At 41.0% G+C, this 63,850-nt stretch overlaps 1 protein-coding gene across 7 annotated transcripts; it reads left to right on the top strand.

The window, feature by feature from the left end:
- The first annotated feature begins 3,707 nt into the window (after nt 1-3,707).
- On the top strand, nt 3,708-57,035 carry TRANK1 (tetratricopeptide repeat and ankyrin repeat containing 1). Of its 7 annotated transcripts, XM_086742935.1 has the most exons (24): nt 3,708-3,748; nt 15,281-15,415; nt 16,992-17,115; nt 18,743-18,893; nt 19,923-20,041; nt 22,390-22,473; nt 25,941-26,079; nt 26,662-26,793; nt 29,918-30,082; nt 33,343-33,501; nt 33,878-34,129; nt 35,050-35,226; nt 36,762-39,641; nt 40,235-40,434; nt 40,929-41,066; nt 41,703-41,843; nt 42,532-42,688; nt 43,265-43,353; nt 45,718-45,821; nt 47,471-47,603; nt 48,484-48,629; nt 50,363-53,439; nt 55,028-55,129; nt 56,333-57,035. In XM_086742935.1, the coding sequence occupies exons 2-24, from the start codon at nt 15,282-15,284 to the stop codon at nt 56,440-56,442; spliced, it is 8,913 nt and encodes a 2,970-aa protein (XP_086599061.1). In that variant the 5' UTR covers nt 3,708-3,748; nt 15,281; the 3' UTR covers nt 56,443-57,035. The 7 variants fall into 7 exon arrangements, with proteins under 7 accessions (XP_086599061.1, XP_086599062.1, XP_086599063.1 ...); XM_086742936.1 differs by lacking the exon at nt 35,050-35,226; XM_086742937.1 differs by lacking the exons at nt 18,743-18,893; nt 19,923-20,041.
- Nucleotides 57,036-63,850: the final 6,815 nt, after the last annotated feature.

Genomic DNA, 63,850 nt, shown 5'->3' with positions numbered 1-63,850 from the left:
AGAAGCCAAGGAATAAAATAGGCATGTATTTGCCATTAGTTGCGTTGCATTATCCTTATTATGTGCTTAAGATTCTGTTAAAAGTTATTTTAAAGCTATTATTCTGAAGTAGCTGATTTCTCTGGGACAAGTTTCTTGACCTCAGAAATAAACTTGTAAACAGATGTTCATCACCAGTATTACTACGTCAGTTTGGAGATATGCTTTTAAAGTCAAGGAAACGTCCTGAAATAGTCACCCTGATAGAAGCTGCAGCTTGGATACCTCCATGAAACCACACCTACACCACGAACTTTTGCCCTCATAGCTGTAATAGCTGCAGACATCATTTATAGCCAGTGTATTTTTGTTGACTAACTCTCTCGTGCAGGGAAGTTATACCAGGAAAAACATATTTTTCCGTGTATGCTATATCAGGGAGCGGTAAGGGCCAGCTGCTTCCCAATGGAGGGGGAGACATGGGGATCCCCAGGGGACTGGCCAGGTAGGGGCTTCCCCAGCCTTGGTCCATCCCACTGCCCCCAGTGAGGGAGCTGGGCAGGCTGGGGGGCAGCTAGGTGCAGCCTCCAGTTCAGGGCATCAGGCAGTTCCATGGGGACGGGGATGGGCTAAGGCGAGGCTGGGATGTCAGCCTGCAGGTGGGGGTCAGGATCAGGCCCGGTGAGGGGAATCAGAGTAAGCCACAGCCACGTGATCGCCAGACCCGTGGGCTGGGTGGTGGCCCAGCTGAGGTTGGTCAGGGCCCTTAAGGCTGCTGGGTGTCCCCAGGGCCCTGACATATACTACAGTTTTCTGAGGTCCTCAAGGGAGAGAGAACAATGTCGATTTACCAGTTCAAATTGTGTCAGTGTTGGGTGCATATTGCCACTATAATCGGTGCAAGGCCTTCAGCTGGGAGCCGAGTCTGTGTCCCACCAGATGCAGGTCATCTAGTAAGATGTAGTAGTGTCTGACCCGGGCTCAGTGCTGCTCAGGAGCCAGGAGATGCTGGCTGCTCAGGAAAGCAAGAGCTGTTCGTGGAGTAGCTCCCTCAAGCTCAGCACAGATGAGGGCTTGCGACATGCGCTGCAACTCTCTTTCCTGGATGTGCTAATGCTGTGGTTTAACTCCAGCCAGCAACTAAGTACCACGCAGCCGCTTGCTCACCCTCCGCCTCCTGTGTGGGATGGGGGAGAGAATCAGGAAGGAAGGAAAACACATGGGTTGAGATAAAGACAATTTACTATAGAGGAAAGCAGAGGAAGAGATAATAATGCATATATGTAGAAATGCTAATAATAATAAAAAAATATAATGATAATAGAATATCCAAAATGAATGATGCACAATTTCTCACCACTCAATAACTGATACAGCCCATCCCAAGCAGTGATCATGGAATAGAACTGAGCGTGATCTCTGAATTATTTGAGAGAGAGAGAGAGAGAGCGCTGCCCACCAGCCAACCCCCCCTTATATTTCGAGCATGACATCTTCGGCCAGTGTGGGTCAGCTGTACTGGCTGTACCCTTCCCAGCTTCTTGCACCTGCACAAGAGCAAGACCCAGGAAGCTGGAAAGTGTCCTTGGTCTCTTTAGCAACAACTCAGAACATCAGTGTGTTATCAGCATTCTGCACATACCAAATCCCCTACTAAAATCCAAAACACAGCAGCTACTAGGAAGAAAATTAGCTCCATGCCGGCCGAAACCAGGATAGTTATGACAGGTGTTCTTCCCTTCAAACTGAGGTTTTCCCATAATTGAAAAAGGAGCAGAGCCAAAAGCCACGATTTCTAGCATCAGCCTTGTGCCAAGGCCCATCCCTGCCGTGCAATGGATGCACCTCCATCATGAGATTTGATGCGCGTGGTCATGTATGGAATGACAAGGACGTGGAGGGATCTGTTACTCCCTTTCCTATCCAAAAGAGATGTTTCCCCTTGAAAATGTACCCACACCAACACCTCTACACTACAGTTGCAACTGCCAGGGTGTAGGAGCTAGGCAGAAAGGGCTTTATACACCATTTTATGGGGCCTTGCTGGACTTTACGAGCACCTCCTCCTAGTGCTCCTCCTTCCTTGCTGAAGCACCCCAGTAGCAGCCAGGATGCCTAAACCGCTTATCCGTCTGAGGGCCTGTGCACGCAGACACGCGGTATGGCCCCGCCCCAGCTGGGTCCGCCCTTTCCAGTTTCTGTTCCTTCTCCATGCGTTTAGACTTGGGAAACGTGATAATTGGCAGACTCGATAATTCACTGGCAAGGTGCGTGCGTGGCAGAGACGCAGCTTTGGGAAGGATTTAGCTCTGCGTGAGGGGGAAATGCCCTGGTGCACACAGGCAAAAGGCTTACAAGCTGCCAAGTTTCATTTTAACAGCTGGGTTTAAAACAAAACAAAACAAAACAAAACCACAAACCAAGTTTCGTTTTCTGTCTCATGATCAGTTTGACAAACACACTCACGGCCTGCAAACAGATGTAGCAAAGGCCGTTTGCTGTGCCAGTGTTTAGGTCAGAACCCCTTCCCAGCCAAAAAGCAGCAGTTTCCACCTTCTGCACCAGAATTGAGGTGCGGGGTCAGTCCTGGGTTTCTCTGCACCGATGTGAAACACTCCTAAATAACGGCGATAGGGAGTTCGGAGGTTATGTGAAATCCCCGAGACATTAGTCCCCATCAGCCACTCATTCCTCTCAATATTTATATTCTGTTGATTCACAGAAAAAAAAATAACTTTTGCTTAAGTAAGAACTACAAAATCCCACCCACGGACTTTGATTTCTTTAGGTCATTTATCAAACAAGATTACACTGGGGGGGACATGTAGTTTTCTCACCCTGGGTCGATGCAGCTCTAGACCAACACCCGCGGCTGTGCTGTTGGCTGCTTTTCTAAAAGTGGCTTTGCCCCATTATTTTGGTGCACTCCACTTGGGGCAAAGTGGTAAAAACACCCACACCAAGGTTAGCAGTACTTTATTTCTCTGGTCCCGAAATGGGTAGCAGGGTAATTTTGTGAAAACTTGGCGCAGAAGATGGACGGTTAAGCAGAAATTTGGTTTTCTGTGAGAAAGATGCACAGATGGTAATACTCGAGAGAAAAACCCGATTAAAAACGTGGTTCACAGGAAAGTGAATTATTGAATGGTCTTTTGTACAGTATTAATCTTTGGCTTATTGCTCCACTTTTCCCCGTGCGAAACGCCAGTGGGAAATGATGAATTGGGGAACAATTACGTTCCAGGAGGAGAAGCCTTCATTCCCTGAGTTTCCTCACACCGTGGAAGACTGGAGCAGCAGCCACTTCCTCTGAGGAAGCTGATTTTCCACGTCTGCTGAAGACACTGCTACATCATTTAAAGAAAAAAAAATAATTTAAAAAAAAATACGGCACTGACACTCCTGCTGAGGTGGCAACATAAAGCCGCCGTGTCTGTTTCTCAATGTGCTGTTAGGAGATGGGGGCCTGGTACCCCCCGACCGACACTTCCCGCCCCCCCACTCGCGAACCCCCTCCACGGGAGCTGGCGCAGAGGAGGGAGGGACCAGAGAGGAGGGAGGACGACACCCCACGGCGGGGGAGTGGAGGGGGGGTGTCTCGGTTTCGATTCCCCGCCTGCGCCCCCCGCTCCCGAGGTGACGCGGGTGGCGGGGGCGGAGCCGGGGGCGGGGTCGCGGGGGGTGTTGGCAAAGGGGCGCCGTGTTTAGGGGCGGCGGCCAGCGCGCGACCAGGGGTCTTGGGCCGCGGCGGCGGCGGGGGAGCGGGCAGGTAGGTGCGCGGGCGCGCAGCGACCACCCACCCACCTTCCCCTCTCCCCCTCCCCACTCTGCGTGTGTGCGTGGGGGGACGAGGGGCATCGGGCCCCGCTGGGGATCGGGGGTGTGGGGGGGGGGTTGTCTGCGGCCGCGCCGTGCGGGATTTGGGGGGTGCGTGTGATCGAGCCGCGGCGGCGGGAGCTGCCTTGCTCTGAGCGCACGCATTGCGCGGTTCTTCACGCACTGCGCGGTTCTTTCCGCGCCGCGCCGTTCTTCCCGGCGGCTGTCGCCCCTCGGGGATCGGGGTCGGGGGGTGGCGTCTCCCCGCCGTGGTCGAGCTGAAGTGCGAGCTTCCCCTGCGCGTAAAGCAGGAGGTTCGGGAGAGGAGGGGTCGTGCATCCCGGGTCGGGGGCGCGGGGTTCGGCGTGCGGAGTGGCCGTGCTGGTCGGGAAGGCAGCCAAGGAATGCGTGGGGTGCTTGAAGGAGGAAAAGGGAAGAGCGCGTTCCTGCTGCTGCCGGGCATCTGGGAGCGAGCCTTGGCCTGGTACAGCTGGGGCGAGGGGGCTGCGGGGGTGGGGGGGGGGAGATGTGATGAGGTACGGCGCTTGAAAAGAGGGAAAGAGCGCTGCTTTGGCACGGCCCTGGGCTCAGCATTGTCTTCCGTGGTTTTGGATCCTTTCCCCGAAAAGCAAAAAAAAAAACTCTTGTACGAGGTCGTGGAGTGGTCACTTAACCAAACAGGCTTTTTCATTTGGAAAGGAGTTTGGGCACGGTGTGCACTTAAGAAGAAAAAAAAAAGCAAAAAGACCTCTCATCTGTCTTTGTATTTTTTGCCCAGTTTACAGAAAATGAACTTTGATAGCCTGAGTTTATTGCAAATGGGAAGAGGCTTTGCTTTCCCATGAAAACGTGCAAAAGAGAGTGCTTCCTACCAGTGTTTTTACCAACACGCAGTTCAACTTGTCTGGCATTGGCTGTGAACTGCACTGGCTTGAAAACCTTGCTGTTAGGGGAGCCTTGTTATTTCAGGTTTGTTTTGGTTTGTTTTTTTTTTTTTAATTATTTTTTTTTTTCATTCCAGATGCAATACCATTTTGAGCTGATCTGTACAAAGGAAATACTGAGGCTGTTTGTTGCCGTTGCTTTCTTACCCGGTCAGCTCTGTTCGATGACAGGAACATTGCTGGGCTGAGCAAACAACTGCAGCAGTGTAAACACCTCCCTCTCGGCCTGAGTTAGGTCTGGTATGGCTGAGCTAGGCTAGGGATCTCAAGATTGTGGCTGTTTCAGAGGAGAGGAAGCAGGGTTAACTTTTCCCACTGTTTTGTGAGGTTTGGATTTTTTTTTTTGTTTTGTTTTGTAAAACAGTAATGTAGTGTAGATAGAATGTTGAACATGTTTTTGCATCAGTTTTTCTGCATATAAAGTGGGAGATGCAAGTGCTTTCTTAGCTGACTGGAAATCATATGTATAAGTATACATAAGTATGTGTACACACAAGTGTAAGTATGCGTAAGTATATGTATACACAGAGTTTTTCTTGACAGTGCAACTCCACGCTTGCCTTAACCATATGTTCTCTTAGGTGTAACTTGTCAGTTGGCTACAAAGTGGGGAGAATCATTTGAAACTGAAAGCAAAAAAAAGCCTGTTTTGTTTTACTTAGCAAAACAGGATGTGCTGGGGAACAAGGCCAGACCTGTCACTGGTGCAGGCTGTGAAGCAGTCTTCAATGAAAGCTGGTCCACATGTGCTCCGCCTGAGTTCAGCTGCCGAGGAAAGGAGGGAGGATGTTCCTAGATGCCACCTTAAATCCAGGATGATGTGTCATGGTCTCGTGCAAGGACCTTTGTCGCCAAATTAATCAGCAATGCATTGAGGTCTTGCCTATAAACTGAGAGTGCTGTGATTTTTTATCTCTCAGTAGTGTTATTTTTCCATGTAGTTTTTCTAGGAGGCTTCCCAAAATGGGGTATAATTTCAGTATATTGTGGTTTAGCCCTAGTCGCCACACAGTTGCTCGCTTTCCCTCCTCCTCACCAGTGAGATAGGGGTGAGAACTGGGAAGAAAGGAAAACTCATGGATTGAGATGAAGACAGTTTACTAGAATAGCAAAGGAAAACGACAATAACAACAGAATATAAGGATACTAAAATATACAAAATGAATGATGCATGATTTCTCACCGCCTGACGTCCCAATGATGGATACAGCCCGTCCTGAGCAGCAGTCATGGAAATGAAACCGAGTAGCAAGCAAAGGATTGAGAGAGAGATGTCCCCCCCCCGACAATCCTTACTTATATACCGAGCATGATATTTATAGCATGGAATACTCTTTTTGGCCAGTTTGGGTCAACTGTATGGGCTCTGTCCCTCCCAGCTTCCTGCATCTGCATGTTAGCAAGACCTGAAAAGCCAGACAGTGTCCTTGGTCTCTTTAGCAACAACTCATAATATCAGTGTTTTTATCAACATTCTTCACATACGAAATCCAAAACACATCAGCTACTGAAAGGAAAATTAACTCCATCCCTGCCGAGACCAGGACACAATGACGTGAAAATACCTTATGGACAGGCTCAGGACATCCCAAGTGGTCTACAGGAGCCAGTCTGTCAGGTTTCTGTTGCCCTGTTCGTGGATGTAAACCTCCAGTTTCACAGGAAGCGCTCACAATATAAAGCAGGTACAGAGCTGGTGTCCTGGGGTGTGTGCACCCCTTTTTTTTTTTCATGGAAAATGTTGTCTTGTTCCTGGTGACGTGCTTTTGATTTCTGTTTCCTTGCTCTGGTGCTCCCTGGCCTAGTACCTTTCCTGTGTGCAAGTCAATCACAAATCCCTACTCCAGAGGATTTATTTGTAACATTTTAGTAGAGTCTTTGTCTTGAGGTTTTGCTTGGATTACTGTGAGTCAAGCAGGGCTGGCCTAGTGCTTCTGGCTGGGTTTGGGTCCTGTTTCTGTGCTCTTGTTTGCTGGTCGTGCATCTGAAGAGGAAGCGAGCTGCTAAGCTGTGTCGGCTACGTGAGTTTGGTGTGTGCATAGCTGGAAACATCAGGCAGCTGGGCTTAGTTATTAGTAATTGCTTTATAGCCGTTTGTATAAATAGAAACCAACATACATTGGTGATCTGGAGAAGGAGGACCTTGGGAGGTCATTCAGGCCAGCCCTGCCCAGAGCAGGGTCCTAAGCCAGAGCTTGAGTTTTCTTGTGTTTGTATTCCACTTCCTCCCCTTGTTTCACTCAGACCTTGCACACGTCTCTTCCTTATCTAGTTTGTAAATAGTGCTTGAGGTATTAACAGGTCATTGAGACGTCTGTGCTAATCATATCCTGGGGCCTCTTTGCCAAATGTTGATAAGGATGTACGGTCTTGTTTCTGAAAACATCTGTGCCCTACGATTATCAGTTTACTACAGAGGATGTTTCCAAGGGAAAGCTTGGTATGAAATGAAGAGCAGCCTGGGATGTTCTGTCTTGCTTAGTGAGCCAGCAGCCATTTAGTATCTCTTGAAAGCACACCCACAATTGAGGAGTATCACAGCTGACTTTCAAAATACAGATGTAGCACTTGCACGCTAGACCCCATGCAGGTATGAATCATAGAATTACAGAATCATAGAATAGTTAGGGACCTTTAAAGGTCATGTAGTCCAACCCCCCTGCAAGGAGCAGGGACATCTCCAACCAGATCAGGTTGCTCAGAGCCTCATCCAACCTGGCCTTGAATGTTTCCAGGGGTGGGGCATCTACCACCTCTCTGGGCAACCCATTCCAGGGTTCCACCACCCTCATTTTAAAAAATTTTTTCCTTATGTCTAATTTGAATCTACCTCCTTCTATTTTAAAACCATTACCCCTCGTCCTTTCACAATAGGCCCTGCTGAAGAGCTTCTCCCCATCTTTCCTATAAGCCCCCTTTAGGTACTGAATCCCATCTCAAGAGTGAGATGTGCTTTGCGCTGGCAAGATGTGCTGACTCAGTGTGGTACTGCATTGGTGGAGCTGTGAAAAGGTAAGGCTGAGTTCCCTAATACTAGTTCTGGCTGAACGCTTTGGAGGGAAAGGTATCTAGAGAAGCAAAATTCTGTAAGTGGTGTTTAGGGTTGTTTGTTTCCAGTTACAGAGATTATGTTCAGGTCTCAAGTTCAGACTGAAACAACCTGATAAAGTTTTCTCCCTATTCATTCACCTAGGAAATTGTTTTCTTTGTGTCCTGGTTTCAGTTGGGATGGAGTTAATTTTCTTCCCAGTAGCTGCTGTGTTTTGGATTTAGTAGGGGATTTGGTATGTGAAGAATGCTGATAATACACTGATGTTATGAGTTGTTGCTAAGAGATCAAGGACTTTTCTCAGCTTCCCAGGTTTTGCTGATGTGCAGGTGCAGGAAGCTGGGAGGGCTATAGCCGGTACAGCTGACTCAAGCTCACTAAAGGAAGTATTCCGTACCATAGACATCATGCTTGGTATGTCATTGGGATTTGCCGATGGGCAGCAACACAGAAATTGCTGTTCCAAGGTAGCGGCTTGGGATCATTTGGAGATTGCTCTTGGTTTTGCTCCATGATCGCTGCTTAGGATGAGCTGTATTAGTTGTCAGATTGTCGGGTGGTGAGAAATTGTGCATACTTGGTTTTGTATATTCTGTTGTTGTTGTTGTTATTATTATTACTACTACTATTATTATTATCTCTTCCTTTGCTGTTGTAGTAAACTGTCTTTATCTCAACCCATGAGTTTTCGTTTCTTTCCAATTCTCTGCCCCATCCCACTGCAGAGGAGTGAGTGAGCGGCTGTGTGGTGGTGGTGGTTAATTGCCAACTGGGGTTAAACCATGACACTTTGTCCTTTTAGAGGCAAACACGGCAACAGAGATGCATGCTGTCTTCACCTCTGGTGTACTGCAATGCGTAGGACACTGGCCGGCCGTAGGGCCCAGAAGCTGTAAAGAAACTTGATTTGGTCCAGTGTGCGCTAAGTTCAGGATAATGTACACCCGTAAGAAGCTATCACTATGCTGCTCTCCTTGCCCTGATCTGTTTCAAATTTGCTCTAGAATCTCATTCTTTGTTTTCAAAGTGATGCTGGCTTTTGCTAGGAGCAAAAGGTCTTTTGGAGCTTCCAAGCTCTGGTATGAATACGGCAAGGTGACTTGTTACAGAAATGTTTTTTTTTTGTTTCGTAGGGCAGAGTGAGAATCTATCTAATGATGGGATATCCCTGTCTGTCTGAATCTGTCCCTAATGACAGGGATGTGTAATGAGAAGCTGTCTAAATGATAGGCTTTTCATTTGAATTGACTAGCTTCTCCAGGATGAGCTGATATATTTTACAAGGGCTGAACACATTCTTCGTGAGATAGTGGGTGAACATTTGATTTAAAATGGTCAAATGGTCACAAATACCACTACAACTTTTTCCAGAGTAAACAGAGGATGGTCATGTCTAAATCTCACCTTCTTTCCCCTCTTCTGTGTGAGATTTCCTAATGTGTCTACTTATGGCCTGATCAGTTATAACCTGTTCATCCTGATGGCAGAACTCGTATTTTTGTCTCGGCCGTTTCTCCAAGGCCTCTTCTGAGAGTACGGGTGACTTCAAGATTTTTCATTCACCATTTCGGCATTTGATGGAAAAGCAAAGCTCCTGAAAGAAGCCAACGGTGGGCACATGAGTGGAGGGGTCCCTCTGATGTAGGAGGTCGGGGTGATATGGCAGTTCCCTCTTTCTGGCACTGTGCTCTTGAGCCCAGTGTGTTTTTGCTGGGCAAGAGCTAATGAGAGCCTGGAGGTTTCCTAATGAGAAAACAAGAATTATCTGAATGCTGATGAAATGTATTTAGTTGTCACTCAACCACAATTTCGATGCGTTGTTGGGCTTTTTTTTCTCTCTACCTGTTGTCAGTTGATAATATCTGCCTGCTAGGTTAAGGGGGAAGAAGGAAATATTATTTATTCCTCTGCTTAGTAGGAATGAGGAATGCACAATCTTTAGAAGTCAGATTTCCTGGAAATAGGAGTATGCTCATTTTTCACCACTATTTTAATTCAGATACAGAGCTCCCCAGATTGCTATACTTCATTTGTTGCTTGCATTATGGAAAGCCACTGTCCCTCAAGAATAAAAACGTTATTCTACCACCAAGTAATGCCATAGGAATGGAACCTCAAAGCTTAACTTTCAGTATCAACAATAATTAAAAGCATGGCTGTATAGACCTTCCACTTTTTCTCTGTGACTAAGCAGCATCACACTGTTTCTCTTTTAAAATTTGTAAACCACGTGCAGACAGAACAAACCCAATGCTTGGGCTCGCTCTCAGATTTATAAAGTTTTTAGTATTACCAGCTTCAGATGTTCAGAAAGCACGAGCTGGCCTCTTGCAACTCACGGCTAGCGTAGGGAATACAACATTTTTCAAGAATGACAAATGAGTTTTCTGGGCAGTCTCTTGTTCGTGTTTTCCAGCGTATCTGCTGAAGTGAGAGGAATCAAAACTTGTCCTTGTAAACCCCCCAGACTGCCCTGCTTCTGAGGACGGTGTGTCTGGGACAGTTCAGTAGGACACTGACCATCACAGTAACGTAAGAGTTGGCAACATGTGAAGTAAATGGGAATTTTGCCCACTGGCAGCAATAGAGGTTGGAGCCTATTATTTCTGACTTAACTGTATAATCTTTTGGTTTAATCCTTTGAGAATAAATTAATAGGCTTCATTTTGGTGTGATGGTCATGCTGGTGGCCTCAGGAGTAATAAAAAAGTGAACACAGTAGACCATCTTATCTGGTTTTATTTGTTTTTTTTTTTTTTTTCTCTTTGAAGGACAAGGTTTCTCAACAATGCAGTGGGAAGGGTCTCCCAGGCCTTAGGGTGTGCCCCCGCACATGTTTTATGGACTTGATAGCTTAGAAGAAATCCCTACTTTATAAGGGGAACCTGTCTTACTCTGCGGTGTCTGGCTGGGATGGAGTTGATTTTCTTCATAGTAGCTTATTATGGTGCTGTGTTTTAGATTTGTGACCAAAACAATGCTTATAAGGCACTCATGTTTCAGCTGTTACTGAGCAGCGTTTGCCCAGTGCTGGGGCCGTCTCGATTTCTCACTCTGCCCCCTCCAGTGAATAGACTGGGGATGTACAAGAGGCTGATGTGAGAGACTGTGTTGGATGTTTGTCTCAACATTGTCGGAACATCAAACCACCACCTGCCATCACCACCATAACAACGGAGCAGCAGTCAAACCACAGGACTAGAGGCTTCCTGTTTTCTTGCAAACCTGAATGCAGAGCTGATTCTGAAAAATTTAGCCTTATCCCCACGCATGCGCCCAGACCCAAGGCCAGGAAAACAGAGGGGTCCAGAGATGGTATTGGGCAGGTGTGCCACCGCCAGGTGAGGGATGCGGTTAAGCAAACCAGCTCTTGGAATATGCTACGTGACTCTTGGAAGGACAATGAATATGCAATGAGGCGACCCAATAAAGGAGCGGAAATGACCAACCTCAGATGGAATGTTCTCCCACCAAGTGAATTGGACTGTTGGGATGCCGCAGCTCCATGGTGGTAGCTATTGCAACTGAAGTTTTTTCCCTCTTTCCTTTCTCTCTCTCTTTCTCTTGCATTTGCGAACTTGTTGTTGGGCAAATCAAGTTACCTGGTGCTTGACTCCCTTTTGAGTCTTAATTCTGTTCCCGAGAATATGAGCAAAACCTTGCTCCTGTGTGTGACTGGCGTGTGACAGTTGGGAGGGGACACAGCTGGGCACATGACCCACACTGCCCAAAGGGATGGTCTATGCCATGTAATGACATGCTTATCAATAAAGAGGGAGAGGAGGGGGCTTAGGGACATTAGCCATCCCTAGCTGGGGAGCTGTCTGGGCATCATCTATGTGTGGGAGGTGGTGAACGATTGCCTTTGCATTGCATTTTTTGTTTTCTTCTTCTTCTTCCACTTCTCTTTTGCTTATTGAACAGTTTTTATCTTGACCCACCACATTTTCTTGCTTTTACTCTTTCTTTCCTCTTCCCCCATCCCACTTGGGTTGAGAGGGACGTGAGCGCTTGGCTGCCCGTCGGCATTAACCCACAGCACTCACTCACCACAACGTAGTCTTTCATTAGCTACGTGCGGCTGCAATTGTGATCTTTACCTGTGCTGGTTAAGCCAGAGTAATAGGCACCGGTTTTTGTTTAATGTTTGCCACGCTCAGTAGGTTTTATATAATAGGACTTCAGTTAGTCTGCTGGTTTTGAGTGCAAATTGTTCATGCTTCAGGAAGATGTTAGGCAATAGCAAGACATGCTGTGCTAGTCAGCGCAGCAATTTTTGGGGATCATTAACTTAGATGTCACATTTGCATGCCTGTGTGTCTCTTGGGTCTGCAAACTTGGGTCTAGTTGCTAAAGCCGATGTTGCAGACATCCCAGTTATTTAAATGACCTACAATTTGGAGTTTTGGCTGGGAAACTCCAGTTCTGGAAAAGGACGGGAATTTGCGTTCTGCTGGAAATCCTGCTGCCCAGAGAGGGGAGGGGATGCCACCTCCTAGTTTGAAACAGGGAGCTCGGTTCCAAAATTTTTCAGCACAGGATGTGTTTGAAAGCCCTTTTAAAATATATGTTGCAATTGGGCGCCTTTTGGTGTATTGGGGAAAAATAATCCTTTAAACATCTTTTTTTTTTTTTTTAATTTGTAATTGTACTTTAAGTATATTCCAAGGAAAAGTAAGGTAAATATAATTCTGGGTAAAAATTTCACCCTAATTAGAAGCATAGCCTTCTTAAAAAAACCAAAAAGCTTGAAATTCAGCTATGATTTAGAAAACCACAGGTTCTTGTGTATTTCTACATGAAGAATCTCCTGTGTAGTTGAACTGTTTTGCTATTATTTTGATGAAAATAACTTCTAACCTTCTGATGCTAAAAAGTTTAAAGCTGAAAGAATTACGAAAATATGAGGTGTTGAAAACACCTCTTTTCAACACCTCTTTTAGCGAGGTGTTGAAAAACACATATACAAATTGTTCGTTAGTCTTGTGTGTTGGACAAGTAGAAGATCTGTGTTTAGAAAATAAAGGCCTTTGATGGACGCAGAGGCCCTTTGTCCAGCACGCTTGAGATTCCTGCTCTGCTGTGGAGAAGATCAAAGCACAGTGGTAAAACTACGTCTGCGTGAATCCCTGAAATACAGGTGAAAACAGCAGGTTCTGTAACTCTTTAGCAAGGACCAAGGTCTGTGGTGCCTGCGTCCCCACTTGCGTGCCTCTGCCCAGGTGCTGCTTCAGGAATTCCCCAGTTGGCAAGGTAATGAAATAAATTTGCTCTTTGCATTTCATCCATGGTTTTGTGGTTGTTCCTGCATCGTGCCTGTGCCGGCTCACACAGGGACCTATTTTTCTTCCGTTTAGTTTGTAGCCAGAAGTTTCATCTGTTCTTGGTGCTTCCCTGGAATTAGTGAGGTGATGCTTGGATTGCAGGCACAGTCACAGAATGTTTATTTGTTTAATTAAATAAGACCTCATTTCCAACAGGCCTTTTCCTAGCCAGCCTGAAAGCAGTCTAGCTCTGAGCTTTGTGGTTGCACCTGGTTCTTCTGCTGTTGCCTCTTCAGAGCTGGGGACTGCTGCTCCCGTCTGCTCTGTGCTGATGTTGTCCTGCCCAGTGCCTCTTGCGTGCGGTTAAGTGGCGCAGTGCCATCTGTAGCGTGCCCTTTCATACCTGTACTTTTACAATACGGTGCCGATTCTCAACATTTCAGGTTCATCGTGAGGAGCACTACAGAGGAAATACGTCAGTAGTATTTCTTGGTTTGTCTGTAGGTTCATATCCTTAAAAATACCGGGTTTGCTCTGTTGTGAAGAGATCTTGCAGATTATGTTAGCAGGTTGTGAAGTTACGGGTTGTTACTGGTTTTGTTCCAACCTTGCTAATACCTGGATAATAAGTAAATCTGTGCATTCCTTCTTGGTGAACTAATGTAATAGTACTGGGATTTGTGAGATTCATATAAGTTTCTGAAGGTAATGGAAATGGCTTTTAGTTGTAAGATCTGTCTGTGAAGAAGGATTCTACACAAGGCTTTAGCACTGGATTTTTCTCTTGCCTGTGATGCTGGTGTGATGTTTCTCAGCATACTGTAGCTGTTTTTCCTTTTGTGTTTATTTCCTTCATCTAACTGCTTGACCATGTGATTAGTTTTATGTAATGAACCTAACTGCTGTCGGATCCCTGCTCCTTGCAGGGCGGTTGGACTAGATGACCTTTAAAGGTCCCTTCCAACCCAAACCATTCTATGATTCTATGATTTTACAGTTTTAGTGATTAATTTTTTTTTGAATCAGTTCATGCCTGTTTCAACCTTTGTTTTCTTTGGGTGCATGCTATATTCATTTTAGTAACTGGTTTAAATCTTATTCAAGGTCCTCATGCATTATTAATATACTGTATTTTCATACAGTAATCGAATTTCAATGCAGTTTTGTATACATTGGATTATTGAATGTGTAGCCAGAGAGGCTGGACAAAAAAGTAATAAAGATAAATAAAAAGCAAGTAAATTAGTTTTGTGTTTAATTAATTGAGTTTTATAGCTTAATGTATTTCTTAAGCATATGAACTCTGTTCTCTTGGGTATTTCCTCACGCATTCAGTGTGTGTGCACACATTTAAATAATTTAGAATCTTAGTTTTTAAAATATGGTTTAAGACATGAGGAGAAAAACTGAAAAAAATGCATACCAATGGTAGATCTGGTTAGCTGAGGCTGATTAAGAAATAGGTGGGAAGTTGAGGCATCAAGAGCAAAGATGAGGCTATTATCTATTACTATTATAACTGCAGCAAAGAAAAAAATATGCTCTTTTGTCCTCCCTTTCAAATACTCAAAAACTAAGATTAAAATGTAGGTGGATTATAGGGAAAGAAGTGTCTCTGTCCTGGTTTTGGCAGGGATGGAGTTAATTTTCCTCTCAGTAGCTGATGTGTTTTGGATTTTGTATGTGAAGGATGTTGATAAACGCCCTGATGTTATGAGTTGTTGCTAAAGAGACCAAGGACACCATCGGACTTTCCAGGTCTTGCTAATGTGCAGGTGCAGGAAGCTGGGAGTGATAAAGCCAGAACAGTCGCCCCAAATTGGCCAAAAAGAGTGTTCCATGCCATAAACGTCATGCTCAGTATATAAGTGGGCGTTGGCTGGAGGAGGAGAGCATCTCTCTCTCTCCTTTGCTTGCTGCTCAGTTTCGTTTCACTGCTCAGAACGGGTTGTCTCAGTCATTTGGACATCGGGTGTGAGAAATGGTGCATTGTTTATTTTGTATATTTTAGTATCCTTATATTTTGTTATTATTGTCATTTACCTTTGCTATTCTAGTAAATTGTCATAATCTCAACCCATGAGTTTTCCTTTCTTCCCTGTTCTCTCCCTGCATTGTGCTGGGGAGGGTGAGGGTGAGCGAGCAACTGTGTGGTGACTAGGGCTAAACCACAACAGTCTCATAAATCAATGCTTTTGTTTGATTAATTTTTTTTTCCTCTTAAATAGCATGGATGCCATGGAATATGCACAGCATATGAGACAAGATGGGAACCAGGATTTTAAAAATGGAAATTACTCTTTGGCCATCAGAAAGTACGATCAAGCTCTACATATGCTTGGTTGTTTAATGCAATGGGTCCCGTAAGTATTCTTGAATTACAAATTTAAACCATAAGACAAGCCTGAAATGTGTACAATACTACAGTTAACTTAGAACTGTATTTCTTGCCCTGACATCTGATTTTCTTGTATCTTTTTTCACACTCTTTAGTGTACCAGTTTTGTAATTAGAGAGGAATTTCTGTTCCTGACATATATGTGGGAGATTAGTTAATGACTGTAATCTGAATATTCTTATATAAGCACCAATTATAAATTAGTATAATTAAATCTCAAATTAATTTTCCATAAATCGTGTTGGTTTCTGTTAAATTACTTCTTTCTTAGCTGACATACTGTGGATTAATCTTGCTGTGAGTGATGTACTGGCCATGTCTATGGCCTGTTGTACATGGTTCATCTGATCGACTTTAAAATGATTCATGCAAGTTACTTTGTTCTTGTTACTTGGTCTTAGTATTCTCAGATTAGTTAAAAAATAATTTTTCAGCAGAAGAGTTCTTGGGGTGTTTCTTTCCAAATGTTAAGTGCTTGTTTTCATCAGTTAACATCAGTTGCTGATGTTATTAATAGTTAAATAGTTGAGTATTATGTTAACTATTCAATAATAATTACTACCGTGTTTTAAAGCTGCTGTTAACCTCATTTAACACCAGCCATTCATTTATTTTGACTATTAGCTGTTTTGACCTTGTAGGAAAATAAGTCTGGAGCATATGCAGGGAGTAGGAGCGAGTGAGGACAGAGCCGAGCAGGCTATGTCCAGTGCCTGCCCCTTGCAGGCAGTGGAGCTCAGGGATCTAGTCCTGAGCATCTCCTTTCCCCTTGCCATCGGTTGCCTCGTCAGGATTTCTTTGCGTGCAAGAGCGTGCTCTGAACACATTCAGTGTAGTTGAAAAAACTTTCTTGAGTGTTAATTAGTACATAGGAATAAGATGAAGGATGCAGCTCCGTGGCATGTACTAGTTGTTTGAGTGCAGGCAAACCAGACTTTCCAGGCTCCCCGGTACCGTGTGGACTGTAGTCCTGTAATTTGTGTGCAGCTCTTCCCAGAAACAGCAGATGCTTTATATACTTTAGCATATTCTGTTCTCTAAAATACATTTATTTAGTTCTTAGCTGGTGTAGATGTGGTTAATTCTGTTATCTTCACCAACTGATGGTACAATAAAATGCATTTAGGTTGGTTTTTGGTGACCAAAATGTGTTTAGCATTCTTTCCGTCTAGCAGCTTCCAGTTGCTTGTGTGCTTTCTCCCATTCTTGGCCACTGGCTTTCGCTGAGCCATATCTAGGTGTGTTGAGATGATCTAAGCTCTTTCTAAATCCTCATACTGTCTTAATTCCAGTGGGTTGGCTTTCTGCTCCAGAAGAGACCAGGATATCACTAAGAGTATCACTAAGGTGTCATTTAGGATGTCACTAAGAGATTTTATAGCTGATGTTCAAATGATCTTTATTTTCTACAACTCAATTTTTACCTCTGATTTTGTTAGGTGCATGATACATAGACTTTTTTCTTTTTCAATGGTTGCTAACTATAAAGTACACTACGTCCTTTTTCAAGTGAGCAGTTACACTAAAAACGTATTTTTTAGGTGTTCCAGGGACATAGCTGTGTTACACTGCAACAAATCAACTGCCTTGTACAATCTTGGTAAATGGAGAGAAGCAGTATTTTCAGCCTACCAGAGCTTACACTGGGATCCGGAGTATGTGAAGGTATTCAGATGTTTAAGCTGGCAGTTTTCACATGCCTTACTTTTTAAAACGAGGGTCAATATGTGCTTTTTATTGTGTTTTGGTTCTGAGGTGTGATAAGCAAATATAGCATAAAATTCCAGAATCGGTGTCTGACTGTGTATGAGCATCAGAATTACTACTGCAATAATACTTTTAATAAAATGAAGCGGCTCTCTTTTGCAAGAGGAAATGCTGGTTCTTTCGGGGTCCCAACAAGAGAGGCATCAATCCTTTCAAGAATGATAAATATTTTATTAATATCCCAGACAAGGTGATAGCGAGTAAGAAAATCTTACGTGTCTTTGTGATGCTGGAGTCCTGAGGATGACATGTCACTGGCCAAGTCTCTGGCCAGGCCACGGCACGCTGTGCAGATCCCATCCGTGGTGAGGTTCACCAGCTCTGTATCCACTTGCGGTCTTACAGAGCCTGGCTCACAGTACAGATTCATCAGTCACTGGTAGCCATCAGGTCTAGGATGGGGATGTAGCTTTAGAGGCTCCCTTAGGCAGTGTGCCCTAATATTCTTTACATGTTAATGATCCTGCAGTTCCTGGGAACAGTACGTGGTGATCAAGGTCATGTTGTGTTTCCAGTGGACAGAACAATGCACAACACAGACACTTGTGATTAAGTGTACTTTGATTAAGTACACATTGACTCAAATTCTCATCAGTTAGGATTAAGTAGCAGTTGTACATTATTTATGATACAGAGGCATACTCTTGGATTGGCTTTTATGTATGATAAATACTCTTCTGGACTAACCCCTACAGACTCCCAGAGACTTTAGTAGAAGGTACTTGATTTGGATACGGTAAGGTTACTTGCACGTATCAATTTAACTTGCACTGTATTACCAGTTACCTGGTTAGAACAAATTCGCTCCACCGTCAATCTGAGATAGTACAACCTACTGAGTCTTCATGGCCCTCCTCTGCACTCACCCCGACAGGTCCGTGTCCTTCTTATGTTGGGGGCTCCAGAGCTGGACGCAGTACTCCAGGTGGGGTCTCACAAGAGCAGAGTAGAGGGGCAGAATCACCTCCTTTGACCTGTTGGCCACACTTCTCTTGATGCAGCCCAGGATGCAGTTGGCTTTCTGGGCTGCAGGCGCACAGTGCCTGCTCATGTTGAGCTTCTCGTCCACCAGCACTCCCAGTCCTTCTCCTCAGGGCTACTCTCAATCCATTCTCCATGAGAATGGATTTCCATGGATCCATGAGAATGGATTTTCATGAGATCAATTCTACATGAGGACATAAATTTATGTTTTGGATCTTGTGACAAAAAAAAAAAAATCCTGTCCAGAGGAGGTTAAAATATAGTTGCTAACAGTATGTCTTCCCTGTAATTATTTTCCAAGTTTTGTATTCTAGCATTTATCACTCTTGGTGTCTGTGTTGACATCAGTAGCATACTGTGAATTTGAAGGGATGTTTATTCCATTTTTTGGGATATGTGTGTAAGCTGTAAAAATAGTACTATAGATTATTTTTACAGCATAATTAGAGAATTTAGGCAAAAATTCTAACGTCTGTTTTGTAGTAAAGAGCTCTGAATATTTTCCCAACAATGGTCTTTTTTGTTCTCCTTTTTTTCTCAGGCTTATTATAGAGCTGGCCAGTCGTTGATCATGTTATCAGACTCCTATGAGGCAATTTCCATGTTTCATAAAGGTTTGGTTCTCCTGAATGCCTCTGCAGATCAAACTCTAATTGCTGATTTTGTAGCAGGAATCTTCATAAGTGTCAACGGTAAACTCAAATTAAGAACTTAATTTTTCTAGGAGCATTCAATAGTGATGACAACTCAAAGCATTAGTAGGGTGAGGTCATTCATGAGATCATTCATTTGGTCCTTAGTGCCACAGGCCTGTTTGAGGATTGTAAATATGTTGAGTGGTCTAATCAAAAGGATATAGTGAACTTGGTCCAGTTTGTATACAGCAGATGCCAGCAGTCCCAAAACACTGTGAAGGGGAGTGTGTTGTCTTACAAGAACATGTCAATTGTGGAATACTTAGAAAAGGTCGAAATTCAGTCAGGGAGACAAGATTGAAGATTTGGAGCTCCCGACCACTAAGACTTTAGTGTTTTTTGTCCAAACCACTCTGATTTTCTTTTAGCTAGGTAGATTTGAAAATAGTTGAAGGATACTCAGCTTAAACTTGAGTTTACAGTGCAGTGTATTCCAGTGTATTCCAGTGTAGGGGACCTTCCCCTGGCTAGTAATGGGCAGCAATGAAAAGGAGGAGTTTATCCTTTCTGTGACATTGTGTGGGGATTTTTTGAGCAGTGTCTACCCTACGTCTCCCTGCCCTCTCCAAAGTCTCCCCTCCTCTACTTACTTTTTTGGCCAGTTCATAACCTTTGTCTGATGGGGCGTACAAGCATGCCAGGAGATTTTGGGTTGTGCCCCTGCTGCATTTACTTGAACTTGTAGCCCCGTATTAAGGACCTTGGTTAGCTTTAGCAGCATCCATAGCTGGGCTCCCCTACAAGTGGAAGAACTGCCACAGGGTTCACAGTGCCTTGGAGCTTGGAGGTGTTTCTTGAGGGCAGGGTTTAATTTTTTTTTCCACCTTGTTTGATGAAGACTGGCCGCTGATAACAAGGTGCCATATCTGTTGGGTGGCCAGGGATATTTAAGGCTCCATTTGGCATTCTCCTGGGTATCAATCCATGTTAAAATTGTCTCTGTGCAATGAAGTAATTTAGTTGGAGACCCCAACTTTAAAAGTGCTGTGTATATGAAATAGTTTTCTCGATTGCTTATTCTTGCAGATGAACGAGTTTTTCCACCAACTTTTCCCCCTGCATATGATTATATTTTCAGTGCAAGGTTTGATGCACTGGTTTGGCAAGTGGTGATAGAAAGGTTGGCCCAGAGAGGGAAGTGGCGGGTAAGTCTGTAGCTGCATTACCTACTGCTGCATGGTAGGTGCTCATGTCTTACCAATTCAGCATAAGCTCGTGTTACCTTTAAAATCCAAACCAGTGGATATTCGTTGTTCCCTGGTTCAAATGTCTTGATTTTTAAGATGTGAAAAATACTTTTAGTGATAAATAATTTCTGAAATTAATTTCTCAAAGGGATACAATGAACTTGAAATCCCACTTATCTCTTGCTATTGTCTGTGTTATAACTATGGTGCCATCTAGAGTCATTCTTGAAAGAAATCAGAGGGAAAAAAACCCATATTTATTTGTGGTCCCTTTTACTTTTCCTTCTCTCTGACAAGCTGGATTTTTGAAGCCATCTGTAAAAGACCCACAGGTAAAAGAGCATCTCAGTGGAAGTACATAGTAGTTAAAAAAAACAGATCATTTAGAAAACTGAGAAGTTGAATCACCTGAAATTATTTTAATCCTCTTTTCTATTGTGACTGTATAAAAAAATTGATCATTGTCACGATTACTTGGGTGTCGGTGGCAAGGAGCAGGCAGTGGGGGCTGCAGGGGTCTCAGTGAGGAGAGGCTGGGGCTGCCCCGTGCCAGGCACGGCTGATTCCAGCTGGCTCCGGTGGCCCCACCACAGGGCACAGCTGGGCCCCATAGCCAAGATGGTGGCCTCCTGTGGGAAGCATGTTTAAGAAAGGGCAAAATGCTGCCTGGCAGAGTGAGGAGGAAAAAAGTGAGAAATAGCCCTGTGAGCACCAGGGTCGGAGAAGGAGAGGAAGAAGGGGGAGGAGGTGCTCCAGGCCTGGAGCAGGGGTTCCTTTGCAGCCTGTGGAAAGACCATGCAGGCGCAGGCTCCTGACAGGAACTGCAGCCCATGGAAGATCCACACTGGAGCAGGGGAAAAGCATAAGCAGGAGGAAGTAACAGAGAGGGACTGCTGTGGACTGGTGGCAGCCCCACATTCCCCATCCAACTGCCATGCCGTGGGCAGGAACATCTTTCACTAGATCAGGTTACTTGAACTCCTGTCCAACCTGACCTTGAACACTTACAATGATGGGACATCCACATCTTCTCTGGGCAACCTGTTGCAGTGTATCACCACCCATATAATAAAAAGTTTCTTCCTTATGTCCAATTTAGACCTACCCTCTTTCAGGTTAAACCCATTGCCCCTTGAACTGTCACTGCAGGCATTGTTAAAAAGTCTTTCTTATAGGCCCCCATTAGGTACTGGAAGGCCACTGTAAAGTCTCCCCAGAGCCTTCTCTTCTCCAGGCTGAACAGCCCCAGCTCTCTCAGCCTGTCCTCATAGGAGAGGTGCTCCAGCCCTCTGGTCATCTTTGTGGCCCTTCTCTGGACTCTCTCCAACAGGTCCATGTCCTTCTTATGTTGAGGATACCAGATGGATGCGGTACTTCGGGTGGGGTCCCACAAGAGTGGAGTAGAGGGGCAGAATCACCTCCCTCAACCTGCTGGCCGCACTTCTTTTGATGCAGCCCAGGAGCTTGCTCTTGGCCTTGTTGAACTTCAGAACGTTCACATGAGCCCACTCCTCAAGCCTGTCAGGGTCCTTCTGGGTGGCATCTCGTCCCTCAAGCATATCAACTCATCACTCAGCTTGGTGCAATCTGCAAACTTGCTGCGTTGAGTGCACCACTCAGTCCCACTGTCATTAATGAAGATATTAAATAGTACTGGTCCCAGCAAGAATCCTTGAGGGTTACCACTTGTTACTGGTTTCCACTTGGACACTGAGCCATTGATTATAATTCTTTGGATGCAGCCATCCAGCCAGTTCATTATCCATCTAGGAGTCTATCCATCAAACCCGTATCTCTTCAGTTTAGAGCTAAGAATGTTGTAGAAGACTGTATCAAAGGCCTTACAGAAGTCCAGGTCGATAACGTCAGTAGTTCTTCCCTTGTCCTCTGGTGAAGCTAGGTGGGTTTTCAAGGAGCAAAGTTTTTAGGGAAACTGGAAAATGATACAGTATGCATTTCTTGCTTTCTATTCAGAATGTTAGTGTAACTGGGGAGCCTCATCCCCATGAATGTAAAGGTCCATTTCTAAAGCAAAGGATCAGTTGCAGGGTGTGTTGGAGAGACTTCTAGGGCTTGACCTTTCTAGGTGGCTGTTACTTCTGAGGAAACTTTAATTGATCATAGCTTCCCACAGTCCACTGTATATTACATTAATTCAGTTGATGAACTGAAAGAGAGATTCAGTTATCTATTACAACCTTAAAAAAAGATCTGAAATGTTATTAGCCGTCTTTTGCTTCCCTACAAGATCTAATGAGGCAGTGAAAAACGTTTCTAATAAGATCACTGTTTTTTTTTTTTTCCAGTCTTGTTTGTTGTTGTTGTCTGAGAAGAAAGAGTTACCCACCAATCTCAGAGTCAAACAGTTATCACTGAAGAATCTCTTTGAGGTAAAGTAGCGTCCTTTTTTTTTGTTCTTGTGTCTATTTCTTTCTTCCTGTTCGCTTTAGTGGGAGGTTGTACATCTTGTGTGCAAGGCTAAAATAGATCAAAGAAAAATAAAATGGAAAATAATACATCGACTTTGTGTGATTATACTAAATCATCTATTTTGGCCTTTTCATTTGAATGTTAAAAAATCCTTAGTTTACATAACTTCTGTGTGTAATTTAATGTTTCCTTTTATTTGATCAAAAGAAGTAATCTTCCTCTCAAGTACAGCAATCTATTCATGTCATGCTTGGAACCTGAGAATTTGATGTAGAAAAATGTCTGACATCAGTTAAGTTGGATATGTTTTCCGAACAGGACAATTTGTTATATTCCTAGGTTAGGGTATTTTTATAGTTTGCTAACCTGTCTCTGGACTGCTTCATGGTGCTGAGTATGATTACAGGGAGTTGAGCTGGGTGCAGTGTTGGAACTTTCCCTTCCCTCAACACCCCAAAGTTTTGGTAGGTTGCTTTATACCTGGGTGGCAACTGCTAAACTTTCTCCCTAAAGGCTCTATGCTTTCTGGATGATGTAGAGGATTTTGGCAAGATGGAAACGTAGTTGTAGACCAAGTAGCCACAATTCCTAATGCCTTTCACTGAGATGATGGCATCTGCAAACAGCAGAATTTGATCTTTATGTTGCTTTTCTGAAACTTGCTCTTTTCTTTATCTTATGATTCCTCATATTCTGCAGCATTTGGGAACCTCCAAAGCTTTCTGTGCTGGCAGGATAAAATAAAATCTTTTCGATGTCGGAAACTGCCATGCTCACACATACTTTGACAGCTGCTGGTTGGCTGTGCCTGCCTGCTGCATGTGCCGTGCCGTGCACGCTGGTACACCCCGGAGGCTCTGCCCGCATCGCAGTGTGAGCTACGTGGCCTTGCAGGGCTTGCTGCTCCTTGCCCCTGCCTTTGTGCATGGACATCCCGCCAAAATGCTTTGAATGCGTGAAGGGGTGTGCAGCCATTGCTTTGGGCCCCTTGGGCACCAGGGTGTAGCTGGAGCCTGACTGCGAGCCGGGAGCTGCTGGGAGTTCAGCAGCTCTGCAACTCAGGAGCAGCCGGTGTCCATAGCAGTAAAACTTTGTACCAACTTTGTAAAGGCATCTTGCAGTGTGTGTGTCTGTCACCACACAGTGGATGCCCAGCCTGTTTCAGTTGCAGTTAAGTAAAACATTTCTTATGAACTGTTACAAAATTCTTCTCTGTATGCATATCTTTTTTAGTTTTGCTCTTTTATTTCTTTGTGTGCGTAAGTTAGTTAACTATAGTTCTGCTATATGGTTACACATTCATTGAGAAATTCCATTAGGCTTTGTGGTGAAGCATACTAGAATTCTTACAGCACTATGGTTTTCCTGATGGAAGCTTTAGAAGATGTTATCCGGAATCTACACAGTACATGTGCTTGGCATGTACTGGCTGGCAAATTAACAGCTTAGAGCATATTGATGGAATATGCCACAATTTGCCATTTGGCTGTTACAGTGCTTGTGGTACTTTTGTCATAATAATTTCAAGTTGGGCCTTTTTCCATAGATGTATTTCAGTTCAGTGCCTGACAGAGTCAGCAGGCATAATTCTGACAAAGAAGGAGAAGGCAAAGGAAATAAATCAATATCTATTCATAGGCTTGCTTATAGTGATAGCAGAAGAATTAGTGGATGAATATATGCAAGTGTGCCTTGGTTAGCTCTCATTGGGCAGGTGTGTTGTATTAGTGCCAGCGGAGTAGCCCATATGGGACTTTATGCTACTTGCCATCATCCTTCATGTGTGTTTGCTCAGTTTTTGGTGGGAAGGGAGGGTGGGTGAGAGTTTGGTCCTGGACCAGCCAGGCCTGTGACCAGGCAGTGACATGACTGTGGTGCTGGAGTAGCATAGCTGTGGTGGGGACCAAGGCATGAGAGCCTCAGCTTAAAGCAGCTCCCAAGTGAAGGTGCCCACTTGCCATGGTTTGCAGTCCTTAGCAGCACCCTGGCCTGGGGCACAGCAGCAAAACAGTCCTGCAAGAGGTGAACGTGCTCCTCACACTGACAGAAAAGCATGGGAATGCAGTAGAGGACACACGTAGGATGTCTTAGCAAAAAAATCTTCCTTCCTAAACAAGCAAATCAGAATGCCTCTCTGAGAGAGGAGGATAAAAGTAGATTGCTTTTGCAAAATCGTATGTCCTTCATTGAATTGGCCGTGCCAGTCTTAGCTGTTTTAGTGGGTTTGTTGTACGTGTGGAAGACTAGAAGAATCAAGATGAAAGATCCTTAAGCACTGCTTCTCTTTCGCACAAATTAGAAAATGTGGCTTTCTGACAACTCAGATTTCCCCTACTGCCATGGCATTCTCTCTGTAATTTGTTGTATTTTGATTTTGTAACTGTGCGCAAACAGTAATTCTTGCCAGTCAAAATTTGGCATGAGGTGTTAGAAAAAAAGATTTATTTGTGGATGCTGGAAGCATGTGTGAAGACTGCTATTTAAAAAGATGACTGGCACAAATGGAGAAATTATGTCTGAACACTGTTTCCGACCACCCCCTCATGTCCTGATCCTGCTGGCATATTGTCTAAATTTCCATCTAAGCTTCCTCTGCCCACCTCCAGAGTTCCCCATATTGCTGTACCCCTTGTAGACTGTGCTTCATGTTCATCAAGTCCTTGCTAGAACATCCTTTTTCAGTTCAGCTGCCTTCTGCTCAGGCTGTGTGCTTTCAATCTTGGTCTGTAAATTTCCCTGTAAGTTCCATACTTTTATTAGATCGCCTTCTAGGCATTTATCTGGCCAAAAATCTGTCTCTTAAGGCCTAAAACCTTTTCTTTGTGTGAGCAGTCATATTATCATTGTTGTCTTAGCAACGACAGATGCTTCCTGAGCTGGATGAGAGTAGGGTTTTGCCCTGCTCTCCATCCATGGGGTTCCTGAGCTCTAAAAACACTGGTTGCCTGAGTTCTCTAAACCTCCTTCCCCCAGTCTCTAACTCCCTTTTCCCAGTTTCAAGTATTTCTCCTGCCTTTTCTTGCTTTGAGTTAACAGCCCGTGTAAACTGCCTCATCCAAGCTTAAATAGCAGTGTGTGCACTGAGATACAGTAACATTTAATAGATAAGTGTAAGGCAGAAAGTTGCAGTCAATTACAGAGGAGAAATACAGAAATACGTATTATAAAAAAAGATCTTAGGTTCAGTGCTCTTCAGAGCAGGACAGGATTCGTTGAAAATTCGTTAACATCTCGTAGGAGAAGAGTATTTGTTTTGAACTTCTACTGGAATTGTTACATATATAATAAATGTTTCATTTTACAGTGGATATGGCTTGACTGTTATTGTTCCATTGATTCTTGTCATAAAAAAACATGGAAATAGCATTAAAAAATGTGGTTTTTGTATGTAAAAATAATGTGTTGTAATTGTTCTCTTTGTTATCAGACTTTTGAGTTGTATGGGCATGGTGAGAAGATGCAAGAAGTAGCGGAGTTAGTCAAGTGGCTAATTTCCATTGGGGCGAAAGTTGAAACCATTGGAGTGTATCTGCTTCATGCTGTTATCAGACTGTGTATCAAAGCAAGTGAGTGACATCCGCAGCTAAAATAAAACAATGGTGGCCTTCCTCAGAGAAGTGACAGCTAGAGCTTTTTAATTTTTTTTTTCTTTTAAATGAAGGAGATCAGATTATCTAGGTATAACCTTGCATGTGTCAACAAGGCACTGTTTAAAAAATCTTGTAAACATTCTCTTTAATCACTTGTGCCTGATAGGGGTACAGACCTAATATGATTGTTCTTTTCCATGGTTTGAAGCAAAAGTGCGATTGATGTGAGTCTTTCGTAACCTGAATATATCAGCTTTGGTGAAAATACGTATTTCTTCCTGCCACCTCAGTGTGGAGCAACAGTTTCCATACACACTAGTGAGTCAACCTCAGATTTGCACTTGCTGCGTGTCAGTGAGAACATAGCATCATGTCTCCCACAATGCAGCTGGCTCTTATCATGATTTCTTTCACATATTTCTTCCCTTTCCTACTCCTCATCTTCAAGAAAAGGTTTCATGCAGATGCATCTTGCACTCCATAGAGAAAAAACCCAGGATCTTTTCTGCTCTCTCTTTGTTTACCATTTGTAACAAGTGGGGTTTTATATAATTTCAGGAAAGAACCATCTCTTCAGGTGGTTATTGACTCAGAGGCCAGACTTGAAGGACAGCATCAACCAGCAAGACAGAGATGGATGCACCCTCCTGCATGTTGTGGCATCTTCTAGTGAATATTCCCACAAGCGCAGTAAATACAATTCTTTTTTTTTTGTGTATGTGTGTGATGTTTTGTTTTCATATGGAAAATTAATAATGGAAGAAAATTTCAGACCCTAGTGTTTACTGTTTCATGTTAAGGAAGAAAATGAGAAAGTCCTTTTACCTGAATGTAGACTTTGTAATGGTAACTAATATTTAAACATTTTAACAATTCCCTTTTAAAATTCTGTACATGATTTGTTACCATTTTCTGTGCTCTTTGATTTGACTGGTAATGTTTTTCTCACAAGTATGCTGCAGTTTTTAGGATCGTAGAATTTTGAAACTTTTAAACTTTGATGTGTCTTAAAATTGTATTAGACCACCTGGACACCTATCCTGTTCTTTTAAATAGGTGAAGATTTAAAACCTAAGTAGCAGTGTAAGAGAACAGACCCCCTTGGAAAGAAGAGGTATTGTCTGAGTTTAATTAGCGGGAACCTAAATTCCTTTTGATCAAAGCATTGTTCATGCAGTGTTTGACAAGAATTATGTTTAACATTTAACCTAAGCTTAAAGACGGAATATCTTGGCCGTCAGTGTTATCCATTTAATGAAGGACAAATGTTCCTTTTGGAAGAACGAAGGAAGATTGTCAAGAGAAAATAGCCGTGAGTTGTCCTCAGGTGACACACGACCATATATGGATAAAAGAGGTTAGGGTACTTCCTCCACGAGGACCCGTGAAAAAAAGGAAAACATGTGCAGAAAGATTTGAAGAGGAGACAAGAAGAATGACCTAAAGCTGTTACACAACTATGTAGATTAGAATGAATATGTATTAGATAGGTAGAATATGTATGACTTTATTGTAAAAATATAATGAAGGAGCCAGCTTTGGGTGTGCTTGAAAGGGGGCTCATAGGAAAGATGGGGAGAAACTCTTTAGCAGGGCCTGTTGTGATAGGACGAGGGGTAATGGTTTTAAAATAGAGAGAGGTAGATTCAGATTGGATGTAAGGAAGAAATTTTTTACAGTGAGGGCAGTGGAACACTGGAACAGGTTGCCCAGAGAGATGGTGGATACCCCATCCCTGGAAACATCCAAGACCAGGTTGGATGAGACTCTGAGCAACCTGATCTGGTTGGAGATGTCTAGGGGTTGGACTAGATGGCCTTTAAAGGACCCTTCCAACCCAAACTGGTCTGTGATTCGATGATTCTGTGATTTGTGGAGTATCCACTGAGCACCCAGGCCTGAAATAAAGAGCAATATCTCTCCAGCGCGTGTGTGAATTGGCTTATTGCATACTGGGTAAAAGAATTGCTTTTTGGACAACAGCAGTGTACCTTGTCAGGAAGAGGGAAATGAAATGCTTTCCTTCACATTTTCTGTGGGATTTCTTTTATGTCAACTTAGCCTGGGGTTTTTTACTTGTATTTCTTACTCTACCCACTAGGTGGCAACAGGAAATAAGCATCCATGCCCAGATAACGGCAGACTTTTAGGTCATTAAATGTGATGATATGTGATTCTCTTTAATAATATGAATGAAATGCACACATCTATCTAGATAATTTCATTTCCTGGAAAGGCCTAACACATCTTTCACAGCAATTCCATCAGTTGCTAAATGACTCCTGCATTTCCAGAAGAGACTGTGTGTGTATATATATTAAAAAATTATTAAAGTTTATTTACTTAGAATTATATTTATATAGTATATATATAATATGAGGTGTATATATTTTTATATGCATTTATTTATTACAGTTAATTTATTTTTATATAGTATATATTATTTCTATAGAGCTACATATATTGTCATAGAATCATAGAATCATAGAATGGTTTGGGTTGGAAGGGACCTTTAAAGGCCATCTGGTCCAACCCCCCTGCAAGGAGCAGGGGCATCTTCGACCAGATCAGGTTGCTCAGAGCCTCATCCAATCTGGCCTTGAACGTTATCTATAGAGTATATATATTTATATATATTTATTAAAGTTTGTGTCTTTATATTTATACAGTATATATATTACATCTAGAGTATATTTATAAATGTGTATAAACATATATATAAAAATAAGCCCTTGCACTCACCTGCTAACAAAAAATAGTCCCTAAAATAGCTTGAGTGGTAAGGCTTAGACAAACAAAGCAAGACATTGGTGTTAGCTTGCATCATTTTTCACTTATCTAGGTTTTGCCTTTGGCACATGCAGTAACAGAAGCTGTGTGCTGTGGTGGTGTGCGTGGGGGAGTTTTGGTGGTCTAACACTTACTTGCTCGCCGTCGCTCAGTCTTCTCCTGTGTGACTTGGTGGTTTGGTGCTCCTGCGCTCTCCAGGCTGTTGTTGGCATGGCTTATAGCAAAGGTGCCTCTCTGAGGCAAGAGAAGTACAGGCAGCTGCTTGCAGGGCTGTAAAATTTCCCCTGGTAGTGCAGCGTGACATACTAAGAAGTGAGCGCATCTTCTTCCAGAATATTAGATACTGTGTCAAGGCTTTAAATCACCAGTATATTTATTGTGTTTTATGTGTGACCTGTAATACTTGTTGTGGAATGCTGTAGAGGGTAGAAGTTTCTGTTGAAAGCAATGGTGCCTACAGTTAGTCAAATTTTTGACATCTTTGTTATAAGGCTTATTACCAAGAAAATAATGTGTTTTATGTTGTGTAGGAAAGAAACTCAATGCCTAGCTGTGTATATTCGTGCCTGAATATGTGAAATATTCTGGTTTATGCAGTCACTTTCCAAACAGTAGCAAAATCCCTTGCTTTGTTTTTTTTTTTCTTTATGTACAGACCAGTTTGCCTAGAGCCTGGAGAACAGGGTTGGGGCATAAGGGAGGAGGTGAATTCCACATACTGCCTCTGGCTAGTGAGATGCTCATGACGCACCCGGTCACTTTATGTTTTTGTGCTCCCATTTCCCAGTTAATAATAATGAAGATAGAGTTTGTTTTTTTTTTTTTAAGGGGTTTCTTTTGGGGAAAAATACTTAACAATACCTCGTTCTTATGGCACTGGAAAAACTTAGAAATTTTTTTTCTTATAAATTAAAATTATCACAGAAATTGTGCCAGGAAATTAAAAATACAAAGGAAAACAGAACAAATCCCCTGAGCAATGAGAATCAGTCTTCCTCTGATGTTTATTCATGTAATTTTTTAGGCCAAACAGAAGATGTGATCATGCTGCTGAATTTTGGTGTTGATCCCACTGTTCCGGATGCACGGTCAAGATATGTCATAGATATCTTGAAAAAGAACAAAAACTTCGATGCTGTAAGAGCAGTCAGCAATCACATTGAGAAGCGCACTTCTGAGAAACAGACAGGTACTACATGGACTGTGTGCTTTTCCTGTTTTAAAATTATATCCTTTAGATACAAAATTGTTTTGTTTGCAATTGGTAATAGCACGTGGTTTTTATGTAGCTTTTCCTATGACTTGTCACCCTGATCTCCTGTCAGTCAATGATGAATGTTTTGTCCTTGCCTGAAGGTGAATGATGTCCAGCTGATCTTCTTAGTATTTCATGCAATAGGTAGAAGTTGCTCTAAGTTAGAATAAGCCACTGGGTTTTTTTCCTCACCCTTAACATGAGGCTCTCCCTGCCATAGAAATTGTTTCTTTTTGATGCTTTGTCAGTTTTAACCTTTTACCTTCACTTTAGTTTTTGGAAAAGGAAACATTTTGTTAAAGTATTGGTGGCGTAATTAAAATGCTTTTAATAACAAAAAATATTGATCAATAAAGAGGCTGTGAAATGATGAAAGTGTGAGTGAAAGGTTGCTGACATTTTTAAAAACAAAATAACATTTTAGTAAGAGCTCTTTATTCACAAAGTTTTAGCCATCTTTCATCTGTGTTGGTGATACATAGCTAAAACTCCTGTATTACTTGGAAAATTTTCACCTCTGCACATGTTAAGGGAAAAGGGTAGCAGAGCAGACTGTCGGACTAAAACTATGGGAGCCTCTCGTAACCAAAACAGGGGAGCTAAAATTCAGCTATGCTCTTGAAGCATGTGGAAACCTCAAAGTGCATTTTAAAAAATATTAGTGTCATTTCTAGGCAATTTGCAAAGGACCTGTTATCACACAGAAAGATGCATATCTTAATTGTCCCAGTGCTAATATGAAATTTCATGAACTGGGGTGATAAACTGGTTTCTAGTCTGCTTTTCTGTAATAGCCTGTCAGTTCTGAAAAGGATTCTGACTTGTCTGCTTTTTATAATTTTCTGTTCTGGAAACCAATGTATCAAGTGTGATTGCCAAATAATGGGGATTTACTCTTCCACACCAATAAATGAGAATGAGAAAACATACAAATTGTACAACGCCACCCCAGTGACAGTATTGAGACTGGCTAACACTTATATAGTTTCTTGTCCACCCTAAGAAATGGAGCAAGCTTGAGCGGCCTCTACTGCAGTATGGTCAGAGAGATGCTATTTGGGGCAGGAGATGGGGAGCTGTCTACCCTCTGGACTGGATGGTCCCTGCAGGATGGACCATTTTGGCAGCGTCATGCTACAGCTTGGTTGATACTTTCATCCTAGTTCTGAAAGAGACTGTAGTGGGTGTCGTGGTTTTGTTAGTGAGCGGGGCCTAAGGTGGTAGCTTCTGTAGGAAACTGCTAGAAGTCGCTCCCCTTTGTTCAGTGGACTCGGACGGGCCTAGGGCAGACCCGCTGCTGGCCAAGGCCGAGCCGATTGGTAGCAGAATGTCCCGTGATAACGCCTCTGCAATAACGTATTTAAGAAAGGGAAAACAGAAAAAAAATATAGAGAAGAGAAGAAGTGAAGAAGCTGAGTGGGGGCAGAGGCGCAGAGGGGGAGGCGCAGGCCTCATGGGCCTTGAGGCCTCACCCTCTGGCCTCTCGCCAGGCAGCTGACTGGGCCCGACTCGGTCCAGCCCGGCTACAAGAAGTGGAAAGGAGATGAGAAGTGAATAAGATGTAAAAAGGATCCTGAGAGACATCTACCAGCCTGTTGTGAGGAACGGCTGCAGATGCCAAGGTCAGTTCAGAAGGTGGGGGGAGTGAGAGAGAGACTGCGTAGTCTGGTCCTGATCAGGGCTGAACTACGACAAGTGGGCCACAGACATTTTGAGCAGAGGATCCAGTCATAGGAGGCCATTCGGAGAAGCTCTTGTGAGTATCCACATGAGAACTGACAGATTGGCCCGTTAGGCAACATGTTCCTGCGGGACTCTGAGGTCGAGAAACTCAGGAGGTAGATCCTGCAGCTAATCTTTTCAAGCCATGGTTTAGATTGCTGTTTAAAAATAAGTCCCAAGCATGGACATTGTTCATCTTGAAAGCATTTCTTCAGCATGGTCTTTCTGAGATGGCTTGGTGCCACATCCGGTTGTTTTCCTTGGCACTAACCAACCAGAACTTTAAATTAACGCCTGTATTAGCATTATGACTGCATTAGCCCAAAGCATAACCTTTTTAAACCAGAACTTGCTCATGTCTTGCAGATCTCAAAGCACAGATGGAGCAAAAGACTGCACAAGGATATCAAACTTGGTGTAAAGTTTAGGCTTAGGCTACATCCCTGGTTTCATATGTGTATTGCATATAGGTTTGCTGGAAAGCACTGGTTTCATTGCACTTCCATCTTATGGCTCCTGGCAGGCAGATTCCCACAGTTTGTCTCTCTTTACTGTAGAGAACTCCTGCCGTGCTCTGGAGAAGGTCTTAACCCAGTGGTTTTCAGTTAGAAGGTTAACACCAATCCCTCTGTGGTGGTGATTGCTTTGGTTGGTGTTCCAGGTAGCTCAGTCTGTCTTTTGTAGACTTTTTTTTGTTTTTTCCTTGATAATGCACAGCCCCCAAGAGTTTTCTAGGCTTGCTGCAAAATGGGAGGCTGGAGAATAAGCCACTGCTTTATGCATAACAGTCGGAGGTTAATCCTGGTTGCCAAAAAGATGACCAACTTTGTCTGTCTCTTTGTCCTAAGGGATAAAGCTACTGTTTTGTTTGGTCTTTGATCTGCTTGAATTCCTCAGAGCTTTTAGGAAGGTCAGGCCAAGTCTTTCAGTTTTCATTTAAGGGCATTTATTAGGACATAGTTTACAATCTGACATTGTCCGTTACCTAAGTATTTCTTAAACTTGTAGGTATGATTTTGGTGTGGTAGGTTTGGTTTTGTTTTGTTGTGTTTTGTTTTAAAAGGACAAATTTGCTGTATTTCTTAAATGCCATAGAGGAATCAGAAAAGCTTAGGACACCTGACTAAAACTATGCTGAAAACATTACTGGTTTTAGTTGTCTACTCTAAAAATCCTGAACAGCGACATCACTACGAGACAGCCATGTCTTGCCTGCATGCAGATCAACTTGTGAACTATTAAAATTTTCAGCTTAGTGTATTATGGTAAAAAGTGTATTCAATGAGTGTATCAAATATCCTTTGGGATATGAAGTCCATCACAGGACTGGCTTTGTCAGTAAGAGTTTCAGCCATCTGATTTTAACTGGCCACTAGGCATTTCTCAGAGCCCTGAGATGTAACATATGACAGTCCTGCCCTGAAAATGTGCCAGCAAGGAACTGGGTTTTCAATTTCTGTAATGTTTTGCAGGGGGAAATGAAAGCAGAGCCATAGCTGATACAGATTCTTTCCCGGATGTTCTTGAACAGTTCGTCCAGGTCTACAAATTTGAAAATGAAGCACATCATAAAAATGTATTGAAGGAAGATGCAGTTAAGCGATTTTTGAAAGTGTTGTCTTCTATGAAAGGTACAGCAAGTTCCCATTTCTCCCCTTCACAGAACTTAATCACTGTGAAAAACATGTTTGATGCTAACATACAGTTTTTGTTCTCTTACCCTTCCTTCCTTTCGCTGTTTCTGCAACAGATATTACTGGAACAATGTGCTTTTACTGATTTTTACTGTTGTGTTTTGCACTTAGAACCACTGGAATATGCACAAAATTTCAGTATGGTGAATCAAAATATTCAAACTTATTTGACTGCCAGCATGAGACAAAAAGATGCAAGTGTTGCATTTTGCTGTTCTGTACTTTCAATTTAATGAGTTCATGGTTCTGAAATCAGTTTACAGATTTTTATTATATGGTTTGAGTGAGTTATGTTGTCTTGACTGTCTTGCAGAAATCCCTGAAGGGGTGGTTTGCAGCATCTCCGATGCCTGTGCTAACAGCTTCATAAAACAGTTGCTGGAGAAGCAAATGTGGCATAAAGTTTTGCTGCTACTAACAGGGAAAGCCAGTGGGGAAGAGCCGTCAGGCAGAGGACTCTTCAAAAACTGCAGTCTTTCAGACGTTGACATTGGTGATGTTATCCAGCGATGTGACAGATCGGATAAGCAAGTGCACCTCATAAGATGCTTGATTGAACGAGGAGGTGAAAAACTGTGCAATACTAATGTGTTATAATAGATCCAGTATTTTATTTGGCATATTTGGAGAAACATAATTTCAGAAAGACCAACGCATGGTTTTTGTGGCTCTGTACAAGTGCAGCATCTTCTTGGAGTGCAGTCTGGTGGCTGCATCCACTGCATGCGACATGGGGAAGCTAGTAAAGCTATGTGGGATGGAAGATGTTTTTCAAATGAGATTTGGCTGTCAGGATTGGTGAAAGGCCAAAGATTATTGTTGCTACTTTGCTTGTAGTTTATTTGGTTTTTAATTTCTCTGTCTCAGCCACAATATTATCTTGATTGATAGAAACTGTAAGCCACAGTCTTTGGATTCAGTCTGTTGTTACATTACAAGTAATTGACTACTTCAGTGTTTTCAAAGGCATGACCAGATGTCTTTCTTTTTTTTAGCTAGTGTGGACATAATTTTTCTTGTTTTGCATGGTTTTGCAGGTTTGTTCCTGTGATTACTCTGTGTTTTTTCATTTCGTCTTATAAGTTGATGTTAGCTATAGATTATGGACACACAGTCCTGCTGCAACCTTGTGTGTGCAAGGAGGCTTCTTGGTCAGTGACTGACTTACTTGAAGAAGTTATGTTCTGGCCTTTCTGTCCTCTTATCACAACAGGAGGACTGGTTGCTAAGCTTAATGGGAGATCAGAGGAGATTCTGAAAATTTTCTTAGTCAATAACTCTTTAACAGTGTTGTGGTTTTGTTTAGGGAGGGGGGGCCTAAGGTGGTAACTTCTGTAGGAAACTGCATGTGAAAAGATGACAACAACAAAAAAAAGTCACCTCCTCAGCAAGCAGCGTGTACCTTCATCTATTCAGAACTTTCTGTAGTTTGCAGATCTGGCGTATCAGATTTAACCCCTGATATTTTCATGTCCTTCACACCAGCTTTGCCAGATGGGATTGGATCCAACTCTGAAACACCACTGCAAATATGCCTCAAAAAGAATTATTTTGAACTTGTATATTTGCTGCTGACCAAAGGTGCAAATCCTCGAAACGTCTCCGTTGCACAAGGAGATACTCCTTTGCATGCTGCAGTTTCCATCTGTTTAAATAATAGAGGTAAGGCTTTTGTATGCCCAGGCCCAGAGGACACAAAGGGCTCTAGCACGTGTGTACCATTCGTTTTCAGAAGAACTGTTGAAAACATCCCCATTTCTTACCTGTCGAGCCTACTGTCCCTTCTGCTGCTGTTTACTGATGTGATAGCAGCAGATCAGGATGTTTGACTGTGTCTCAGCCCCCAAAGTTTGCAGGCTGGAGGATACGCACCAATCTTTGTTAAGCTGATGTGTTCTGCTTTGTGATTGCAGTGGCTGGGACTATGAGGAGAGTTAATGACAGCTCAGGTGACCAGGGGGAATCAAGCAGCTGTAATGTCTCCATCAGTTACTGTTTTGGGACCATATTCTTGGTTAATCAAGCTGATTTAGAAAGGAAGGCTCTTCTTTGAAACCCTGTAAAGTGTGTACTAGCTGGGAATGAAGTCAGTGGGAAGAATCTAGGAAGAAGCAAAGGTAAAGGCAGAGCAACGGCAGCAGACTTTGAAGGAAATCTCACAAGTGAAATCTGAAATCTGTTTTCCAGTTTTTTTCAACCGTAAATCAAGTAAAGTTTTGTTCAGAGGAGGAGTGAGTGAGAGGACTGTAGGGCTTACATAAAAATGTAAGAAATTAAGATAAAGTATCACATTAAGCCCAAAAGTCAGGTTTGATTTTAAATGAAGATAAAATGTGTTGAAGGATAAAAATAATAAAAAATCCTGAATCTATTCATTTTTAAAGCACAAACATTTCATTTTGTAGCTTTAGAGAGGTTAAAAGCATAGATATTGGCAGTTGTAAATTTAATCAAAAGATTAAGAAGTCCAGTGACAGTATCTTAAGTATTTTTCACTGTGTTAAGTTTTTGAGGTGGAATTTCTTTACAATGACTTTGGTGTGTCACTATTTTACAGTTAGGAAATAAATGTTTCACATATATTATCTGAATTAAGTCCAGAAAGCTGGAGAATATATCTTTTCTTTTTTTTTTTTCCCCAGGGAGGTATTGGACTGATCTTATTTTGTAGGAAATTGCTCTAGAGACCTCAGATATCAGGAAATAATTGGGATTTGCCACAGGTTATTTTAGTAAATCAAAGTTATCTGCAGCAGATTACTTCTTGGTGGCATGTTAAAGTGAACGAAATGGCCCCAGAGCAGTACCCAGAGCTGCTGCTTGTCCAGATGACCAGTCATGAGCCTGCCTTGGGTAGCAATCAGGCCTGATGCTGGAAGATGAATGAATCTGTCTGCACCCAGAGGTTAAAAAAGGAATGAAATTGACTGATGCTACAGGGACAGTTGCAGCACTATGAATTTCTAAAGCTTTGCTGCTGTTATATTATTTTCCCTGAATATTAGAAAAGCTCAGTTATGAGCCATTTCAAATAAGCATGTTTTACAAATATGAAATGTAGATTTTTTTTTCTCTTGAAAGAAAATAGATTTTTATTTAATGGCTGCAGAAAAAAAAAGTATTAAAGATTGTTGGCTTACAAAGCAGCCTTGTAAAGCAAGTGGTTTTTTTTTTTTATTTTTTTCTCTTTCTTTCAGATGGCACTGGTTTAAACATCCTGAACTATCTACTTGATCTCTTTGCTTCAAGACCTCCTGACTTTCCATATCTTAATCCAAACATTCAAGATGAGAATGGAAATACAGTGATGCATGTTGTTTTTCAGAGAGGATTTTCAAAACAGGCTAAGAGAATAATGGAGTCATTGGCAAAATTTGATGTTAACTTTAATATAAAAAACAAATTAGGAAGAGATGTGAGGCATAGAATTAAAAAAAATGACCCACTGCTACTTGCCTGGAATAATGCTGCGCTGGAGAAAAAGAAGTACCGGCAGGATATAGCAGGGCAGTCAGTTAAAACATCTAAGCCCGTTCCAGCCTCTGAGATTTCACAGCCAAAGAGCACAGGGCGATCTTCATCTGGGTCCTCATTAAAGGCACCATCTGGCAACACAGCGCATAATGATTTAAAAATCCCATGTTCTGTGAAGATAAAAAAAGATCAGTTGGCAAAGCAGGAAACAGAAAGAATAAATAGCCCCTTAACGCTGCAGGAAAGTCTAGTGCAGGCAATCACAGCTTTAATTCAGCAATTGAAATTGGGTGACACCCTGAGAAAGGATCATCCTCTGGTACAAAAATCATCTTCAGCCCAGACAAATTTGGAAGAGGGAAGAAGTGAGTCCTCGCAACCTTGTAGTAGCATAGCTTATCCTGAAAGCAAAAGGTATGATTGGGAGAAAAAGAAGGGACCAGAGGAATTTAGTATGGTCCTGCCTAATGGAGAGAAGGAAGAACCAGAGGAAGAGAAGGGGAAGATTCTGGATATTGAGACATATGTGCAGGAGTTTGATAACATGACATGGGAAATAGAGTGCACTCCTGAAATGCTGAAGACGTTGAGCAGCAAAGCTGTGCCTCATTATTTGAAAACTAAAACTATAATGACAATTAAGCAGCTTGGCAATGGGGAATGGACTAGGGGCCTTCAGAAGCCACTGAAACACTTGAAAGCTGATATCCAGCTGTATGAAGCCAAGTTGGGCAAAGGCGCTAGAATGCTATGGGAACTTGCAATTGACTTTTCTCCTCGTTGCAGTGAGAGTGCAGAAAAGATTATGGAGACAGAACAGACAAAAAATCTTCCAGAAAAATCGGGCAGAGTTTATACAGAAATAATCAGAATTTGGGCCATTGTTCTTGACCACTGCAAGCTGAATCGTGTCTTAGATAATATATGTATTTCCTACAATCGTGGTTTATCCTGCATCTTGAGGAAAAAGCTCAAGGGCATAAATGAAGGACATCAGAACTACAATGTGACAACACAGAAGCGTGTTCCACGTTGTTATGTTGAAGACCTAGAGGCAGAAGAATCCAAAGAACACACCATACCTGAGTATGTCCCTCCAGCCAGTGCAGCAGAATTGGAATACAATATAATGAAATTTCATAGCTTCAGTACTAACATGGCGCTTAACATTATAAATGATGTACATTCGTCTGTTGAATACCCTTTCCGAGTTGGGGAGTTGGAGTATGCGGTAATTGATCTCAATCCAAAGCCCATGGAACCAATCATTTTAATTGGGCGAAGTGGAACAGGGAAGACTACTTGCTGCTTGTATAGGCTTTGGAAGAAATTCTATTCATACTGGGAAAAATCCACCCTAGCAAATGGTCCTTTGCTGGAGAGGCAAACGTGGCAGCAAAGACAGTGCAGTGAGGCTGAAAAAGCTAGGTTAGAGAAAGAAGAGAGTGAATTAAAACAGGACAGTGATGATTCCAGTGATGAGCAGGTGAGTGACGAGCTAGGCCAGGACAGTGAGGATGAAAAGGTTCCCGTGGACACAGCTGGTGCAGAAATGAATTTATGTGATGATGATGAAGAAGACCAAATATGTAGCACAGAAGCATCAAACAGGCTGGAGCATTTGCACCAGATCTTTGTGACAAAAAATCCTGTCTTGTGCCAAGAAGTTCAGAAGAATTTCATTGAACTTAGCAAGTCTTCCAAAGTAACCAGTCACTTCAAGCCTCTGGAGCCAAATGTTCACAAGCTACAAGACATTAAAGATGAAAATTTTCCACTGTTTGTCACCTCCAAGCAGTTGTTGCTGTTACTGGATGCATCCATGCCTAACCCATTTTTTCCAAGAGACGAAGATGGAAGCCTTAAAAGAACCATTGTTGGTTGGAGTCCTCAGGAAGACTTGGTTATGCCAAATTGGCAAGACGAGGATGAAGAAGGTAACGTGGAAGCAGAACATGGTGATGATGAAGGAGCTCCAGATGCCTACTCTAGGGAAAGTGATCCTAGGACTTTTGTGACTTATGATGTATTTGCAAATGAAATATGGCCAAAAATGATAAAAGGTAAAAGCTTGTACAATCCAGCACTGGTTTGGAAAGAAATAAAATCATTTCTGAAAGGCTCTTTTGAGGCACTTAATTGCTTTGGGGGTAAACTTACTGAGGAGCAATACAAAAAGCTAGGCCGAAAGAGATCACCGAACTTCACAGAAGACAGGAGTGAAATCTACCACCTCTTTTGCCTTTATGAGCAGATACGATCACAGAGAGGTTACTTTGATGAAGAAGATTTGCTGTATAATTTATCTCAAAGACTCTCAAAGCTCAGGGAGCTGCCATGGTCCATCCATGAGTTTTATGGTGACGAGATACAGGATTTCACCCAAGCTGAGCTAGCACTATTAATGAAATGCATCAATGACCCCAACGCCATGTTTCTAACTGGTGACACTGCCCAGAGCATAATGAAAGGAGTTGCTTTTCGTTTTAGTGATCTGAGATCGCTGTTTCATTATGCAAGCAAGAACTCCATGAATAAGAAGCAGCGTGTTAGAAAACCAAAAAGGATATATCAGTTGTACCAGAACTACAGGTCCCATTCAGGTAGAGTAACAAATTTATTTATGATCTGAGCCTCTGCTCTTCAGATGTCACTAATGATTGAAGTTTTCTACTGACCAATTCAAAACATCTTTAAGTGGCCTGGTTTTTTAAGAGATCAGATGGTCAGCTTTTTCTGACATGCAAATCAGTATTTTGACATCTCAACTGGAAAACCAAGAATGACCGTTTTTAAAATTTTAAAATTTCTGCATGTTTTAACTGTGTTTGTTTGAAGGAGAACTTAACAAATAATCATAACCATTTCTGTTGTCCCATCCCCAAATTGCTAGACTTTGCAGCATTGGTCTACTACTTTTGCTTTTTCTTAATCGTTCCTCATTTATGACCTTCATTTTGTGAAGATGCTGATAAGCCTTTGTAGCGTGCTTTCTGATCTTCACAGGCCCGAGACTGAGGTTGACTCAAAATGCTAGAAACATAAAATGGATCTTACAGCTTCTCTCTCATCTGACTAGGGTTTTTGTCATGATATTCTTGATTTTAAAATTCAAACAAAATCTTTTAAAAGTGTGTTTGTGAGAGAGAATGAGGCAGTCAGACTGTGGTTAAAATCTGTATACTGCTTATTACAGGTATTCTCCGTTTAGCATCTGGAGTGGTTGATTTGCTTCAGCATTATTTCCCAGAATCTTTTGATCGGCTTCCTAAGGACTGTGGTCTCTTTGATGGACCAAAGCCTACAGTTTTGGAGTCCTGCAGTGTTAGTGACCTAGCAATTCTACTGAGGGGCAACAAAAGGAAAACACAACCCATTGAATTCGGAGCACATCAGGTTTGCTTTTGTTAGATATATGGCTTTTTGCAGATTCTTCCAGCTCTGCTGCTAAATCGTCATTTTATATGGACTGCCCACAACTTTCTTTTTTAGGCCCTTGTATCTCATGGATAAATTATGCTTTTTAAACTTCGAAACCTTTATTGTGTTGGCTTATGTTTCGTCTTAATACATGTCTGGCTCTTTCTGTTCTTTTTTTTGCATCAGTTATTTCCTGTCCTGTTGCTTTCTAACTCAAAATTTTCTTACACCAGGTCTATGACTGGTGTATGACTGAATGCATAACTCAGACCATGCATTTGTAAGTCTTCTAGTGGCAGCTTTGGGACCTTTTTTGCAGAGTATGCTAGCATGTCTGTGTTAAATGCTGTCTGGTTTTGAGAAAGCTCTTGCATTATCGTGACATCTGTGTGCTTTTTCTGTTACTTTTCTGAGGCTGTTACTTTTTTTGCTTCCTAGTATATTATTTTCATTAATGTATTTTATGACAGGTGGTATTAGTGGCAAATGAAACTGCAAAGGAGAAGATACCCGAGGAACTCAGTTTAGCACTTGTACTGACAGTTTATGAAGCAAAAGGCTTGGAATTTGATGATGTACTCCTTTACAACTTTTTCACAGACTCAGAGGTATTTAGTTCTTAACCATTTTCTGCATTTTTTTGTTCATGTCTTGATTTTGCAAGTGGTGTAACTGGCTTTCCATCTGGGGAAGGATTAATTGTTTTCTCTGAAGATGGTTGGTTTCATCACAGTAGAAAACAGAGCTCATAGGTTTATGAATTAATGCGTCTTCCCTTAGTGCTGCATTTTCCTTCAGACTGGCCGTTGCAATTGAAGGTAGAGCCTTGGGGTTCACACAGCACTGTGTGTTTGTGGGAAAGGGAGAGAGTGTGCTCTGTAGCCATCCACAACTTAGCTCCAGAAAACTCATCTGGTCTGGCTAAGGAGTTGTCAGGAAACAGGATGCTCTCTCTAATGGAGACCATTGACTGTAGAGTGGCTTCAGATGAAGGCAGCTTTTTTTCCTGAAGGTGCTTTGGTTTGTATTTTTTACGTACTTCCTTTTCCCCCTTATTGGTTCTCCAGGGAGCTCAGACCCTGTCCCTCTAGAGTTTCCTGTAACTCCAGACCTGGCAGGGTTGCAGTCTTCAAGGCTCCTTGCAAGGAGCTGTTGACCTCGTTGTTTTGCTGGACCATCACCAAGCCACCCCCCATACGCTGAGATTGCTGCATACAAGTAACCTCATTCTCTTGACATTTTAGGCTAGCAAAGAATGGAAGATCATTTCTTCTTATACTCCTGATTTGGATGTGCAAGTAGGAAGCAAATTGCTAGTCGAAATGCCTTTAGAGGATGCTAGTGGTATGCAGAAAAGAACTCCTTTTAATGTAGAAATGTACAAGGTGAGTTTTTCATAACATTGAGAATAAGAAGGATAAACTAAATTCTTAAATCTTAAAAGCAGGGAAATTTCAAGAAATACTTTCATCCTGTAGTTCCATCTTTATCAAGGTAGCTTTATCTTTTTGGTAGTTGTTCACATCTGTATAATATAATCTTGATTTTGAAAGATAAGACTTTTTTTGCAAATGTAATTTGATAAGAGAACAAAAACTACATGTAATAGACTTCTAGGTATATTTACAGAACAGTTGTGGTTACAGCAAATAGCAAATTAGCCTGTCGATATCGTTACTTAGTCTGATTTCAGATCGGTGTCTCTAACTTACAATGAAGGAAACTTCTTAGAATCTAGTGAGTCATGTATTTCCAGGATTGTATGGTGAAAAATCAGTAATTATATATACAAGTGATGAGAGGAAAAATGGACCATCACACCTGCAGCTGCTAGGTTTGCTGTAGCAGTAGTTGCATGCAAATTAGCTGGACAATGGCTTATGTAATTGAAAAATCACATATTTACAATTATTTAGACTTGCTAACTTAAAGATAGTTTCTTATTTGTTATTCTTTTCTTGTTATATTTGCTGCTTTCTTAGAACTACAAAGTATGCTTGTTTCTAACAATTTAGCTCGTGGCATTTCTTTTTTTTTGTTATGTTGCTTTTTTTTTTTTTGGTTCTGCTTCAGATGCTGAATGGAGAACTAAAGCAATTGTATACTGCCATTACAAGAGCCAGGGTCAATCTTTGGATCTTCGATGAAGACAGTGATAAACGGGCTCCAGCTTTTAAGTATTTCATCAAAAGAGAATTTGTTCAGGTTGTCAAAGCAGATGAAAAAAAAGGTAAAGTTATCCTAAAACTTTCTTAAAAGACTGTCAAACTGGATGGCCTATTCATGTTTTCTTGCTTTTAGGCTGTGTAATAAAGGTTAAATTCCTTGGTCCCTCTAACAGTATGCACTGATAGCTACCTTTGCAAATTTGTACTGATTTCAGTGGGTCTTACTTCTTTTGGCTCTAAAGGTCAGTTGTGTATGCTAATATATAACTTCATTGCTAATTCATTAGTATAATTTTTCCTGCACAGTAACAAAAGCTGTTCACAGAAAACTATCCCAGCTAAAAAAGATTTATCACATGAAAGAATTTGGTTTCTGTAATGACAGTGGATTTACTCAGAGTTTTGTCCAAAAACCAAGCATGATTTTTAAAGGTCTTTCTAAACCAAACCCAACTTGTTGATTTTCAGTGCTGATTGAGAGGGAAGAAATGTATTTAACTCATAGTTACCATTACTGGTGTGAGCACAAATCTTAAAGAATTTGGAACATTATGAGATATTAATGCTTAATTTTGGTACATAACTGGTTTCTGTGATTTATCCATTCTAACATAAAATGATTACCCCTGACCTTCTAGACTTGGACGACAGCATGTTTGTTAAAACTTCAACTCCAGAAGAATGGATTGCACAGGGAGACTACTATGCTAAACATCAGTTTTGGGAGGTAGGAGCATATGTTTATCTGAACCAAGGTTTCTTGGCTATTCTGAAGCCTTTTTTTTTTTGATTTGCATCTATAAGTGTATCTGTAAACCTTCAGTTGCTCTGCAGCAGTGTATCTTAGTTTGTGATTTGTAGTTGTGTAGGTGTCTACAGACTACTTGTAAAAGACTTGCAAGAAGTAAATACAGAGAGCAAGCCTATTGTCTGCAATCTTAAATTCACTACCCAGAAATCTGCAGTCCAGTGAGGGAAAAAACATTTTAATGTGCAAAAATTAAAGATGGTTGGAAAAAAACAATTATTAGCAACAACTAGAATTGACCGGAATTTGTGAATCTAAACCCCATGCTTGACTATATCATTACATATTACTGTAGGAAAACAAAAACATTTCTTGGAAGTATATTGATTTGGTTGATGATCTCAGAACCCTTGAATGGTTTTTTGGACAGTAATTAGGGATGGATGCAAAACACACATTAAGAAACAGCATGTAAGAACCAAGGGAGCACTAAGGAAACCACAGAAAGAGTAGCAAAGTAGTGGTTTCATTCCCTTACTATTTAAAGAACATAGAGATTTTACAGTCTTTTACTTCCTAAATTGATAGCTAATACAATCCAGATGCAGGATGACAGTTAATGGAATGGAAGCAAAACTCAGCCAGGACAATGACACCAATTAATTATTCTAGAAGGGATTAAGAGATATCTCTAGACCAACTGCCCTTGTCTGTATGAGTGATCTTAACTTCCCAGACATCAACTGGGAGTATCATACAGTGGACACAAACAGGTCCAGAAAATTTCTGAAGCACAATGAAGATAACTTCTTGGTGCAAGTACTAAGAGAGCCAGCTAGGAAAGGTGTTCTAGATTTGTTGTTTGTAAACAGAGAGGGACTTGTGGGTGAAGTGGCAATTGGTGGCTGTCTTGGTCACAGTGACCACAAAGTAAAGTTTTGAATCACTAGCAATAGAAGAAAAATTGCCAGCAAAACTTCAACCTTGGATATGGGGAGAGCAGGCTTCAGGCTGCTGAAGGAGCTAGTTAGTAAGGTTCCCTTGGAATCTGCTTTTGAAGATATTTGGGTTCATAAATGCTGGTCACTTTTTAAGAGCCATATCTTCGGAGGAGCGGCTGAGGTCACTTGGCTTGTTCAGCTTGGAGAAGAGAGGGCTAAGTGATGACCACATTGCAGTCTACAACTTCCTCAGGAGGGGCAGCTGAGGGAGAGATGCTGATCTCCTCTCTCTGGTGACCAGCGATAGGACATGAGGAAATGGAATGAAACCGCATCAGGGGAAGTTCAGATTGGACATCAGGAAAAAGTTCTTCACTAAGAGGGCAGTTGGTCACTGGAACAGGCTCCCCAGGGAAGGGGTCATCACAACAAGCCTGTCAGAGTTCAAGGGGTGTCTGGACAATGGTCTCAGTCATATTGTTTAGTTATACGTAGTCCTGCAAGGAGCAGAGAGTTGGGCTCAATGATTCTTATGAGTCTCTTCCAACTTGAGATATTCTATGAAATAAAGTTCTGGATAGTTTTTTGATCATGGCAGAAGAAAAGCTTCCATTTTTTGCTGATAGTAACATATAATTTTATATGGGTAACAGATATTTGTAACAAAGCAATAATTGAAAAAAAAAAATCTTGAAATCTGAAATGTATTAGCTGTATTATCTGCTGTTCTCTTTTCTCTATAACCCTGATCTTTGCTTATCATTGCTACATTAAGAAGAAATTATCTGGTGAATTTGGCAGTTCTAAGAGTGGCTTGCAATGTACATTTTCCAAACAGAAGCAAGTACTAAATTAATGGATAGAAGAAGGAAATAATGCTGTGGCAGAATGAGCGAGTACATAATGAAACAAACCTTGCTAGGAGCTTGATAACTCCTGCTGTTTCTCTTTAGCTTATTACAGAAAGAGCCTAGTATGGTGAAAGCACGCATAAATGTTCCATGCCTTTCAATTTAACTTTGCACACATCGGTTTTCCTAACTTTTATTAGTAGAATTTATGCGGTAGATACTTGGTGACTGACCAGTTAATGGTTTAGGCTATCATTCAAATTGCATGTGTGCTATTTGTTCTGTCAGCTTACCAGCAATTTTGCTTTCGCTACTTCCATGTAAAACATTGTAATTAAAATTGTAATTGTGATAGTCACATGTGGACTGACTTTAAAGCCTTTCTTTTTATCCTGAAAATGCACTGCAATGTTTTACCTTTTCCTTCTTCCAGGCACCCTGCCAGTCTTTCTGTTTTCTATTACAGCGACTGTAAAATTAAGTATTGCTTTTATGTGGTAAGGCATGGGCTGGATGCACATGTGTGAATGCTGGGTATGGTTTCACTCCAGGTGGCAGCCAAATGTTACCAAAAGGGAGGAGCGGCTGAGAAGTCAAAACTAGCCCTGGCTCACGATGCTGTTCTCAAAGTGCACTCAAAGAAAAGCAGCCCCAGGTAAGTGTAAACATGGATGAGTGGTGTCGTTCTGCGGTGCCTGACCTCAAGGGTGTGTGCAGAGGGAGATTCCCATCACAGCTGTGGGACCGAACTGGAGATATCGGTGAACCATGCAGGCGAGGTGTCTTCATGCCTTTTTCTGTGGGTGGCAAAAGAGCTTTAAGAAATGGGAAATTCTTTACAGGTCCAACAGGATCTGGGGCACTGCTCCCTTTGGGGAATAGTGAAAGCAGTTGTATGCCATAGGCTATCCAAACCGAATGTGGCGATTGAAAGGGCTTACTGGTCATGTGAGAGAAAAGCAACAGGATTTGCATTACCTCAAGAGGCTTTATATTCTTGGATATAGCTTGAAGAGCACACACCACCAGCGCTGCCCAACTCCAGTTAATCCCACTGCATATTCACTTAACAAAGAAGAAGGAATGGTTTTGTACATTGGGGAAGAAAAGCTGCTACCAAAAAGTGAGTTTTGAGGTCAAATTAGCGTTAGAGTCAATCTAAACTAAACAAGCAGAATTAGGTCTGAACAAAAGGGCAGTTTTAAAGGGCCAGATTTTGAGACAAATCATTTAGTTCATGCTGTCAGCTGGGCAAAATAGCTCAAGGGTTTTACAGGGCAGAAGCTTCGCAGTTTCTTGAAGAGGCTGAAAAACTGTTTGGGACTTGTCTTAAATAGGACGGAAAAAACTTCATGGAGAGGGCTCTAGACCTAAGTTAATTAATTCCAGTTCATGCGGGGGAGGCTGAAAACTAGCAGTAATAGCAGAGTGGGTAAGGAATGACTAGGGCAGAGGAAGCTAGCGCTGAAAGGAGAAGCGGGGAGGTCTGGAGAAATGTTATTACTGGAGTTAATAAAGGTTTTACCTTTTTTTAATTACCTGTTTTATATTAGTGGCCCTGGCTAGGGCCAGGGATAGTCATAAAATTTCATGATCATAGACAATTTGTTGATGGGACTGAAAAATCTTTTTTTCAGTTGGCTGTAAGCTGGGGTGCTTGTCAACTGGATAAAATTTGAGGAGAAGAAATGGGGCATATTAGGATATGTTAAGTTGACAGAACATATGTAATAATGAAGCTGTGAAAGTGACATTTTTTTTGTTTGAGTAGAGGTATTAATGCTGGTGTACAAAGCATAAGTAAGATTCCTGTGTGCTCTGTAATATGAAATATTCTGTATGGTTCTGATCCTCCAGGCTCAAGAATGATGAATTCAGATTAGATCTGAGAAGAAAATAGACATGCTGTGATGATAACAGAAAGGAGGGCTTGTTTAGTTATACATGACAATGGCTGAGAACAAATTTGATTGTTGTCTTTAATGGCACTGGGGCTAAACAGCAGAAAGGAAGAAGGAGCAAGTTAAGACAGAAAAGAGAAGCAGCACAAAACCACACTAGTATACTTAGTTTGAGAATTAAAAAAAAAAAAAAAGAAGCTTTTTCCTGCCAGAGCGGTGAGATTCTGGAACAAACTTCTGAACAGAACAGTGTCGGCCCAACATATGACTAATTGTAAGGTAATACCTCATCAGGTCATGTATGAAGAACACATGATATCAATGTTGGTTGGATTCCATAACAGATCATGTGATCCTAAACTTAATTTGGATGTAAGTAGTCATTTTCTCTTACTTTCTACAGGGAGAAACAGATGGAGTATATGACATTGGCTAAAACTTACTTGGAATGTGGAGAACCAAAACTATCACTAAAATGTCTGTTTCAATCAAAGGAATTCCGGCTTTGTGCAGAACTGTGTAAAAAGTTAGGAAAGGTATTAAATCCTTAAACTATCCTCTCTTCACCACTTTCCTTTTCCTAGAGCTTTTTAACTCCCATATTACTCATAAGGTAATAGTATTTTTCTGTGATGTGGTAGTAGCTGCACTAAAACAGCTCTTCAAGCTGGACTGTTTAAGAGAAAGCATTTGTCACAGAATAGTCAGAAGAGGACAATGATGCAATTATGCAGGTTTATTTCTTTGGCTTTCCTTAAATGTCACAATCAGTCATTTCTGCTTTGCAGTCAAAAGTTAATTAATGACTGATTTCATGAAACTTAAGCTGTTACTTCATTCAGTAGTCTGATGATATTGAAACTTCACTGATTACAGCCATCTAAATAGAACCTTGAAACTTGCAAGGGCTAAGTAATGTACTAAGAATAATTTTCTAAGTGTATGAGGCTATTTAGCAGTTTTTATTTGCAGTGCATTTCCACTAAAATAATGTAAAGTAATTGTTCCCAAATAGTTAAAGATACAAGGTTAGGGTTCCCATTCTGCATCCATAGCTGTTTTAATTTAATGTTGTTGATTCTGAAAAATTTGCCAGTGAACAGAAGTGTGTATGATGTTTTCTAATAACAGGCAGAGCTGGGTGAATAAAAAGTACTTTGGAAATCCTGTATAATATCTTAATTTTACATTCTAATTTTTTGGACACAAATATTTTGAAGGTTTTTTGAAGTCTGTTCAGTTTTAATGATGGTTACTTTAATATGTATTTGATTACATTCAGATACTTTAATTACATTTTATTCAAATGTGCTTCTCTATGAGACACCTACCTGATGGAATTACTAAATTTATTCCATTCATGTAATTTTGACTGTTTAGACCACTTCAGTTTCATTACTGACTTCTGCATTGCAGATGAAAGATGCTGCAGTTTACTATCAGAAAAGCCAATGCTACAAAGAAGCATCTGAATGTTATGAACAAATTGAGGAGTTTGATCTGGCAATTAAAATGTATTGTCAGGAAGAACTCTATGAAGAAGCAGCAAAGGCAGTTGAAAGGTATGTCTTCCAAGATGGCATTGGAATATAATTCTCTTTTCCATTTCCATGTTGAACATAAAACGGCTGGCTCACCATAAAATTTTCAGAAAAGTTTTTGGCTGGTGACTTTGTTTTGTGTGAAGTTAAATTAACTTTGTTAGAATTCTCACTTGGGTAATGATAACATGGTGAAAGCCTTCTGCTGCATTCACAGGTGGAGCAGTGACTAGCTTAATTTTCCTGGAAATTTTTTTCAGTCTGTATTACTAGTCATGCAAGTTGTCCTTCAGACGGTCCTCTGAGCTAGTTTCTTATGGTAAATATGACAAAAACATTTAATAGAAGTATTAAAAGCTTCTCTTTTAAGAGAGAAATAGTAATGGATTTAACCACTTAGTCACTGACTTCTGTAGGAATATAACCATTAGATGTATGGTGTATATAGTGCAGCAGTTGTGGCAAATGAACTATTTGTTTCTCAAAATCTCCAACTTAAGAGCAAAGAATACTAATGTAAGTGACCAGCTTATGCTGCCTCTCTGACAGATTCTTGGTCCCAGTCTCTGACATGAACTTGTCCATACCATTTCCATACCATTTCCCCTGTGCTGGCTCAGGGCAGTTAAGAACTGCTTCGCACTGTGTTTGATAAACTGATTTTATTAGTATCTTTCTGACAGAACTTTGCATCTGAAACCATCCCTGGGACCTCATTAGCACATTCTTGCATAAACAGTTCATTTATTTGCCATACCTTTCATTACAGCTGAATTGATTGATTACTTTTAATTGATATATACACCAGTTAGAATTCTAGCAAAGCCTGCAGTTACACCCCACTTTGTGATGTATCTTTAATAATGGCAACTGTTTTTTGAAGGACTAAAGCTTGTTTAATATGTAGAGCTAAAAAAAAAAAAAGTTCAAGCATTAAAGTCACCTTACCGACGAACGATTTTTAAAATCAGCCTTCCCAAATCATTCATGCAAATTCATCGGCATAGGTACAAAAATATGCACTCCTACGTTTAAAATGAAAAATATTATAATGAAAGGCTAATGATAATTTACTCACCCATCAGGAAAAAATTACTCATTCTCAGCTTGCAGAAGAGAATACTTTTACAAGACTGGCTTCGGAGGTATCTCAATAATTTCACATCAGCCAATAATAATTAATGACTGAGTGTTTTAAAGTGCATGTATTGAAAGATGCAACCAAGTGCTTTGCTGAGGTGCTCAATAAGTGGCAAAGTATATGTAGATGCATATGATAGAATTTAAAGAGTTCTCTAAACTAACTGATTTATGTAATTTTTACAGAATATTATCTATATTGGCCTGTAGAGAATTCATTGAAATTCTGATTTATTTCATTCCGGCTTCTGTTCATGTAAACAACTATTCTGTGTTGAGGCTTACTTTAATAAACAGAAGATTATCACTGGCAAAATGTGATTAAAGTAATTTGTACAGTGATTTGACAGCATGGGGAAAGATTCACTAGTGCTGTAAACCTTGTGATGTTGTTTGTACCAGAAGTTTTAACAAAATTCTTTCTGTAGATCTTTTAAGATGATGTGATTTATTTCCACATGACAGATATATCACTTGAAATAGTTGGCCTTTTTGAAGGAAGGGCTTCTCGGGGCACCTATTTGTTTAATGTTTTGGAGGCTTTTAAAATATGCAGTATTTTTTTGTCTAGATTAGTCATCTATGGTAGCAAATTGATGTATCTATTATTTCAGATATGAAGAGATGTTAAATACAAAAGGACAAGTGGTTTCCAAGCTCTCATGTACAGCAAATCAGTTGTATTTGGAAGCAGCTGCAAAATACCTGAGTATGAACAGAACTGAGGAAATGATGCAAGTCCTATCAAAAGTTGATATAGAGGATCAGCTTGAGTTTCTGAAGTCTCGAGGATGCTTGCGCCAAACAGCAGACTTATTGAAAAGGGAAGGCCGAGAGGAAGAAGCTGCAAAGTTAATGAAACAACATGGGTTTGCTCTGGAAGCCGCCAATCTCACAGCTATAAAAGAGTTTCGTGCATCATGTTTGCTTGCTGCAGCACGTGCCAGTGTGACTCGCTGTTCAGAATCGGACCTGGCGGACCTGGAGGTCATCCTAAGAGAAGCCCTTGAACTTTGTGAAGAAACTGAGCAGAAGTCTGGCATTGCAGAGGCTATGTTTTTGCAGGGAGCTCTGAAGGGAGACTTCATAAAGCTGAGCAGTGCATACTGTCAGTTCCTAGCTCTGAATCATTCTGCCGGTGCAGTTGAAGCTCTCTTTGTGCTATCTCGCTGCAGCACCCCTAGCCAGAACATCCTCTTTATGGCAACGCGTGGCTTAATGGCTCTTCTGAGTCTGGTTAGGGGTTTGAAGAAAGCAGCCACCAACGCAGAAAAAGATATGGTGAAGTCATGCTTTGCCTACTTTGGGATTGTCCCAACAGGTGACAGTTGTCAGGTGTCTCAAAATGAAGCTGAACCCATTCTCAAGTTTTTGTCAGACAAACGAAGTCTAAAAGAGAGGAAGACAAAAGGTGATTTCTCAGTAAGCACTGAGGAGGTAAAATCAGCTTTGAAGCAGCACTTGTTAAGCAGGTTGTGCTCTATCACCCATGAGTTGCTGAATAAGCATTACCCTGATATTTGTATGAAGTTCATTGTTGGCTTGAACTGTGAAGATAAAACCTGTGGGGATTACCATAAGCCCTTGTTGCGCCATGAAGCAAAGACAATATTTCAGTGTAAAATGCATCTGGTGGCAATAAACGGACTGCTGTTGGAAGCCGCACGCACTTTCCCTAAAGAGCTGCTGAATCAGTGCAAAAGCTTTGATGATATTTTGACTGCTAACAAATATGCATCATGTAAAGCCCTCCTACAAATGTTTTTTCCTAATCATTTTCATTTGAGAATACTGTCTGAGAACCCAAAGGCATGCAAAGAAATACTGGAATTCGGTAACATTATTTCCAAACCCTGCAGAGTGGTGTTGAAAGAGTACATCGCATTTAAGTTTAAAAATGAAGACACTGCAGCCAGAAGAGAATCAACTGACTTGTGGCTAAGTGCTATGCAAGTTTTCATCTTATCTTCAGGATATCCTGAAGAATTTGAGAAACTTCTTTTTAAAGAAGAGGATGAATATAACAAAGAGCTAAACTTTTCTTTGTCAAAGGCAAAGAACTCCCCAAAGAGTAAAGGCCAAGGAGGAAAGGCCAAAGGACTAGAGGGCAGACATGGTATGTTGCTACCTGACAAAAATGCTGAAAATGCAGGGAGAACGCACTTGTGCTTCATTCGTCTTCTTGAAAATTCACTTGAGCAATTCTATGTTCATAAGAACCCAGAAAACTGTAAAAGGTTTTTTTTCCGTTTTATGAATGTCCTGGTCAAGAAATGCACGAGATACCTGATTCCAAGTATAGGAAATACGGTGATGTTGTTGGAATTCCAGTATATTCTCTGTTGTGCTGTCCTGATGCGTCTCTCCAAGAACATTACTCTCTGCTTTCCAAAGAGTTACATTGCTCTCCTTCATTACTGGGAGTTTTTGTTCAGAAGCAAGGACCATAACAAAGAACTTAGAGACACATTTTCTATTATCCAGGAGTATAGACCAAAGGATGTATATGTAGCTGTACAGAAATTTAGATTTCATCTCTGTTATCTAGCAGAAGTTTTGTGTGGAGTTCATGGAAAGTTTAATGTCCTTCTGGATGCTTTTGAAGATCCTGATTGCATCACTTCAGGGGAGGCTGAGCGAACTGTAGTGCTGTGCTTAGTGATGCTACTGAATGCTGACCAGGTGCAGAATTCTAAATATAGATCCCTTTTATGCCACCACTTTCCTGAAATCAAGGCGATGCTGAAATCAATGAGAAAAGATTCTCCCTCTAAAGTGCCCGAAAGATTGCTAAGGGTTGTGGAACAAGTGAATGATGCTACACATGTAAAAGAAATTGCTGCAGGCCTGCAAGAGCTGCTGACGGAGCGAGATGCAGAATACTTGGTTGACTGCCGATGGAAGTGGGACTCAGTGTACACTCAGGGGCATCCACCCATACGGGGCATCCTGTATGAAATCATAGACCTTGACAGATTTATGACCTCTTTGGATAAGACAGAATACGCTGATGAGCTAGAAAAGGAACTTGAAGGGGTTCATTGCTTAGAGGACCAAAAGGATCCCCTGGAAGTCATTGCACTCAGCAAACAACAGAAGCAAGAGCAGAAAGCATCTGCTCAACGCCAGCTGCGTCGTGTCTTCCATTTCGTTTTTCTGTGCATGAAGTGGAAAAGGAAGGCGTGCTCCAAAGCTGAGCCTATTGCAATGGGAGGAGAGGAATTTTTATCAGAGATCTTCAAAAAAGCAGATATTGACCAAACACAGTGTGACCTGTGTGGAGTCAGATTTATCCAGAGCTCTGAGAACTATTTCAGCCGGTCAGAAAACATGGAGGCAGAGACTTCTGAAGCTGTGACACCAACAGAGATCAGTGGGGAAGAAAAGTTGCATGCAGAAGGAAATGCAATTTCTGTTGCCAGTGAGGCTTACACAGAGCACAGAAACACAGATGAACACAGAAATAATAATGCTGCCTACAAGTACTATGCTGATTTTTTCAGAAGAAAGATAGATCCAGTAATATGTGATGGACTGAAAGTAGTGGAGGCCATTACAGAAAAGACTTACACCCAAGACCATTTAGCCTATAAAGAAGGTTCCAACTTACGCCAGAGAAAAATAAAAGAGAATATTAAGAATATTTCAGATGCAGTAGAGGAAATCTATGAGAGAAAAGCCTGGGCTAAAGGTAGGACCTTTCCAGTTTTCTTTTAAACAATTTAATAGGTCATTTGTGGCCCAAAGTCTAGAACTGACAAAGCTCCATTGGAAAATCTTAATGTGGTTAAGAGAAAGATATTTCCAAGTACCTCAGGTAGCTGAGGAAAAGGGAAACTGAGACAGTTGAAAGTATTAAAAAATAAGTTCTCATCTCTCCCAAACACAAAGTAAAAGATCAGATAGTAAGAGTCAAGTGAATAGGTGGTGAAATTTAGTAAAGTGCATTTTAACTACATGATCAGATGTGCTGTGTACTCTGAATTTATACAGTCTTACAGCAGCCTGTTACATTAGACTGGGTAATCTTTACTAATTTTTGTACTACTTCCTACTTATTTAGTTCTGCGAGCTGTAGTAATTTGGATATGCAGGCGTAGAGAATAAGGAGTACTTTGAGTCTTTGGTTAAGGATATCTCTGACTAGCCTGCCCTTGAACTTGTAATTTTGCTAGGGCTGAGCAAAATTAGATACTTAAATACAAATCTGTGGAGTGTCAGGTACTCAAAGGCAACCCTGGTATTACAAAGTCCAGTAGATTATGGTACTTAAGAAATCCATGTTTAGATACTTTACCTTTTTTTTCCCCCTTGTATGCTTAAAGCATTATTCTATGCTGATGTTTGCAAGCAAAATTGAATCACTGAATGAGTGGCTTAGGAGCAAAGTTGTTTGGGGTACTTGCTGTGGGAAAGTGACATCTTAAATCAAAACATTGTTACTGGCTTTAGTTGTAGAAATCCACCAATCCTGTCAAGTTGTCACTGTGCCTGTGATGTCTGACAGTAATGAAAAACTGTAGTATTTGAAATGTTCATCAGCTCTGATCAGTGAAATACGTTAAATTTGTAACTAAAACATAGGTTGTGGTCTTTGTGTGTAAGCTTTGTCTTTACTCCTAGTGGAAAGCTTTTACATATGGATGAAGTCAGTAAAATTTTGTTTATTATTTATTTGTCTTTCTGCTCAAGGAACCATGATAGTGATGATTATGATATATGTAGTAGGCTTAATTAGGTAATCGTTGATTTTGTTATGACAATTGCCTGATAAATGTTACCTTGTTGTTCCCCTCAGTGAAAATATATTTACAGAAATTATTTGCCTTTGAGATTACTTTTCCCTCACTTTGTAACAACCATTTTTCAAGTCCTTAATGGTGCAGTTAAGCAAGGGCAGCAACATTTCTGATCTGTGTTTTGCTTTGACTTGTATAATTTCAGAGAGATAATGAAAGCCAGGAACTTTAATACGCCCAAATAGATAAACCAGAATGTTTTCAGGAGTTTCACGTATACCTTAAAAGGGAGAGCGCAAGGATGGAGAGCTTCTCTGATAGTGCTATTAACATTGATTGGAATGGGGAGTAATACATACAGCACCTTCATCTCCAGTAGTGAATTTGCCTGCGCATGAGATTGCTAGTGACTGAGACGTCTTGCTTTGCAGCATCATGATACAGCACAGCTCTGTGTAACTTCGTTTTGTGCTTGGCTTTTAGCTGCTGTCCATCTCTCAGGTAATGTGCTTACAGAATGTTAATTGTGCTCCATTTCAGCTGAAGAAATAATAACCAAACATGCCAGCAAATTGGTTGCCACCATTGATGAGGCTTGTAAGTGGCTGAAGAAAATGGACTCTCATAGGATAAAAGAAGAAGGTATGTTTTCAAATTGCACAGGTTTCTGTGCCCCCCTAGAGGACACTGTTTGGTAATGGTCTCGGCATCACTTTAGTCTCCAAGTCAGCAGTGTTGTGGATATTCATTACCCTCTAGGCAACAAGAAACGGGCACCTCCACAGGGGCACTCTGGAAAACATCTGTTAACCCATCTTTCCTCAGTGGCTCTTTAAAACAGAGCATGAGCTGGTTACAGGGTGGCCAGAATGGAGCAAACCTCCTCCCCTTGCCCTCAGTGGATCCCAGCCTGCATAAAGTGTGTGCACAGGCACAGGCAGCTGTGCTTCAAGTGCAGTCTTCAGGATATAAACTTATGCAGGAGGGACAGAAGAGGAGCTATCTTCATCTTCACCAAGAAGATAGTGCTGTTTCTTAACTCTGCTGCAGCAGCGCATTCGTGGGCAGTGTGGATCCAAGTTCCTGGAAACCAGCTTCCTAACAAAACTAATCCTTAGCTTGCTTCTGTGGAAAAAATATGATATGCAGTTGGTTTTCTTTTGTTTTCACTTCCATTACACTTGGTTTCATACCAAAAGTAACATACATTGATGTAGTCCATTGCATCACAGACCTTTGAGGACAAGTTTAAGACTTCATTGTGCCTACGTGTTTAGATTTAAGCACATATTTAGGTGGTGGGATTGCAACAATTGCATAAAAAGGCAGCAATTAAGTGATCAGGCTTACAAATTGCCCTATATGTAAAGCATTAAAGTAGCTCTATTCTAAAATATTAGAAAATTTGATTGTCATAAAGCCTTGTGTTACACTTACCTATTCCAAGAAAGATGCAATTGATAATACTGCATGGGAGTGCTCTCATAGTCTCACAAGCAATATTACAATCAGTCTTTGAAGTCAGTAAGCAAATGTATTGTCTGCTGAAACTAAACCTTGAGAGAGGAGACATATTTCTTAAAAAATTAAAAAGCAATAACAGCAGAAACAGATTTGCAGTGTAAAAAATTACTAGTACAGCAAGAGGCTTAGCAGTCTCTGCTTCCTAGCAGAGCTGTTAAGCACATCGTCATGTTAAACCCAATACTTCTTAAACGTGATTATACACATGTGAAGGTATATTGCTGACATGTAAAATAGCAATGACATAGCTTGTCATTTCCTCATAAGAGGAAAAGGTGTTGGGGTTTTCTGTTCTACATTAATTTATTGTTTTTAATACAGGTTTTGTGAATGATAGAGACTTGGAAAATGAAGTGGAAGATGAAAGCATGGCTTTTGAAGAACTTGTCTATAAAAAACGCTCAAGAAAAAAAGGAAAATGTAGGAAATAAATATGCAGATGCCTGTTCTATCCTCTTAATCTAATTTTAGAATAAAAAATTGTTAAAAAGAAAAATAGAGGGATGGGGTCAGAAATGGAAAGGATCTGAAGGAAAAAGAGCAACTTATGCTATTGTTTTCTTATTGCTTGTATTGTGTCAGAATAATTATCTATGTGATGATGATGTAATTGTTAAAACCTATGACAGGACAAATTTCTTTTCAAACCTATGTGGTAGTTTGAAAGTAACAAAAAGCCAAAGAAACAAACAAGTAGAAAAAAGTAATCATGTTTCTGCCTTATCTCAGGGGTATTTTTCCACTCAGTCTTCTTTTTCTTCTTCCCTGTTAATTTACGTAATCATTCTTCTAAGCTGGAATACTCAGAAAAATATAAGAATAGTTTCTCTGATTTTAAGAGATTTTAATTGGTGTTTTTAGATTACCGTTGTAAACCTGCTGTGTTCTAAGTCTTGTTATGTATGGAAATTTTTGAGTCTTCAGGTGAGGTACTTACAGCATCTCTCTTTTCTATTTTTATAGACAAGAACAGTAATTTCTAAACACATTCATAGTTTTTACAGTGTACATACTTCTAATTAGATAGGTATTTGATCAAGTTTTGATATAAACTGTTACCTGTACATATTGAAATCTAGATAATCTTTCTGTAAAAGAGTATTACACATTTTAAGTGTTTTGTAATTTTTAATTGACAAAAGGCTTTTTGTAATGTATAATAATGTTTTTATAAAACCTGTAAGATTTGTAAAATCACTTAATCTTGTCTTATTTTTTGAATGCTTTCTGAAAGCCTTATGTAACTGACTGCATGAGTGAGATTTACAAGTTGGGGCCAGGGTATCAGTTCATACACTGCTTTACTTCTGGGATTCCAATGTCTCCAACATACTGTAGTCTTCTTTAGCAACATTTTAAAGGAATGCATTTGCATGTAAACCATAATTAGTTAGAGTATTATTTAGTTGTTGAAATACTTTGTCTTGAAAAGGGAACCACTTTGTATACACAACAAATTGTTTCAATAATTACCTTTTGCCAAAAACTGAATAACTTGTTATTATACTCAAAGTCATGGAAGTGGGACATTTTACATGGGTGAAAATGAAATGCTACTGTAGAATTGAGCAATGTGGGCAGCAGTAATAGTTATCTGTTGCATCATAATGGCTGTTGTCTGACGGAAGACTCTTTACTAAGTGCTTCATCTTAAAGAAGCCTTGTTGCTTAAGCAAGTGTCTAGAAGATACTTTAAAAACATACATTGATGAAATGTAATGCTACTCACTTGGACTGTATAGAAACCAAGAATTAAGATAGTTGGATCATTAATGTAACTTCTTTGGCTGTGTTTTCTATAATGATGTATATTCTGCATTTGAGATTACTCCAAGAGACTTTCTTTATTAGCTTCTCAGCGTGAGTATTTACATTTGTGGCAGTAAATGCTATCTAAGCTTTTTAAGGACAATTACAACTTAAAAATCTGTGCTGGCCACAGTTTAAAGATCTAGTGATCGTACTTTTTCTTTCTCTTTATGGGAAAAAAAATGACGCTTTAAAAACATTATTGCAAAACACCAAGCAAAGCGAAAACAAGAAGAAGTAAGAACAAAAATTATATTGCATTGAGAACTTAATCTCGGGTACATTTCCTTGGTGCAGGGACCTATCATCCTTGGTATGGTTCAATACAAACCACTGGTCATTCCCAGACTTTGAATCAGCACTCCCAGATGGAACTTATTTCAATAGCATGTGCAATACTGACTGCTAGCCAAAATTAATGGCAATTCAGATTTTAGGGCTCATTTTAGGGTCATTTCACACCTATATTAGGTCAAGATTTCAGAAATGTTTAAGTAGAGATGGGAAACCTAGTTGGATCTCCAGTCCATTATCAGTGCTTAAAGGTTTTTTTTCCCCGCTATGATGGTATGCATAAACAATCATAAAGCTTTATTTTCCATGGCAGTCTTTTCAGGTAATAATGATCTGTATGCATTAATCCTATTTGAATGTTTAATTAGCAAAAAGAGGTTATCCAGATATACCCTTGGGGGTTTTTGTTTATTTAAAAATCTTTCTCACCCCTAGTGTAAGCTCCAGTGTTCTGGCACCAGCTAATGCCTTTGACTCAAAGGGCTTAAGAGCCATGACAAGTGCCTTGGTACGTGCGAGATGCATATTGCACTGAAACCTTGGAACTGAGGAGTGGATGCAGGCTGTCAAGCTAATCCACCCACTTCTGCCTGTCGAAGCCATGTTGAGTTGAAAAGAATTTAGAAAAGGCTTCAAAAGCACAGAAACTGGTGACTTAAAATCTATTTCCCTGGTGATACAAAAATGACACCTAAATGAAAAAGAACAAACTATGTACTGTAGCTGGAAGACAGGGGTATTGTCCAAAAGATGATAATTCTCCAAATTCCAGACTCCTCAAGAAAAAAAATCTCTTGCTTGCTTGAACCTCATATTAATACAAAGGACTGTATGGTAAGTGATGGCTGCTTTCCACCTTTTTCCTTTATTGCTGTTCAAAGTATTGTTTCATAACATTGCCCATAGTTTTATTCCAAAACAATTTGCTAACAGTTAGCTGTTACAGACTCTAACTCATCAAAACATTTAACCAGACACTGTTTTTTCAGTATTTACTTCCTAAAAGGAAGCCTTTTGCCTTTAGGCTCACTGAAAACGTAGGAGGGAAGAAATTGTGTAAATAAAATAAAAGGTTTTCCTGCCAGCAATCCCCATGACATTATTTGCTGAAAACCTATTATGAAGCACCCTTCCAATTATGAAAGGGGACCATAGCCGTTGCTGTTGAGCTTCTACCTTTGTTGTTAGAGCATTCTGTTTTCATGAAAACCTTCACACCCGGACTTACTAAAGCATCTCTGGATCTTGCCATGTATTAGATTTATGGCACATCTGTCATTCAGGCTTTCACTTAGCATGCAACTCAGAAATGTATTAGCAAAGTACCAGGCAACACCCGTGCTCTTTACTTGTTTATCTTGGTGTAGCAAATGTCAGAAATTTTGAATGTCTTCCCCAATGCCCATTTATAAGAGCTGGTGTGGCAGGGAGTGGAAGAGTTTACATATTTTATTTTGTAGTTTTCATTCATGCTCCAAGATTTCTAACTGCATGCATACTCAAGTAAAGTCATTGTGAAACACTTGGAGTCAGATACTTAAACACCAAAGCAGTTGAATTTTCATATTAATACCCATTACAAACAAATACTCTGTGAGAATTAGAGCATTTATTTCAGTTTTCTGAGTTGGGCTTCTGATACTGCTTTCAGCCTGTGATCTGAGTGTGGTCTGTGTATGTGGATAGGTGACGTGTATTCATATTGTCATCTGTGCTGTGATGATCCTGCCTTCTTGCAAGAGGATGTGTTGCAGTGTCTTTGAAATCTGTTATGATCATTCTGTGCTGCTTGATCTGTGGAAATAGAGAAATAGAAAGGGGGCTCAATCCTGCCCTGGCAGGATTGTAAAGAAATTGGTAGAAGACTCTTACCTACCTACAGCCCATCTACCACAAAGTTCATGATTTAAATAAAGATGCAGTTGCTAGTGATTTAAATAATACCAGTACACCAGATGCTTATAAGTTACTTCCATTGGGCTTCTGATCAACTGGTTCCTAAATTGTCCTGTGCTGAAATTTTAGTAAACAATTGACAGAATTAGCTTTACCTATAAGACATTCTGCAGGAAAATAAATAATAGTGATGCCAAAAAGTAGTTTTCATTAAATCCTGTAGAAGTAAATCATCACAATTCCATTTTGTGAAGGGGTGAGTAAGTCTTTACTGAAGCTATGTCACACCAGTTCAGTGCTATGTGCCTCTGTGTGAACTACTCATGGTAACATTGGCTTGTGCTACACGTGCTTTATGAAATCATGGGATGAGATTTTTGCCTTCAAACAATGAGGGATAGAACATTTGAGCTCTTTAGAAGTTGGCTGCTAGCCTAGAAAGTGACAGGTTAGAGCAAAACATTTTAAGGAAATTTGCTGCTGACTGGCCTTGTCGGCTTAGATACACTGAGCTTTGAGTTACTCCAGTATTAGTGATGCCCCAGTCAAAGTCAGTATCTATGTAGTTTGAGGCACTCTACGTGTATTATACAGCCTTTCTCTTACGAGGTTTACATTTCCAGTAGTCTTGGTAGTTCCCAAAAAGAGAAGGGCCCTTGAACACGGAGTTGCCTAAAAGGACCCTGAAGCAGAAGTGGATGAGGTGCCTATTTCCTATGGAGAAATTTTGGTATTTCAGTGTGGTATATGGAGCAAAAGTGCACTCAGCTGAGAGGTACTGGTGACATGAAACAGTGTTTGTCTGTAAAAAATGTGCAGAAAGCTGAGTTTCAGGCACTCTGTGTCTTTGGAGCTTAGACTGGAGGAATCCTGGAGTAGGAGAGCAGCCTGGAAACCTCCAGTAGTCTCTCTGTCGAAAGAACAGGTCAGAGTTCTTTATTTTCACCAGGGGACAGCCAGAAAAAAAAGTTTACTTGGAGGAGGACATGATGATGAGTACTCATCTAACAGTTGGGTGGCTGCTGTCCTTCTCTAGGCTGCTGAGATAGCCAGGTTTCAAACTTGACCCTCGCAGTAGGATGCTCTCAGCCATGTGCTGATTTTCCTAGAGAAGCATTCACTACAGCTGCTGCTGAAGGTGACTTAATTCAAGATTTTTTTTTTTGCCAAAGAGAAGGTGGAAGAGGGACCCATTCAGGAAAGGAAGACATGCATTGCAGTTGCAGGTGTCAACAGTAGTAGTCCTACACTTAAAAAAAAGCAAACAGCCCTTGAAAGGGGACCCGTAGCTCCAGCATTAGTGGTGCTTGGTTGCCAGGGCAGGATTGAGCCCCCTTTCTATTTCTCCTGGTTGGACTTACAGGTGGGTAACATGCTAAGCTGGTCAACCTTGTCAAAATATGGCAGATCTGGGTGTGTAATGGAGATACTGGGTCAGACCAAGGGTGGTGCAGCTGGATGTCTTGGTTTTGGTATTGCCCATTTTCTTCTGAAGCCCTTTCCTTTTCTTCAGTGAGTCTGTTCCTTTTCAGGGTCAAGTTTGAAGTGACATTACCTTCAAGGCAAGAAATGTTGTTTCACAGCTCATTCTGAAGGTGATGAGGCTACTCCTGCCCTTGTGTCCATTAAATGCCAATATTGATATTGCTTACATAGCTCCATCTATTTTTAGAGTTGGGAGATTTTAGGACAACTGGTGCTTTGCAATCTTACATGAAAATTTTTCACTTAAAAGTGATGGAGTAAATTAGCAGTGCTGTTTTATTTGTTTGAACCATGATTATCAGACAAATATAAAGCGTTTAAAGTTTGTTTTAACAACTCATGCAGAACCACGTTTTCCACAGTTCCTAGAAAAAAACACAGTCAGGTTTCCTTAAAGATGCACTTTGAGCAGTTAACAAGGAGCTCTTTGCTGGAGACTTCCATGAAGCACAGAAGGATCAAGTTGAAGTGAGTAAGTAACAAAAAAAAAAAGGCAGCTTCCAAGTCGCTTGTGGGAACAGAGAGTGCAGCACAGCTGTCTGATATTGAAGAATTTGAGCTATGTCCTTGAACACCACTTGCTCAATAACAAAAAACAGCAATTAGAACAAGATAAGTAAATACCAAAGGCAAAAATAGTAAAGACAACTAAAAATCTATAACCAATCCAAATGAAGTTTAAGGCGCGTGAACAGTATATTGCTACCAATTGAATTAGATGATTAAGCGTGTGCATTCCGCGTGTAACTGAGAAAAGATATAAAAGACTTAGGCTGACAGACAATAAAGGTCTCCGGTACACCATCCATGGAGTCCGTGTCCTTATTGCAACAGTCGCTCTGCTTGTCTCTGTGAGTAACATGCCTGGGCAACTCTCCCTTTTTCTTGGCCTTGTCACTTTGAATGTGTTTGCTGTTCAATCCGATGCAGTTCAGATAAGATTAAACACCAGCTAATAGGAGGGAATTTCCCGATGTTGCATTCACAGTTTCTCACCACTCTTTACTTTGGTTGGAGGAGTCATTGATGTTTAAAAAAGGAATAAACTTGTAGTACAATGAACTGTACCTGTGAGCTGAGTTATTTATAGCTCCATGCTCTGCAGCAGTCTTGTGGTAAGGAGGAAGAAAAGACTTTTGTTGTTGTGTGGAATATTTTTTGTGTTGGGAATTAAAACTAGATTGCTGTTTGTTACTGAACTGACTATGGGTGTGGAGAGAGGAAAATTTTGCCTATTTCCACCACCAGCCCTAAGGACGTAAGTCCTTCATCCCCTCACCTTGCCCATTTTGTGTTGTCTAGTTCAGAAATAGCTATCTCTGGCTATTTTTGCTGGAGGATCTTTTTGAAGCTCTTATGGCTTGTCAGTCACCAAGATAAAGATGCCGAATCTTCAGTAAGTAGTGTTCTAGGGACCTAGGTTACACAACCCCCTTTTACCAGGAGAACCGATGACTCTCTTGAGTAGCTGTCAGGATTCACTCATGCTTGTCCAAGGCTGGAGCCACTACTTGGGACTGGCTGCCATTCCTCAACCGGAAAACATTCCCTTCTAGATGTAACAAGCTTTTAACATGAACTGCAATCACCTGGCAATAAAGTGTGGGCCTTTAATTGGCATCAATGATGCATCTGCTTTTCTGATTGAAGCCACTTGTCTGATGCTCATCTTCCAGCCATCCCCATTTTGTACTCATTCTGCAAAGATTACTAAAATGTGGGATAAAATTATCTACCTACCTAGATTGATTGATAGATAGACCATTATACATACATACTTGGAAAGATACTTCCTTTGACCAATCAAACTCAAAAAAGTCCCAAATGGTACAAACCTTTCTCTTTATGAAAGCTGCAATAATTGGAGTAAGAATGAAGTTGGGAGGTTTTACGTCAAGGATAAATGAGGCAATATCTCCCTTTTTCATCTAATTACTCTTACACTTTCTTTTTAAACATTATTTCAAGCCCAATCCTTGAGATCTGGACTAGAATACTGTCTGAACAGAGGTTTTTATATTCCCTTTAGTTATGTGGTGGACAGTCTTGTATTCACGACCACAAGCTTTCCCCACTCCTCAAAGCACCAGTTCCACAGATTTGGAAGTGTTGCACACTGGCTTAAAACCAAAGGATTATATTGTGTGTTTAATGAATTTTAATGCTTTATATATACCTTTGTTTCCTAAAACTTTAGAGCATCTTCAGCCAAACCTAATTTTCTTCCCCAGCCAGAGGTGTTCAACTTACTGCTTTATTTCAAAGAAACAGAATATTTGAAGTAAGCGCTTCCTTCTGGGAGCCAGATATTAAAGAGAAATACCAATTGGTCATGAGACTCAGGACTAAACCTCA

This window comes from Chlamydotis macqueenii, chromosome 2 (assembly GCF_036417535.1).
Source record: "Chlamydotis macqueenii isolate bChlMac1 chromosome 2, bChlMac1.mat, whole genome shotgun sequence".
NCBI classification, from domain to species: domain Eukaryota; kingdom Metazoa; phylum Chordata; class Aves; order Otidiformes; family Otididae; genus Chlamydotis; species Chlamydotis macqueenii.
This window is presented reverse-complemented; position numbering and strand designations above follow the sequence as displayed.

Bases quoted from the DNA above. Each gene is read 5' to 3' on its own strand.
- TRANK1 (XM_086742935.1), top strand. From the start codon at position 15,282: ATGGATGCCATGGAATATGCACAGCATATGAGACAAGATGGGAACCAG. The intron at 34,130-35,049 runs GTGAAAAACTGT...CCTTCACACCAG, and splicing joins ATGCTTGATTGAACGAGGAG to CTTTGCCAGATGGGATTGGA. The intron at 47,604-48,483 runs GTATTAAATCCT...TCTGCATTGCAG, and splicing joins TGTGTAAAAAGTTAGGAAAG to ATGAAAGATGCTGCAGTTTA.